Genomic DNA, 68,846 nt, shown 5'->3' on the forward strand with positions numbered 1-68,846 from the left:
TTGAGGCAGCCCACTAGGTCCTGATTTGTCTTCTTCACCACCAGCAAAGCTGGAGCAGCAAAGCAGGCGGTGCTTGTCCCACTTTTACACCCAGAAGTGTAGCATACAGGGCTTATGCCAGAAGAAGGGGGTCTGCTGGGGCATTGCCAATGGCTCCAGGGCAAGGCAGGGGAAGGCATCGCTTACCTGGAGGAGGCGTCTGGCCAGAGCCAGGTGCCAGCTCAGCCCAGAAGGTGAGCAGCCCCACGAGGAGGAGGAGGCCACTGTGGTGCATGGTGAGACAGCCCAGGAGTCCTCTGTTCTCCTGGCCCTGTCAGCATTTATATTCAAGGGAGCCAGGTACCAATGGGGGGGGGGGTTGCAAAAGGGTTGCGGCACCATTTCAGCAGAGTGAGGGGGCAGGTGGCCGTGGTGGCCGTGAGGAAACACTTCTGAGAGAAGGAGGATGGGGCAATAAATGGTTGGAAAAGCCCAAATGCTGGAGACTGGACGGGGAAACAGAGGTGGGGGTCAAAGAGCATCACGTCATCTCCCTGAGCAAAGCCACTGGGAAGCCAAAGTCGGCTCCTCTATGCCTTCTCCAATTAGACACAAAGGGGTAGAGTAGAGAGAGTGGTCTTTAAAAACACTTCATTGCAATAAGAGAAGAGAACCCTAGGCAAAAAATGGTTCCCTCTGACCCTCCCCTAAGCAGAACGACTTTAAAAAACATTTATGATCTCAGAACAACAGTACAATTCATTGTAATATGTTCACAGTTGTGCTGCAGTTAGAAATTTAGTACACGTGTCACCTTTTAAAGTCTCAGCTCCCGTTACATTGCACGTGTGATGCTACAGAATAAGCTATTGTTTACGTATGTTACCTTTCAAGCATTCCTTTGCCTATGTCCAACACACACACACACAATGCTTGCTTACACTCTCTTATCTCTGAGACAGAGCTCTGAATTCTTGCGGTCAGCACCTAATGTTAATTATCAGAGCAACCAAGCAATTGTATTGCTTATATCAAACACATAACCAAGAAATCATTGCTTGTATTAGGTCTACCAGCATTCAATTAATTGTTCATTATTGTAGCTGAGCTTGTCTGTGGTATCATCATCCCCAAGGGTGGCTCAAAGCAGCACCCAGCCATGCATGGAACTAGGGCTGCCAACCGGAGACTCCCAGAATCGTATCTTATCTCCAGACTACAGGGATCCGGTATCACAGGAGAAAATGTCAGCATTCCCCACTAAGATCCCTCCCCTCCCAAACCCCGCCCTCCCCAGGCTCCACCCCCAGATCTCCAGGAATTTCCCAAGTCAGAGTTAGCAACCCTACGTGGAACAGTTTTTTTCTGGGTTCTTCTTCTGTGCCTTCCACTTAAAAACACCTGGTAGTCCCTAAAATGAGGGAGAAAGTAGATGTGAGGACATCCTTGTGTCCGCTATGGGGGTGCCCCTGCGATTTTAAAGCTAATTTAAAAAATGACTTGATCCCGATTAGGCCTACAGCATGACAGGCAGAAGTGTCCTACCCCCTCATCCCGCCCCCCCCCCATGCATTTTCATGTGTTGAAACAGCTACGCTGGGGGACTGCAAGTGGCCAGTTCAACGCTTGTGAAAATTGGGTGGGGGGAAATGCACCGTGGCCTCTTGCAACATTTTAAATCCCTTTAAAATGTCAGCAGCCTTCCTGGGGCAGACACGAAGATGCCCTCATGTCTAGTTTGCCCTGTAAGAAGTTCACATCAACTGAATGTCTAGGAAGAGTTCAGTAAACAGGCCCATATCCCTAGGGAAGAGTGTGGGGTGGGGAGGGCCCTGATGCCAAGGAATGATGGATCCCCCTCCTCTGCACCACGGAGAGCAGTTCCCCTGGAGAAAATGGCTGCTTTGGAGAGTAAATGCTATGGCTTTGTAGCCTACTGGTGCTCCTCTCCTCCCTGAACTCTACCCTTTCCAGGCTCTACCCCCCAAATCTCCAGGAATTTCACAACCTGGAGCTGGTACCCCTACCCTCTCTGGCCCTTGGTCCACATCTGGCTGCGAAGGCCTGGCCTGGCCCATCGTCCCTGGCTGCTTCTGAGTAGTCCTGATAAAGGAGCACCCAGGGTTGGGCCACCCCAGACTCCATCAATGGCCTCAGTGCTGCACCCATCGCCTGGCCCGTGACATGCTCGTGGGCCCATGACTTCTGCTGCGGGTCCCTTTTCCTCCCCGTGGCTTCAGCTCCTGGTCCCCTTAAAGGCTCTTCTGCTTGGCCTTGGCTGTGCTCTGAAGGCCAGAATCCTCGCTATCCCTTTCCCACTTGTGTGCCTGATTTGGGGGGTGGCAGCTTCTTCTCCAAGGGCCTTGTCTAGCCAGCGAGCCTGCAGGCTTCGGATGTGTCAGGTCTTGCCAGGTATTTCCCCAAACACTTCCCTGCATCACTCCAATGTATGAGTTAAAGATGTTTTTATTAAGCAAAGATGCCAGTGTCAAGGAACTGTAACAATGGAATTGACTGGAATGCCTAAAGGTAGTAAAGCAGAATTAATTATAGGTCAGTGGCTCAACCCGCAGTGGGAAGGAGAGGCCGTTAGGACTTTTGGCATCCATCGCCTGGGAGGAAGGGAGGGGGAGAAAGATGCTCAGCTCAGTCTCTGTGTTAAGTCCAAGGTCAGGTTCTCAGGCTTCGGCAGGAACTCATAACCAAAACACCCTGCCTGGAAGATAAGCAGTCAGCAGCAGAGCAACAGACTCTGCATGTACTCAGAGGTGCTGCAGCACAATACAATATCACAAAACACCTGATGCATGGCAGATATGCTGAAGACCTATCTGACAGGATGGCAACATGCCCAGCACCCCTCCCCATGGCATGTGTGTCTGCTGCAGCTGCCCAGGCTGCTTACCCCCAGGTCCAACGAGGGAGGCCGTCCTGCAGCAATGCCCCCACCCCTGTCCCTGCTTGTGTCGGCCCGTCCGCCTGGGTTCTCGGCCAACCAAGAAGGGCAGCCCAGTTCCACTGCCAACTGGGAAGGGCATGCCACTGGGTTGTGGCATGTTCCAAAGGTCCTAACTAAAGTAGGTAAGTACAGGGACACCCCCTGGATAGCCCATGATCCTCCCTGTGACTCAATGAGGATTACACAGCATGGAAGTGGGTGGGTGGGGGGATGTAGTCGCACATTATAAGACATCAAAGGAGCATTGCAGTAGAACCTGAAGTTCAAAACCAAGGCCATAGGACTAGGAATCACAGAATCACAGAGTTGGAAGGGACCTCCAGGGCCATCTAGTCCAACCCCCACACAACACAGGAAGTTCACAACTACCCCCCTCCCTCCCACCCCCAGGGACTTCTACTCCACGTCCAGAAGATGGCCCAGAGGAATGCAGCATTACATGACCAGGTGAACAGCAAACTGCCCAGCCTGGCCTAGTGCGAGCGATGCAGAGTGTGGGGTGACAATGCAGGTGCAGGCAATGCAATCCCCCCCCACTCCCATAGGAAAGCGCCTTCTGGGCTGCTCTGTCCCACGGCAGGTCAATTCCGTCCCAAGAATCTGCTCTCCTGCAGAATGACGGGCAGGCCCTCCTGACCTCCTCAGGCAGGCCTCCTTCTCTGCCTCCTGGTCGCTCCTCTTGCTTTCCGGGAGCCCCAGGGCTGGTTTCTTTCCCTGCCTATTTGGAACAGAAGTTCCCATTGGTTGCAGGGGGGAGCAGCTGAAGGGCTGCTGTGAGTAGGACGCAGAAAGCTCCAGGGTGCCCCTTGCAGACCTTGTGTCCACATCCTGGAAGGTGCAATGCTGCTTCCCTGCCTGGGGCTTCATCCTGCATCTCCTACCCCACACAAAAACGGCCGAGGGAATTCTCCCAGGGATACCCTTCCCCCCCTACCCAGGCAGCCCGCTAAGGCACCTGCCTGCAGACCTCGAGGGACGTTCTTCCTCTCCCCCCCCATCACATTTCTCCCACACCGAGCACATCCGCCAGCCTTGCTCTCTTCGGGCTCCTCACCCTCCACGTGCTTGGCTGTTGCTGTCGTTGCCCAAGAGAAGCCACCGTTCCTGGCCTGGGGGGCTTTCTGCGGGGAAGTCACGTGACTCCCTGCTGGCTGAGCATCAACAGTTTTTACGAAACACCTCCCCGTGTTGTCTTCTAAATTAAATCCCTGTGGGGCGAGGAGTCTCCTTCCTTTCCAGAAGTTCCACTGTGACTTGCTGTTAACCTATTGCTAGTCTTGGTGGCCTTGAGCCACACAGCCAGCCTGCCTGCCCAGGAAAGGGCTTGGGTGGCCTGGCTGCTTGGAGCATCCAAGGAGCTCCATCTGGTCCCTGCCTTCTGCTGGCATCCTGGGCCTTGCTGAACAAGAGGCTGGGTGGGTGGCGGGCACTAGAGAAGGGCAAGGAGGAAGATGGCGTTGGCATTTCTGTCCTCAGATGCCTCTGGCCTTGTCTTTTGCAGAGGGGATTTTCAGTCTGCCCTCGGCTCACGGAGATTTGCAATCTGCCACTCCATCCACCACCTTTCTCCCGTCACCAAAAGGGGCTTGTGGAAAGAATGCAAACAACACTGGAATCAGGCATCCCTGAGGGGGCTCCTGCTGGGCCATTGCTCTAGAGGGCGGCTGGTGGCAAATGGCAAGCAGGGCTGAGCCCCGGCAGCATTGCCTGAGGGGGGCAGTGGCCACTGGAGGGGCTGGGACCCTCACATGGTGTGTGCACATTCCCCCTTTCCCCATTTTGTAATCCTAGTAATATTGGATTGAATTCTTCTCTCTGTTTTGTAATCTGCCTTGGGTCTCCATGAGAAAAGTGGACTATAAAGGAAGCAAATTAATTAATTAATTAATAATGTATAATAATAATAATCAAACACTTGCTTTTCATAAGCTGAGCCTTTCAGATGCACATAGAGCAACGTCCGGACCTCCTTGGCCAGGCTGCACGAAGGCCACGGATGCAGCTTGGATGAGACGAGCCTCTTTCCACAGAACCAAGCTACAAGTGACGCCTGACACAGGTTGGACACGTGTCGGCTTCCCTCAAGTTTTTATGGGAAATGTAGGCGTCCTGGTCTTGCAGCTGTAACGGAGAGCCAATATCAAGAATGGGGAAACCCACGGGAAGCAAAAGTCAACCTTAAACACTTAAACAATTTTTATCTGAATTTTTATATTTAAAGTGCAAGTGCTATAAATTAATTTAGTGCATCAATAACAATAATATATCATATAATTCATAAATATACAATCAATGTAAACATTCAATGAAAACATATTCCAGTAGGAAAGTAGCAGCAGCAGTCCACTCTTAATCTCAAAAAATTCCACTGGAACGAACATGTACAATAAACCTAGTATCCAAACACCGTCTTCGTTGTTATTTCTTCCTCCGTGTCTTTATCTACTGAATTCTTCCGGTAAAAAAGAAGCTGTGAGGGTGAGGTTGGTGGAAAAATCCTCTCAACACCCAACGCCCAATCTGGGGCCGACTATAATCCACAGATTTCGAGATGTCTTCCTCAAGAGCAACCACTACAGCATGTATAAAGACAATTCACTGGTGAAACATTCCGGTGCTGGGGGCTGTAAATTCTAATGCTCAGCAGAGAGAGGTGGGGCCAGCCTAGAGTAAGTGGAGGGGGGCAAGGGGGAGTTCATCCCACATTTCTTATGCCAAACTCTGTCCCATCGATCCCTGCCCAATCACATGGCACACAACAGAATTCTGCAATCTGGGTGCTTGAGGAATAAATTCACAATGAGGCTTGGTCCTTAGAAAAGTAATAGAAGTTCTTTATTGTGCAAGGTTGCAAAACCTCGCAGTGTCGCAGGCCCTCCAGAGCCCCTCAGGCTTTGCGAGCAATGGCTGTGAAAGGGATGCAGAAGAAGCTGCCTTCCTTGTGCCTCTTTTCTTTCTAGAAAGGCCGGGAATCTCCAGGAGACAACAGAACGCAGTCCTGGAAAATTAAACACTGTGTGCTACACTACAGGAATTTCCAAAGTTACACTAAACTGGGGGTGGGTGGGATGTAGGAATGGCTTCAGTCATAATAACTAGCATGCCTGCTAGTTATTATGACCTGAGTTCGATCCTGGTGGAAGCCGGGTTCACATAGCCTGCTCAAGGTTGACTCAGCCTTCCATCCTTCCGAGGTCGGTAAAATGAGTACCCAGTTTCCTGGGGGTAAAGTGTAGATGACTGGGGAAGGCAATGGCAAACCACCCCGTAAAAAGTCTGCCAAGAAAATGTCATGATGTGATGTCCCCCCAATCTGTCAGTAATGACTTGGTGCTTGCATAGGGGACTACCTTTACCTTTAGACCTATTGGAGAAACCAAAATCCAGTATGTCTCAAGGTGCTGATCGCATTAGAGTTCTTAGGGAACTCAAATGTGAGATTGTTGATCTGTTAACCCATATATATCACTACTAGCAACAAAGCCCGTTGTGGGGGGGAAATACAACGGACTCTAGAAAGGGCTGGGCAGGCGGGCCAGGCATTGCCGCCTCCACCGCAACATGATCTGGTCCAGGGGAGGGCAGGGCAGGCAGGCCTGGCATTGCCCCCTCTGCCGCACCACAATCTGGGCGGGGGGAGGACAGGGTGGCTGGGACTGGCATTGCTCCCTCCCCAGTGCCGGCCGATCATGTTGGGAAAGGGCTGGGAGGCGGGCCCGTCCATCCTCCTCACCTCAATCGGGATGCAGAGGGTTTAGCAGGTGGTCCCTTCCCTCCGCCAGCCAATCCCAGGCCTGATTTGGGCACTGCAGAGCCAGGATCACTGCTGGGGGGGAAGGGCCCTGGAGTGCTCCTGCACCCTGCAGCCACCCAATTTGGCTCCGAATTGGGCTGCTGCGGAGACCAGGAGTGCTGCGGGGGGGGGGGCAGAAAGGGCCCAGGAGCACCTCTGCACCTTGCAGCCAGCTTATTGAGCCCCGATTCGAGATGAATCGGGCGGCTGTGGAACCAGGGAGTTCTACCTGGAGGGGGGGAGAAAGGGCCCTGGCGTGCTTCTGCAGTGCACAGTGGGTCGAATTGGGACTGCTTTGGGCTGAAATCGCCCTACTGGAGCATGCTGCACCATCCGAGTGTGTGCCCAGGGAGTGGCATTCCCCTGTTTCCCCCACCCCAATTGGCCTGGCACTGCAAGTCTATGGCAGATAGACCTGAGCTCTATGGGTCTGGAGGGCAGGTCAACTCACCTTGCAAAGCCATGGCAAGTAGACGTGGCCCTCAAGCATGCCAAACAGCCATGGCAAATAGATCTGGCCTTCGGATGTGCAGAGGTCAGGTCTACATGCTTTGCAATGTCGTGAGGAACAGACCTGACCTTCAGACATGCAGAAGCCAGGTCTACTCCCCCCTCACGTTCATTGCTATGGCAAGTAGACCTGGCCTTCAGATACATGCGTTGGCCAGGTCTACCCACTTTGCAAACCTGTGGCAGGTCGATTTGGCCTCGGGGCGTAGAGCAGGGGTCACTGGGGGAGTGGGGGGAGGTAGCTGAGAATTTCCTGTTTTGTACAGGGGGTGGACTAGATGACCACGGGGTACTTTCTGGCTCTCTCTTTTTATGTAGATTAGTAAAAAAATAAAATAGTAGTACGATAGAACATGCCTAATGCTGAAAAAAGTAGAAGGCCATAGGAAAAGAGGAAGGCCTACAATGAGATGGTTTGACTCAATAAAAGAAGTTTGCAGGATCTGAGCAAGTCTGTTAAGGATGTTTTCAAGGTCTTTCATTCATAGGGTCACCCTACGTCAGAGGCAACTTGTTGGCACATAACACACGCACAGAACATTGAGACTAGGCTACTGTAATGCACTCTACTGAGGTCTTCCCTCAAAGCCAGCTTGGAGAGTTCAGCTGGTCTAAAATGCAGCAGCTCACATATTGTCAAGAGCTAGGCAGAGCATGCGTGTCACTCCCATTCTGCAGTTGCTCCATTGGTGGCCCATCAGTTACTGGGCTCAATCCAAGGTTTTGGCTATCACAAACAAAGCCCTTCATGGTCTTGGATCCCCATATCTTCAGGAGTACCTCTTCCCCTATGCTCTCCCATGCCAGCTGTACAAGGGCCAAGCTACAAGTGACGAATGACACTTGAACAGCAAGTGGATTGAGTGGAGGGCAAGTGAACAGGGAGAAATACACTTGCCGTTCACGTGTCATTCGTCACTTGTAGCTTGGCCCCAAGACACAGAAAATTGTGACTGTTGCCTGTAAAGAACTTGTCCACAGAGCCCCGGCAAGCCTGCTTGTGTGAGGCCAGGAACACTGTAAGAGCCATTAAATTGGACTGCAACTTTGTAAAAGAAGCCTCGTGTTTTCAGCTAAACATTAGAAAGAACTTCCCGACAGTTGAGGAGGTTCGTCAGTGGAAGAGGCTTCCTCGGGAGGAGGGGGCTCTCCTTCCATGGAGGGCTTTAAGAAGAGGCAATGATGACTCTCTGGCTCAGTATGCAGATGGGGAGAGGGAGGGCAGGAGGGGATGAGCCGGTGCTTGGCTCTCGTGGCCCTTTCTTATTTGCCCAGGGTAAGGCTGATTGCTGCTTGCGGGGCGGGGGGAGCTGTGACTTTCCCTTCCAGCTCCATGTTTCTATGCCACAGAATTGCCGTGTAAAAATTGCTCTCATGAACTGCCCTTTTCATGTCACTTCTACTTTAAGCTTCTTGTTCCATCAATAGAGTTAACCCAGAGAAATCCCTTTGCCTCTCTCTCTCTTTCCAGAAGTAGTACCCAGCCTCATGGGGTTTGCATATCCCAGTGTCTGGGAACTGCCATCGCGTGTGGCCAGGACCTCCCACCCAGGCATGCTAAACTCGTGCTGCAGTCTGAGTCTTGACAGCCTTTTCTGCCTTGCTATGGGTGGCTGGTTTTGAGCAGCCTAGAATGAGAGAGGGAAAGGATATCTTGCTGGCCAGAAGGGGAGCTGGGCCTTCTGCACCGAGTTCCCTGCTGGGATTTGAGGGTTTTTTCCTCCTCTTTCCTTTGTGAGTTGCTTTCCCAGTGAGAGGTGGGGAGGGTGCTGAGACTGTCTCGTGGCTGTCCTAGTGTCTCTCTGTCCCTTTCTCTTACAAAAGCTGCTGCTCAGGGCATTCTTCTCCCCGCCCCCCACACCACCCACCTGAACCTTTGCCTATGAGAGGCTGCCGCCCTTCCCCTGGGCAAAGAGAGCTGTGGAGTTATCGGTGTGGGGGGAGTGAAGTGGCTGCACATCCTTCAGTGTGTGTCTGCCAGTGAGCGTGTATCCTGTCAGTAACACTTCTGTGAATGCCAGACTACTGGCTCCACAGGTTTCCTACTTTTATAGGCAATGTGACACATCTGGTGGAAGGAAGGCAGGTTGGGCAAACCCACCTCCATGAAATACCAGCTAAGGAAGTCCCCACTCTTCCAACAGGCCTGGCTGGAGAAAAAGCAAATGGGGGTGGTGATCCCAGGAGGCTTGCTACCAGTAAGGGCAGCAGCAGGGAGCTAACTGGACCATTCCTTTCACCCAGTTTCCCATCTCTGTCCTTCCACCACCTCCTCCTGCCCGAATTCCAACATTACTTTGGTGCTTTCAACCCTCTTCTGTTTTGCTTATACAAGAAGGGAAAGTTTGGGTCTTTGGGATGTAGAAGTCTGGATATCTTCCATACAGATGTGTCCAACATCTGGCTTATGTTCAATGGACAGTGCTGTGGGCTTGTGTTTTGGAGCTGTTCTGTCTCTTCTTCAATGACTCACAGCATTGCTAAGGGCCACTGATGTCCCCACCTTAGCATAGGAGAGAAAGGGCAGCTCTTAAGACAGGGAGGAGTGTAAGTGAGGGTGCAGAAGACTTAGAGGAAGCAGAAGATAAGAATATTTATTGTAGGAAAAGCAGGTGATTCCATCAGCATCACAAAAGGAGAAGAGAGGCCACGGGTACATAGCCCAGTATCTTCTCCTGGGGCTTTGGTGTTTCCTTACGGTGTCCAGCTGTCCTTTGGCAAAAAGAGTGAGTGACTCGTTGTGCTATGCACTCGGCTGTGGATAGGAAAAGCAGCAGTGACTTGGGGGGCTGGGGGACAAGGGGGTGCTTCTGCAGTCAAGGGGCTGAGCATCAGTCCCTTGGGACTGCCAACACCGGTGCTAATCCAGTTCCCACCCAAAGATGAGCAGATAAACCTCCCTCAGGGATCTGGCACTGGAGCTGGAAGAGTAAATGCCAGCAGCCTGGATGTCTGTGTAGCCCCACAGTTTCCACACTTCCCACAGCAAGAGAAGTCACTCCAGGCGAAGAGGTTACCTTTTCCAGAGAGAAATCTTAGCCTTTGCATTGATTTCCACAGACCGTCATGCACCCTGTCCAGGTGGCAAACCGATTGCCGTTCCCTCTGCAGCCCCCATACACAAATTTCTTGCACGTCCTGCTGGCTGAGTCGTAGTAGTAGCGTTCAAAGAGGGCCTCACATGGACCAGAGTCCTTGGGGAGCTTGCAAACCTCTGTGGCCACAGCAGGCAAAGGAGAGAGAGAGAAGGAAGGACATTGGTGAGTGTGCCAGGAGAGGGAAAGAGGGATCGGGGAGTTCCTTCACAGGGACAGAAAGTATTAGGCTCAAAATAAAAATCCATGGGAGAGCTCCTTTTGTGGGAGGCAAAAGATGACGGGAGGCGGTTCTTTGAATTTGAATTCCAACATGGTGCTCGCTTCTTGTTTCACATGGCAGGTTTCCCCATAGTTTCCCTGCCCCGGTCGCTCGGCAGTTGCCCCCCACCACCACCTCCCGCCCACCACCAGCGTTCTTCAGGTTTTGTAAACAGCAGCTGAATTTCATAGTATTGATGTAACATTGTATATTGGGTTCTCTGAATCCGCCGCATTCTGCCCCGGAATTTCACAGGGTGACCACAAGCCAGTCATGTTCAGCCTAACCCACCTCACAGGGTTGTTGAGAGAGCAAAATGGAGGCACCAAACATGATGAATGATGCCCTGGATCTCCATTGGGGAGAAAGGCGGGGTATAAATGAAGCAAATAAATAAATAACATTTTTTAAAAAAAGACTCTACCCCTTTCATTGTGGATGTTTATTGCCTTAGATATTTCATTAAATGAAAGGAGCTAAAATCTTACATTTGAAAAATGAAAGTTTGGAATTCAAAGAACTTGTTACTCTAGTGGTAAGAATGCCAAGCGACTCTCAAAAGTCTGCACTACAGGTAGTCTTTATTGAAAAGCTGCCACCATTATGCACTTATGCCATCTTTGCTAGGAATGATAGTTGTAAGCAACCCACAAACATATATCGGCTTATGGAGGGTGGGCAATTCCTAGCCTCCTCTCCTGCCCCCAATCTAACGCTTAGCTCAGCGGGAAAATAGCAGAGAGGATGTAGGAGCCTTCCAAGGTCATGCAGGCATCACTTTCCAGTGGAGGGGAAAGGAGCCAGAAGAACTCACAGATCACAGTCAGAATTCATGCCTCCTGTGGCAAATCGGGGCCTTTCCTCCCACTGGTAGACCCCCCCCCTCTGCCTACCCCTCCCTTCTCGCCTAGCCAGGCACCCAAAGGGGCTGTCTCCCTCCCCTGTCTCCAGGTAGTTGCTGCCACCACTGTCCCTGTATGGGTTTCCGGTTAGGCGGGACAGCCTCCTAACCTCCCTCTGGTTACTTCCCTTTGTATTCCTGTATTGACCTCTCTTTCCCCTCCTAGCAGACCCAAGCAGTTGGGGATCTATGTGGTCTTCATTCCTTCATTAATCAACAAAATTTATTTAAGATCATAACTCCACTCAGACAAGTAGGCAGTGAACGGAAGACAATATGTAACATAAGGAAAAAACACAAAAACCCCTAATCTCCCTCCTTCTCTATACTCATGCCCTAGCTGGATGTTGTATAGGGCAGGCATGATACTTTGTTACCTGGGGTTTAACTCCAACCCCAGGTTGGGACGCTGGGCTACCCCTGGGCCTGGGTTGGGACGCTGGGCTACCCCTGGGCCTGATCCGGAAACTACAACTGGTCCAGAATGCGGCGGCACGGGTCCTGACTGGTATACCTTACCAGTCACACATCACACCTGTCCTGCGCCAGCTGCACTGGCTTCCGGTTGAATTCCGAATCAGGTTCAAAGTGTTGGTTCTTACCTTTAAAGCCCTGAGTGGGTTGGGACCGGCATATCTTCGGGACCGCCTCTCCCTGTACGTTCCCCGGAGATCGCTCCGATCAGCGAATAAATATTTACTTGTGGTCCCCGGCCCTAAGGAAGCCCGCCTCGCTTCAACCAGGGCCAGGGCTTTTTCAGTCCTGGCCCCAGCCTGGTGGAACACTCTGTCAATGGAAACCCGGGCCCAGTGGGACATATTATCGTTCCGCTGGGCCTGTAAGACAGAGCTGTTCCGCCAGGCGTTTGGTGATTGAAGGGGGCGGTGCCATGTCAGCCTCCCACCTTTGGGGTGGGGAAGGTTCTCCCCACCACTGCACCTTGTTAATTTGTTTTATTATTTGTATGTTGATTTTAGTTTTTGTTTTTATCAATTTTAACTGTTCACCGCCCAGAGCCCCTGGGATGGGCGGTATATAAATTGAATAAATAAATAATAAAATAAATAACCTCCCCCTCCCCTCAGAGCCCTCCCTCCCTCAACTGTCAACTTCCTCCCTCCTTCCCTTCCACCAACTGACTCTCTCCCTCTCAAATCATATTCTACTCCGGAACTGGCCCCTCCCCTCTGCAGCCCATACTACACAATCCACAAACAAAAGGGTGTTTCTCCACACCTCCCTTGTATAGTTTCATATCATAGGTTCAAAGTACAAGGCAAGCAACATCTGCAGCTCGAGCACAAAATAACTTCAGCTCGTAATCATCATAGCATACAGCATGAGCAGATAACATCAGGCCAGGTAGGACAGGTGATGGCAAGTACCTGACAAAAGCCCAGGCAAGCCCGCTTTCCTCAGAAGCTAAGCAGGGCCAGCTTTCATTAGCGATTGGATGGGATGCCTCCATGACAGGCCAGGGCCTCTATGCAGAGGCAAGGATTGGCAAACCACCTCTCTAACAACACAGTCCTAAACAGAGTTACTCCTGTCTAAATCCATTGACATTAATGGGCTTAGACTGCGGTAACTCTGCTTACGACTGCATTGTTAGTCTCTTGCTTTGAAAACTCCAGCGTTCCTTATTAATGTCACATCCTATTGCCTGCATGGCCCAGTGCTGTGTAATCTGCCTGGTATCTCACAGAGAAAGGCAGACTATAACAAAATAAATGGATAAATAAATTTCATTTGCTAATTAAAAACACAAAAAGGCCCTGGTTGGAAGGGTAAGGACTTAACTTTCCTGTGCTGTGCACAAGGCATCCTTACCTGGATAGCTGCCAGGTCTTGCCAGGTACTTCCTCAGTCACTTCACTGCATCACTCCAGTGTACGAGTTAAAAATGATTTTATTAAGGAAAGATACCAGTTTCAAGATACTGCAACAGGGTCATTGACGGGAATGCCTAAAGGCGGGAAAGTCAGTTCAATTATAGGTCAGTGTCCCCTCCCCCTGGAGGGAGAAAGTCAGTTAGGAGTTTAGGCGTGCTTCGCCTGGGAAGAAGGGAGGGGGAAAGGAGAGGAGTACAACTCAGTCTCTGTAGTAGCTTCAAGGCCACATTCCAAGGCTTCAGCAGGAACCAGTAATCAAAACACTGTGCCTGAAAGATAAACAGTTAGTAACAGGTTACACAACTCTAGTTCCCTCTGCACTCCCTCAGAGGTATTGATTTAAAACACACATGAAACACAAAGCATGAAACGTGGCAGATATGCTGGGGCCTATCTGACAATAGCCCAGGCAAGCCTGTTCTCGTCAGATCTTCGGGGGAGCTCCTTTTGTGGGAGGCAAAAGATGACAGGAGGCGGTTCTTTGAATTTGAATTCCAACATGGTGCTCACTTCTTGTTTCACATGGCAGGTTTCCCCATAGTTTCCCTGCCCCGGTCGCTCGGCAGTTGCCCCCCACCGCCACCTCCTGCCCACCACCAGCGTTCTTCAGGTTTTGTAAACAGCAGCTGAATTTCATAGTATTGATGTAACATTGTATATTGGGTTCTCTGAATCCGCCGCATTCTGCCCCGGAAGCTCACGGGGTGACCATGGGCTAGTCACATACTTTCGGCCTAACCTACCTCACAGGGGTGTTGAGAGGGCAAAATGGAGGAGAGGCAAATGATGAAAGATGCCCTGGAGTAATAAATAAAGCAAATAAGTAAATGACATTTTTAAAAGTAAGACTTTACCCCCTTTAATTGTGGCTATATGTTTTTAGTCTTGTGTATTTCATTAATGAAATGCGCTGGAATCTTACATTTGAAAAAATGAAAGTTTGGAATTATGTGGAGCCATTAGCCTGACCTGGATAGCCCAGGCAAGCCCGCTCTCGTCAGATCTTAGAGCTAAGCAGGGTCAGGCTTAGTTAGTAATTGGATGGGATGCCTCCAAGAAAGACCAGGGCCTCTACGCAGAGGCAAGGACTGGCAAACCACCTCTCCTAAATCCTAAACAGAGTTACTTCTGTCTAAATCCATTGACATGAATGGGCTTAGACTGGAATAACTCTTCTTAGAACTGCATTGTTAGTCTCTTACTTTGAAAACTCCAGCAGGGGTCCCATAAGTTGGCAGTGACTTGATGGCACTTTCCACCATATATTGCACATATTCACAGAATCACAGACTCACAGAGTTGGAAAGGGCTGTACAGATCTTCTAGTCCAACCGCCTGCCCAATGCAGGATCACCCTAAAGCATCCCTGACAAATATTCATCCAGCCTCCTCTTGAAAACTATGGCCTTGGGGACTGTTAACTGTACCACTGCGTACAGCATGCACATTCTGTTCATACAGCAAACGTATCCTGTCTAATACTCTGTGCTTTGTTTCAAATGACTGCAATCCAGCCCGGATTACATCATTTATTAGATATCACATCCTACTGCCTGCATTGCCCAGTGCTGTGTAATCTGCTGGGTGTCTCTCGGAGAAAGGCAGACTATACAAAAGTAAACGGATAAATAAAAAATATTCATTTGCTGATTAAAAACCTAAAAAGCCCCTGGCTGGAAGGAGGAGGAAATGGCAGCTCTGGAGAAATTGTAAGCAGGACTGAACTTTCTTGTGCACATGGCAGCCGTTCAGGCTTTGCTGAGATTTTTATCAAACTCCAGAAAAAAGAGTTTGAGAGAAGATTGGAGCAAACCCAAGGAAACTCTGGGAAGTGCGCAAACACACCATGATGTGAGGCCACACTGTCCACCCTCTGGAGCTGTCATTTCCTCCGGGGGAAGTGATCTCTGGAGTCTGGAGGTCCATTGTAATTTCAGGGGAGGCTGGCACCCCAGAATTCCCCTAAAGGGCAATCTATCTTCAAACTGTGGCCCAGTTGGCATCCCCTTTCTCCAGCCAAGCGTTCTGGGAGAGGCGCCAGTGCTCCTTGTCATTCCTTCCAGTGGTTCCCCCTGCCTTTCTTTTCTGAACTCTCCCACAAGCTTCCTTGCTATTAAAGGGACGGGATGGATTGTCAGGTGGGCAGCCGTGTTGGTCTGCAGTAGAACACTGAGGCTGGAGTCCAGCAGCCCCTTAGAGACCAACCAGAGTTTTAGGGTGTGACCTTTTTCGAGCCAGAGCTCCCTTCTTCAGGCATGAGTTATTTATACTCTGGGAATCTTGTTGAATGGCCACTAAAGGGTGGGTGGGTACTGCAAGACCCTGATGCTTTGTTCTAATTTTCCTTTTTGGCTGTACTTCATGTTCATTAATCTGTTTGGTGTAAAACTCTTACAGGGAAAGATACAATGAGATTGCTAATTCAGAAAAAGTGGTACTGCTGCTTCTACCTCTGTCAGGATACTGGCCCCACTCTGGAGAGCCCCATGCAGTTCTCACAGAGAAAGGGGGGGGGGCTCCAGCTCTGTCTGTCTCAGTGGCCCTCCCCATCCCAGACAAGGAAAGCAGGAGCTCCATACCTATACAGGCTTCCTCGCATACCTCCTTTGTCTTGAAGTTGTTGCTGTTGCCTTTGCAGCCCCTGTAGACGAACACCAGGCATCTCTGTTGAATAGTGTTGTAGTAGTAATGTGGGGTGTTTGCTTTGCATGGTCCTGTGTCAGGTGGTAACAGGCACTGGTGGCTGGGAGCTGCTACAGGGAGGAAGGAGAGCTAGCAAGAGACTGAGATCTGGCTCCACCGAGCATTGCTGTTTGGGCCTCAGACGTGGCTCTGCTTTGGCTGCTCTGCAGGTGACCATTCAGAGCATCATGTCCAGTATCATCCCAGACTTCTCAGGACAGGAGCTTTGGATGGATCCTGATTCCACCACAGCCTGCTGGTGCTTCTCCCCAGCAGGGGACCACTGCTGTTTCAAGGCTGTGTCTTGCCCAGGCCCTTCTCTGAGAGAGGCTGCTCTCTCTGGCTGCCTTGGCAGCTCTGTGCATTTGGCAATTTGGGGGGCAGCCAGCTGGGGCCTGATTTTGTCTTCCTCACCCCCAGCAAAGCAGGCTGTGCTTGAGCCTCTCTTACACCCAGAAGTGCAGCATACAGGGCTTATGCCAAAAGAGGAGGATTGGCTGCGGTTTTGCCAGGCGCTCGAGGGCAAGGCAGGGGAAGGCATCGCTTACCTGGAGGAGAGGTCTGGCCAGTGCCAGGTGCCAGCTCAGCCCAGAAGACGAGGAGACCCACGAGGAGGAGGAGGCCACTGCGGCGCATGATGCTGCCAGCCCAGGAGCCCTCTCCTCTCCCGGCCCCGTCAGCATTTATAGTCAAGGGAGCCAAACGGGGTGGAGCGGAGGATGCAAAAGGGTGGTGGCACCGCCCCAGCACAGCGAGGGGGCAGGTGGCTGCGGTACCCATGAAGAAACACTTTTGGGAGAAAGGATGGGGCAACAAATGGTTGAAAAGGCTCAGAGCTGGGGACTGGACAGGGCAACAGAGGTGGGGGCCAAACAGCATCACGCTATCTCTTTGGGCAAGGCTATCCCCAAGGGCGGCTCAAAGCAGCACCCAGCCATGCATGGATCCAGGGCTGCCAACCTCCAGGTGGGGCCTGGAGCCTCCCAGAATAATATCTTCTCTCCAGCCTACAGGGATGAGGCCCCCTAGAGAAATTGTCAGCATCCCCTCCCCAAACCCCCCCCCCCGGCTCCACCCCCAGATCTCCAGGAATTTCTCAAGCCAGAGTTAGCAACCCTACGTGGAATAGGGTTTTTTTTGTTTCTTCCACTTAAAAATACCCCCTAGTTCCTGAAATGAGGGGCAAACTAGGTGTCATGATGACAACCTTGTGTCTGGTGTGGGAGTGCCACTGCTATCTTATGGCCCATTCAAAATGCTGCGAGGGCCTGATCCCGACTGGACCTGCAGCATGGCAGGCAGAAGTGCTCCCCCCCCTCACACACACACACACACACCCATGCACTTCCATGTGCTGAAATAGCTATGCTGGGGGAGGGGGCTTGTGAGGCCATTTTGGCACTTGGGAAAGCATGGGAAGGGGTCAAGACTGCGCTGGGGACCCCGCATTCGCAAACGGCCGTAGCCTGTGGCCGTTTGAGAATGAAGCATGTTTGCATAACTGTATCCTGATGGAAAGGTTTGCCCATTACTGTTGTCCGCCCGTGATAAAGTGATGCAGAGTGAAAAGAGTGTCGTTGCTGGCACAGAGTCCATCACTGAATGGGACCGTGGTGGGTATCCATTCTTTGGTGTCTCCCGGCCGTACCTGTTGGAAGAAAAGCGTGAAGAATGCAGTTAGGTTGGTAATTTATTTCTGCATGAGGATACTTACCTTGGATAAATATGGTCTTGTGAAGATTTTGTCAGGCGGGAGAGCGCCCCCTGGCGGCGGCGGCGGTGGGGCAGGGCGGGGCGCCTGCAGCGGGTCCGTGCTGGGCCTCTGCCCGGCTGGGCAAGCTACCTGGCCGGCGCGCGCCGGGGATTCCCGCGGAGGGTGCCCCTTAGGCCTCAGAAAGGGCAGCCACCGTCTGACCTGGCGAGCCAGTCAGCAATTAGCTCTGCCCAGCCAGCTGCACCTTCAACGTCAGGGCAGCTGACCATCCACGCACACTCTCCTCCCCGGCCTGGGGTTCTGCCCTCCCTAAATACCTGCCCTCATTAGTGTCGCTCCCACCCCTCTCCCCCTGTGCCTGCCCCCGAGGCTAGCCCCAGCACCTGGGCCAGGTGTGGCCACACCCGCCGGCCCCACCCACCCTCCTGCCATTGGTCTGCTGGCTGGTGGTGCCTGCTCCCTGCCTGCCGGTCCCTCCCTCTCCCCCAGAGTGGCAGCTGCCCCGGCCTTTCATGGCCCGCTAAGGCCGGGCAGGCCTTCAGCCCGGGAGCCGTCCCAGCGGGCCTGTCTCCGCCCCGGTGCCCACCCCCCCAGCGGACGCGGCCCTCGTCGGCCGGCCGCAATTGCACTGGCATCCTCCTGTGCTCGCCTGCGCCGTGTGGCCGGCCCTGGCACCCCCTGTGGCCTCCGGCCACCGCTCTCCCGCAGCCTTGCCGGGAGGGCTGCTGGGCGGGCCGCAGGGGCCACCGTTGTCTCTTTGCCGCTCCGGGCCCCTGGCGGCGGGGCTCCTGCTGCGGCGCGGCGGCGGCGGCCATCAGTTCCTGCTGGCTCGGGGCGTCTGCTGCCAACACGTCCGGCGGCCCAACTTCTCCGCCCCTCGCGCTGTCGCCCGGGCTCGGGCCCAGGTAGGTGCCGGCCGGTGCGGGGGTTGTGTCGGGGGCGTTGGGGGCGTCGATGGGGGAGGGGCGGCCCATTCCGAGGGTGTGGGGCCGGCCCTCGGACAGATTTACTTAATGGGATACATTGCTACAGCATAAAAAAGTCAAAGTATTATTCTCTAAACAGCACAGCAAGAGGAAGTTTCCTTTAATATCTCAATGTTTCAAGTAACATATGAAGAGGAAGTCTTTCCCGAAGAATCTCTTTACAGACAAATTGGACTGTCAATATTCTTATTAACTTTTGTATATTGATGGAATAATGTCTCTGAATACAATATTGTTAATTTCTGTAGATAACTTTGAATAGACTCAGTATAGCATCAGTTTCTTAGCCCGGCAGGGTTGGTTCCCTTTGTTGTTTGGTACTTCAGTTCGCGGGGCTGCCTCTCTCTTTGTTCTTCAGATTACCAAAGCTGCCACGGTGGAATATAACGGGAGCGGCAGCCCCACATACATGTCAGTCATAGACCATGAAAGGGCTTGTGGGTGACACCTGGTATTGAGCCCAGTCACTGATCGGCATGCAAGCTTTTCAAGGATGTCATTCTCAGAGGATGGGCCAGCAGGCGATGTGAGACTCTTATCTCCCAGACTAGACTGTAGGTAGATGAGCTTCAGTGCAGAGAAGCTGAGCTCACCACTGGCCATGGTCACTGGAAAGGTAGGGAGAATCCGTAGCGCTACCCAAACATCTGGGAAAGCATCGCTCATTTTGGTAATATTAACATACTACAGGGCAGCTCTTGTTAAGCCCTTTCCAGGAAGCAGAAAGTATGGTAGATGGCCCAGATCGAGGCAAAGATCTGCACTGTTGATGTTGGAGCGGTCACCGTCACGGAAGGTTCCATATTGTAAGCATCACTGTCGATCCATACAGTGAGTGTCAAATGTCTACAGTGGTAACTTTTCAAGGTTGAACTAGAATCCCCATATTTTCTGGTGACACTCAAGCTGCTTAAATGGCTCTTCAACTAAAAAATGAACAGTGTCTACAAAAGTGTAGAAGAACTTCTGTTTCAAGATTTCTTCTGGACTCTTGCACTCCCCCTCCCCCTCATCATCATCATAACTGTGCTTATATACCGCTCTTCTAGACAGATTAGTGTGTCACCCAGAGCAGTGAACAAATTATTATCCCCTCAATACAGCTGGGAAGCTGGGGCTGAGAGGAGGCGCTTACCCAAGGCCACCTGCTGAGCTCATGGCAGTCATGGGATTCGAACCAGTAGACTGCTGATTCGCAGCCGAACTACTTTACTGTGTCTGATAACTGCTGCCACATAACTGCTTTCTCAGTACCATGTGATGAAGTCTACACATTTTTTTACAAGGAAGGTAGCAGTTACAACATAACTAGTAAGACATCGCATAGCCTTACTGGCAATATTCATATGGAACAGAATGTCACATCACACTATGAATGACCTCAAGAACCTTCAGTTCTCGCTGGACAACGTGCTTCAGAGCAAAGGCCTGCTTCTGCTTGAGACAACCATGCTTCTTCCATCAGAGCAGCATAAACTTCTTTTGTTTGAGATTGATTGGCTGTGTATTTATTTATTTTATTTATTTATTCAATTTATATACCGCCCATCCCAGGGGATCTGGGCGGTGAACAGTTAAAATTGATAAAAACAAAAACTAAAATCAATATACAAATAATAAAACAAATTAACAAGGTGCAGTGGTGGGGAGAACCTTCCCCACCCCAAAGGTGGGAGGCCGACATGGCACCGCCCCCTTCAATCACCAAACGCCTGGCGGAACAGCTCTGTCTTACAGGCCCGGCGGAACGATAATATGTCCCGCTGGGCCCGGGTTTCCATTGACAGAGCGTTCCACCAGGCTGGGGCCAGGACTGAAAAAGCCCTGGCCCTGGTTGAAGCAAGGCGGGCTTCCTTAGGGCCGGGGACCACAAGTAAATATTTATTCGCTGATCGGAGCGATCTCCGGGGAACGTACAGGGAGAGGCGGTCCTGAAGATATGCCGGTCCCAACCCACTCAGGGCTTTAAAGGTAAGAACCAACACTTTGAACCTGATTCGGAATTCAACCGGAAGCCAGTGCAGCTGGCGCAGGACAGGTGTGATGTGTGGCTGGTAAGGTATACCAGTCAGGACCCGTGCCGCCGCATTCTGGACCAGTTGTAGTTTCCGGATCAGGCCCAGGGGTAGCCCAGCGTAGAGTGAGTTACAGTAATCTAGCCTGGAGGTGACCGTTGCATGGATCACTGTAGCCAGGTCCTGGGGCGTCAGGTAGGGGGCAAGTTGCCTGATCTGACGAAGATGGAAAAATGCAGACTTGGCAACCGCCGTGACCTGGGCCTCCATCGATAGGGAGGCATCCAGGAGCACACCCAGACTCTTTACCACTGGCAAAGTTGCCAGTGGTGTCCCATCCAGGGCAGGGAGCTGGATCCCAACATCTGGCAGCCCCCGTCCCAGCTGCAGGACCTCCGTCTTCACTGGGTTCAATTTCAGCCTGCTCTGTTTCAACCATGCCGTCACAGCCTCCAAAGCTCTGGCCAGATTGTCTGGGGCCGTGTCTGGCCGGCCGTCCATCAACAGAAAAAGTTGGGTGTCATCCGCGTATTGATGACAACCCAGCCCAAACCTCCGCACCAACTGGGCAAGGGGGCGCATATAGATGTTAAATAACATCGGGGAGAGTATCGCCCCTTGGGGAACCCCGCACACCAAAGGGTGACGGGCCGATAGATCTCCCCCGAGCGCCACCCTCTGTCCCCGACCCTGGAGAAAGGAGACCAGCCACTGTAAGACTGTCCCCCTAATCCCCACGTCGGCAAGGCGGCTGGCCAACAAATCATAGTCAACCGTGTCAAACGCTGCTGTGAGATCAAGTAACACAAGCAGCGCTGACCCGCCTCGATCCAGATGCCTGCGAAGGTCGTCTGTGAGGGCAACCAAGGCTGTCTCCGTCCCATGGCCAGGACGGAAGCCAGACTGGAATGGGTCCAGGACTAGAGCATCATTCAGGAATTCCTGCAGTTGTACCACCACCGCCCACTCAATCACCTTGCCCAGGAACGGGAGGTTCGACACTAGGCGGTAACTGGACGGGTCGGTGGGGTCCAAAGATGGTTTTTTCAGGAGGGGCCGCACTACCGCCTCCTTTAACACTCCTGGAAAAACCCCAGAGCTCAGGGAGATGTTAACAATGGCCTCCAGATGGTCCCGTAGCCCCTCTGAGCTGGCCTTCACCAGCCAGGATGGGCAGGGGTCCAGAGGACAGGTGGTTGGCCTCATCCCCTGCAGGATCCTGTCAACATCGTCCTGAGAGAGCAGGCTGAAATGGTCTAATACGGACCCAGAAGACGGCCAAGGGGTCTCCGGTTCCCTTACTGTATCAACAGTGGGTGGCAGGCCACGGCGAAGGGACAAGATTTTACCCGCAAAATAGCTCGCAAAAGCCTCGCAGCCAATAGTTGAATTAAGAATTTGGTGGTCTCCCTGAGAGAGGGAGACCAAGGACCGAACTGTTTGAAATAATTGAGCCGGGCGTGAGCTAGCGGATGCAATGGAAGCAGCAAAGAAATCCCTCTTTGCTGCTTTCACTGCCACCTCATAGGCTTTCATAAACGTCCTATAAGATGTTCTTGCCTCTTCGTCGCGCCCCCGCCTCCACACTCGCTCTAGTCGTCTCAGAGACCGCTTCATCTGGCGAAGCTCCTCGGTAAACCAAGGAGCTACCCGTTTGCGGGCTCGGAGAGGATGGCAGGGGGCAATAGCGTTGATGGCTTCGGAAAGACGGCCATGCCAATCATCCACCAGCTCATCTAACGTACTGCCAGGGGGCATCGGATCCCGCAGAGCCGCCTGGAAACCAATTGGATCCATAAGCCTCCGCGGGCGAGCGTAAATCCGCTCACCGCCCACCCGGGAAAGGAGCGGCATGCTCAGACGAGCCTTCAGAACAAAGTGATCTGACCATGGCACTGCATCATAGGCATCCAGGACCACCATCATCCCTGCCCCAAAAATCAAATCCAGCGTGTGACCTGCTTGATGCGTGGGAGCCGAAACAAACTGGGAGAGTCCTAGGGCCGCCATGGAGGACACCAGGTCAATGGCCTGCATGGAGGCATCGTCGTCAGCATGGACGTTGAAATCCCCGAGAACCAAAAGTTTCGTGAATTCCAAGGCCCAGCTGGCCACCGCCTCCAAGAGACCAGACAGGGAAGATGCAGGTGCAGTAGGCGGTCGGTACACCACGCATATTGCCAACCTCTCCTCGGCGTCCAACACTAGGCCCACACAATCAATGCCAGTAATTTTTGGGGTGGGGAGTGGTCTGAAGGAGAAAGACTCCCGAATGAGCAAAGCCACGCCTCCCCCCCGACCACTTGTCCAGGACTGGTGGAGGACCGTATAACCTGGGGGGGCTAGTTCTTTCAAAGCGACCGTCTCGCCCTCCCTCACCCATGTCTCGGTCACGCAAGCCAGGTCCACATTCAATGCTGCAAGATAATCTTGCAGCGTTTTGTTCTTATTATTTATGGACCTGGCATTGCACAGCGCCAGTGTCGGAGAGTGGTTTAATATCCTAGCCCCACAACAGGTATATCTTGGGATGGGACGCAGATTGGAAGGGCACCGAGCCCTACCATGTCTCAATGCCCTTCCCTTCCATAATCTGCTCCCACCACCATACCTCCCGTGTCCCCGGATCACTGGGATCCCCGACCCCAAGCCGGCCTCCTCACCAATGAACATAGTGCTAACCCACCACCCTCACAAAATCAACAGCCCACCAACTATCACAGACTAAGCTATCAAACATACACAAAACCCCAATACCCTACCAAATTAACAACATAGACTACAGTAACTAACTCACATAGTATAAAAACAATAAACAGTAACAAGGCGAGCAGTCCCCTAGCAGCAGTCTTATAGGCTGGAGCAACAAGGGACGGGGCCGGGCAGATGGAAAGCCCAGCCCTTGATGGAAGCAGCTCCCCTGGCAGCAGCGGCAGCAGCAGCAGTGCAGGCCACAACAACCTCCGTAGGCCGGAGCAACAAGGGGCGGGGCCGGGCAGATGGAAAGCCCAGCCCCCGATGGAAGCAGCTCCCCCGGCAGCAGCGGCAGCAGCAGTGCAGGCTATAACAACCTTTGTAGGCTGGAGCAACAAGGGGCGGGGCCGGGCAGATGGAAATCCCAGCCCCCGATGGAAGCAGCTCCCCCGGCAGCAGCGGCAGCAGCAGTGCAGGCTATAACAACCTTTGTAGGCTGGAGCAACAAGGGGCGGGGCCGGGCAGATGGAAAGCCCAGCCCCTGACGGAAGCAGCTCCCCCGGCAGCAGCGGCAGCAGCAGTGCAGGCTATAACAACCTTTGTAGGCTGGAGCAACAAGGGGCGGGGCCGGGCAGATGGAAAGCCCAGCCCTTGATGGAAGCAGCTCCCTTGGCAGCAGCAGCAGCAGCAGTGCAGGCTACAACAACCTTTGTAGGCTGGAGCAACAAGGGGCGGGGCCGGGCAGATGGAAAGCCCAGCCCTTCATGGAAGCAGCTCCCTTGGCAGCAGCAGCAGCAGCAGTGCAGGCCACAACAACCTCCGTAGGCTGGAGCAACAAGGGGCGGGGCCAGGCAGACGGAAAGCCCAGCCCCTGACGGAAGCAGCTCCCCCGGCAGCAGCGGCAGCAGCAGCAGCGCAGGCCACAACAACCCCTGCAGCCCAGAGCAACAAGGGGCGGGGCCAGGCAGATGGAAAGCCCAGCCCCCGATGGAAGCAGCTCCCCCGGCAGCAGCAGCCTACGGGTATCAGTATGCGACTGATGCGACTGATTCTCGGACTTAATATGAAAATTACGCAGATGAGGAGAGAGAAGGCATGAAGAGATAAGCCGGCGTTAGGCTCTTGTGGCCCTTTCTTATATGCCCAGGCTAATGCCGATAAACACTTTGGGATCAGAGAGGAATTTTTCTCCAGAATACATTGCCCGGGAATCCTGGAGGTTTTTTGCCTTCCTCTGGGCATAGAACAAGGGGCACAGAGGGAGTGGGGGGAATAGCTGTGAATTTCGTATTTTGTGCAGGGGTTGGTCTATATAACCCTTGGGGTCTCTTCCAGCTTTCTTTTTCTATGTAGATAAGTAAAAATAAATTAGTAGGAAGATAGAATTGTTAGGCACAGAGAGGACACAGCTGACTTGAATACCTGAATTCAAACCACAGTAACACTGAGACTAGACTACTGTAATGCACTCTACATAAGTCTTCCCTCAAAGTCAGCTTGGAGATATATTGTCGAAGGCTTTCATGGCCGTAGAATAATGGTTGTTGTGGCATCTTGACACTGAGAGATCTCTGTCTTTTGGTGCTACACCTCTGAAGATGCCAGTCACAGCTGCTGATGAAACGTCAGAAACTACAATGCCAAGACCACGGCAATACAGCCCAGAAAATCCACAACAACCACCAGCTTGGAGAGTCCAGCTGGTATAAAATGCAGCAGAAGGGAGCAGACCACACTCGAGGTGAATCATTGGCTGAGGTGGTGGTGCTGGCAGGAGCTCTTCGGGTTCTGGGACCACAGGAGAAGTTTCCTTAAAGAAGACCTTCTAGCACATGATGGGATTCACCTCTCCAGGGCAGGGAAGAAAATGTTTGGAATGAACCTTCATCAGGAGAGCTTTAAACTGATGCCGCAAGGGGAAGGGGACAATCAACATGGGGATTTCAATGAAGAAGTGGTAACAGTGGGGGCCCACCTGGGTAGGACAGATCAAACAAAGGTACATGGCTACAAGTGCCCATATACCAATGCCTAAAGTATGGGTAATAAGAAGGAAGAGCTTGAGCTTCTCTTGCAAACAGAGGGCAACAATATAGGAGGAATTACGGAGACTTGGTGGGATGATTCCCATGACTGGAATGTGGTAGTGAATGGGTACGAGTTGTTCAAGAAAAACCGGAAGGGTAGAAGAGGAGGCGGAGTGGCGTTGTATGTCAGGAAAGGGCTTGACTGTCAGGAAGTTATGGAGAATGTGGTTGATGGCCCAGTGGAAAGTATATGGGTGGAAATAAGGGGAGGAAGGAGGAAGGGTATTGTTGTTGGAGTCTGCTACAGACTGCCTGGCCCAGGAGAGGACATGGATGCTGCCCTCCTTGAACAGATTGGCAGAGTATCCAGACATCAGAACCTTATCATTATGGTTGACTTCAACTTCCCTGATGTGTGCTGAGAGACAAGCTCAGAAAAGCGACAAGAATCATGCAATTTCCTGACCTGCCTGGCCGATAACTTCCTTTTTCAAATGGTGGAGGAAGCTACAAGGGGATTGGCCATAGTAGACTTAATATTAACCAACAGGAAAGAATTGGTAGATGAGATGAAGGTGGTGAGGACCTTAGGGGGAAGTGACCATGTCCTCCTTGAATTCCAGTTGTTGTGGGGGGCCAAGGAAGTTCATAGCCAGACTCATAGGTTAGATTTTCGTAGGGCCGACTTCGATGAACTCAAGAGGCTTGATAAGAGTCATTCCGTGGGGGAGTGTGCTGGAAGGGAAAGGAGCGAGTGAAGGGTGGGCCCTTCTCAAACACGAGCTTTTGCAAGCTCAAGCCCTCACCATCCCAGCAAGACGGAAACATGGCAAGGGCTCCAAGAAACCAATGTGGATGAACAGAGAGCTCCAGAATAAGCTAAGGGGGGAAAAGGAAATGTTCAGGAAATGGAGAGAAGGACAGACCTCTAAAGAGGAGTATATGAGGGTTACTGGGTACTGCAGATCAGCCATCAGAGAAGCCAAAGCTCAGGTGGTGAGCTCCCCTTCACTGGCGGTTTTCAAGAAGAGGCTGGACGAATATTGGTCAGGGATGCTTTAGGCTCATCCTGCATTGGGAAGGGGGTTGGACTACAAGGCCTGTAGGCCCCCTTCCAACTCTGTGATTCTATGATTCCAGGTCTCATACTATCAAGAGCTACGCAGAGCATGCGTGTCACTCCCATTCTGCAGTTGCTCTGTTAGTAGCCCATCAGTTACTGGGCTCAATCCAAGGTTTTGGCTATCACAAGCAAAGCCCTTCATGGTCCTGGATCCCCATATCTGCAGGGCCATCTCTCCCTCTGTGCTCTCCCATGGCAGCTTCGCTCATCTGAACAGGCCTTCTGCAGATACCACCCTGCAGGTGGGCAAAATGAACAGCTGCCTGTAGACCTGCATTCTCTGTGGTGGCCCCCACCTTATGGAACGGCCTGCCTGAAGAGGTCGGAGAAGAGCCCCTGCTGGCTTTCCACAAACAATGCTAAACTGAATTATTCAAAAGGCCTTTTCTACTCAGATAGGAAGGCTGTATTGTAGGGAGGGGGTCTCAAAGAGATGCTTCCCTAATGAGTTGGGGACCAGAGACTTCACCACTATGTTGTCTTACGTCCTATCTGCTGCTTTAAGTATGTGCTCCTACATACTACCTGTTGCTTTACGTATGCTCCTACTGGGTAGTTCTATGTTGTCGAATGCCAGCCCCAGAATGGCTTAGGCTCTGTTTCAGCATTTCTTCAACTCTGTATTGGATTTTTGCTGATGTTGTCTTTGCAAATTGCATTTATATACCCTACTAGCAACAAAGCCCGTTGTGGGGAAAAAATACAATGAGCTCTAGAAAGGGCAGGGCAGGCGGGCCAGGCATTGCTGCCTCCACCGCAACATGATCTGGTCCAGGGGAGGGCAGGGCAGCTGGGCCTGGCATTGCCCCCTCTGTTGCACCCCAATCTGGGCGGGGGGAGGACAGGGTGGCTGGGCCTGGCATTGCTCCCTCCCCAGTGCCAGCCGATCATGTTGGGAAAGGGCTGGGAGGTGGGCCTGTCCATCCTGCCACCCCCTCACCCCAATCGGGCTGCAGAGGGTTTGGCAGGTGGACCCTTCCCTCCACCAGCCAATCCCAGGCCTGATTTGGGCACTGCAGAGCCAGGAGCACTGCTGGGGGGGAGGGCCCTGGAGTGCTCCTGCACCCTGCAGCCATCCAAGTTGGCTCCGAATTGGGACGCTGCGGAGACCAGGAGTGCTGCCGGGGGGAGGCAGAAAGGGCCCAGGAGCACCTCTGCACCTTGCAGCCATCTTATTCAGCCCCGACTCGAGATGAATCTGGTGACTGTGGAACCTGGGAGTTCTACCTGGGGGGGGGCAGAAAGGGCCCGGGAGTGCTCCTGTGTTCCACAGTAGGTCGAATTGGCACTGCTTTGGTCTGAAATCGCCCTACTGTGGTGCATAGGAGCATGCTGCACCATCAGAGAGTGGGCCCAGGGAGTGGCATTCCCCTGTTTCCCCCGTGCCAATTGGCCTGTCCCTGCAAGTCTATGGCAGATAGACCTGAGCTGTGGGGGTCTGGAGGCCAGGTCAACTTACCTTGCAAAGCCATGGCAAGTAGACATGGCCTTCTCAAAAGCTTGCGCTACAATAAAATTGGTTAGTCTTAAAGGTGCTACTGGACTCTTTTTGATTCAGACATGCAGAGGCCAAGAAGCCATGTCAAATAGATATGGCCTTCGGATGTGCAGAGATCAGGCCTACCCACCAAAGAAAGCTTGGGCGAGTAGACCTGGCCATCAGACATGTGCGTTGGCCAGGTCTACCCACATTGCACATTTGTGGCAAGTTGATCTGGCTTCTGTGATTCAGGGGCCAGGTTTACTGACTGTGCAATATCATGGCAAGTAGACCTGAGTTCTGCGGGTCCGGCATGCAAGTCCAATTACCAAACGCCCGCACACCCTCTCCATGCAGCAGATCGAACCTTGGGGGTGGAAAACGGGGGGGGGGGGAGATAGCAGGCAAGCAACCATCCCTACAATTGCGCCCACTTACCCGCAGCAGACAAGGCTAGGGCAGGATCCTTGGGAGGCAGAGTGCAGTCAAGCCAGGCATGCCCCAGGCCTCATTGACATAATCGAATCTGATGAAGGAAGAGCTGACCGCTTTGCCAAGCCATGGTAAGTAGACCTGGCCTTCGGACATGCGATGGCCAGGTCTACTCCCCTTGCAATGCCATGGAAAGTAGATCTGGCCTTCCTATGAGTTCAGGTCAGGTCTACCCAGCAAAGCCATGGCGAATAGACCTGGTCTTCATACATGCACGAAGGCCAGGTCTACCCGCCATGCAACATGATAGATCTGGCTTCTGCCAGTCCGGATGCCAGGTCTACTCACTGTAGCATGACGGCTAATAGACCTCGGTTCTGCAAGTACGGAATGCATGCCACGTTACACGCCGTCCATGCCTCCTTCCTTGTAGCACGTCAGGGCTTGGGCAGGATCCTTTGGAGGTGGAGCGCAGGTAAGACAAGCATGCTCCATGCCAGCTTGAGCCAGTCGGGGCTGAAGATGGTGGAGCCAACCGCATTGCAATGCCATGGTGAGTAGACCTGGCCTTTGGACATGTGGGAGGCCAGGTCTACTGTCCCTGCAATGCCATGGCCAGTAGACCTGGCCTTCAAACGTGTGCAAAGGCCAGCTCTAACCACTTGGCAAAACAATTGCAGGTAGATCTGGTCTCTGCTCATTCGGATGCCAGGTCTGCTGCCTGTGCCGTGCCATGGCAAGTAGACCTGGGCTTTGCAGGTCCTACATTCAAGCCACGTTACCCACTGCACGCTCCTTCTCCCCCGCGCCAGGGGGAATCCTTGTTAGGTGGAGAGCAGGCAAGCCATGCTTACACCATGACGGCCTTCCTCTATCAGGGATGTGGAAGGCAGAGCCAACCGCTTTGCTGATCCACGGTGAGTAGACCTGGCCTTCGGCCATGCGGAGGCCAGGTTTACTTCCCTCGGCCCTTCTGAGGCCCAGCGGCTTGCCAGGACTGTGCCTGCGCCAGTAAGTCGTCGAATAGACGCTAAGAACATTCTGTTATAGGATTTATTGAAATTTCCTTGATACTACCTGTATTAACCTCAAACCACATAATCCTCTTTGAGTCTCAGTGAGAAAGGCCAACTATAAATTACATCCGATAACATAGTGGGTTTCAGGCGACTCAGAGATTCCACAGAGAAGGCGTGTTGGTCTGCCCCTAGAGGGGGAAGAGGGGAGTTGCTCCATCCGCCAATGGGCCTGAACAAGTCACTGCTGGGCGAAGGAACCAGAGCTGCCCCCCCTTGCGCGCTCCCCGCCGGCAGTGGCCCCAATCCAGGTAGCTGCTGGGCAGAGGAGCTGGAGCCGCCCCCCTTGTGCGCTCCCAAGCCCGCTCGGCGTGGCCCCAAACGGGACTGTGCCGGGCAGGCTGGCAGGTACAGCAGCACCGGGCTCTCTTCCCCTCCCCCAATCTGCGCCTCCAACCCTGCGTGACCCCGATCGGAGCAGCATGTCCGGCTGCCTGATCTCCTCCCCCAACCAGCCCACACCTCTGCAAATGGAGGCCAGGTCTTCCAGCTCTTTGCCAGCAGGTAGACGTGGCATCTGATCCCTCAGAGGCCAGATCTACTTCCTTTATGGTGGCTGGTTCAGTAGACCTGGCCTCTAGAACCATGGAGACCATGTCTACCTGCCATGGATTTGCTGACAGAGCAGACCTGGCTTTCATACTCCTAGAGGCCCAGTCTACTGCCCATAGCCTTGCCAGGTTGGTAGACTTGGACTCTGGACCCATGGAGGCCAGATCTACCTCCGATTCCAGTGCTGGACTGGTACACCTGGCTTCTCTCCTCACAGAGACCAGATCTACCTCCCAGTCCTTTGCTGGCTAGGTAGACCTGGCCTCTGTTACCTTGAGTCCAAAACAGGCTACTAGGGGTGTGCAAGCCAAAAATTTTCGGCTATAGCCGAAAGTAGAAAGCCGAAAGAAGATTCTCTGCTACTGCTGGGTTTAGGAGCCCACCAGGGTGCCTGGTACCACCCCCCTCCCCCCAGGAGTACTCCCTGTCTGCAGCAGTCCATTCTGACCCCAACAGGGCAGGAGCCAGCCAGATCGCCTGCGTTCCCTCTAAGCGGTGCAGTGTTGTGAGCCAGAAATCCAATTTGTGAGCAGCAACTTGCAAGTTGTGAGTGCGCCTTTTCAAAAACCAGAATCCATTTGATTAAAAGACTTTTGATTTAGGTTGTCTGAGGCATTGGTATTGGGTGCCATCAATATGCTGATGACACCCACTTAGGCATGTGGTTCTCAAAAGCTTATGCTTCAATAAAGTGGGTTAGTCTTAAAGGTGCTACTGGATTCTTTACTATTTTGCAACTACAGACTAACACAGCTAACTCCTCTGGATCTACGGAGAAGAAGAATTGTGCCTCATCCAGCCCCGCAATGCACTCACTCTCTGGCTATTCCCTTCTATGTTTTATATAAAAAGGTGCTGTGAAGCATGCCTGCAAATGGCTCAGACCACATTTCTTTCCACAGGCATCAGTGTATTGCCAGTTTTCTTTGCATTTTGGGCAACATCAGGCAAATGAGTTTCAGTAAGGGTTCCTCTTTGCCCACAAGCAAATCCTAAACAGAATGTGATGGGCAGTCATCCCTCCCTCTAACTCTGCTCTGTCGATTGGCATTTCCTGTGTCTTCTGTGGCCAGGTCTGCAGAAAGTAGAAGAAAGCTGGCTTAAGTTGCAGGGGGAGCACCTATTTAGCTTCCAGCAGAGAGCTGCTCATTGGAACAGCCTAGAACTGGCCTTTCGTCGCCCTGGAGGCTTCATGGCTTTAAAACTCTTTCCTCTTCTCTTTGTGAGTTATGGTCATGGAATCTTTGAAATGAAATCAAGTCATAAAGTGTAGTAATGACACGAGACAGGGTCTGGATGCAAAGTCTGTCCCTCCAACATGAAGGCGAGAGTATTATTCACTTGTATTCAGGAACTCCTGGATGCCCAAATATGGCTATTACAACAGTTACAAGTTACACATTCCATTCTCAGCCAACTAAGCACAATATTGCTGTGTTCAGACTTTTGTCTTATCTAGGAAGTATAACGGAAAGAAAGGTACATCATGAGCCTCTGAGCATAGGAGAACGTTACTTAGAGCGTATGGGAGTATTGTGCTCTGTGAATGATGAGAGATTTATTGTTACACATTTAAACTACTCCCTGAATCTTCCCGTGTGGCATGCCAACTGACCAGGAGATCAGGAATGTAGAAATGTAAAGAGCAATTAATGGAGGCTGTGTGGCATGCCTACTCCAGCCTACAATAAAGCATAAAGTCAGCATTGAAGTCCTGCCTTCTCCTTGCTTGCCATTCTGTTTTATGACACAGTACTGCAATGATCTATTCTCCCCTGAAGATATAAGCAGAATGCCATTGATGTACAAAAATACTGGTAAAACTGAGGCCGCAGCTCCCCACTCCCCATGGAGTAATTTAACTAGAGGACAGCCTGTCTTACCAGCACGTGTAAAATTCCCAGACTCGGACCCTAGTTCTGTCATGAATTTTCCTTGCCATGCAAGTCTTTGTGACTAGGGAGTCAATTTTTTGTGTGCATGTAAAATAGATTTCCTTAGTCATGAATTTACACACAAACAAAAAGAGTATTTCCCTACCTGGAGCCGGCAACCCTAGGAGTGTGAAACACCACCGCCATCTCCTCCTCCTCCTCCTCCTCCAACACCCGGCGCTGGGCCAGAGAGGCTGCTCGGTGGGCTGGAGAGAAATCGCATGGGTGCCTGCCACTGCCGCTGCTGCCTTCTCCTCCAGCACCAGGTCAGAGAGGATGCTTGGCGGGCCAGCGAAAGGCCGTGCGGATGCCCACCATGGTGCTTCTTCCACCCCCGGCAAGGGCCTGGGAAAGGCTGCGCAGGTACCCGCCACGGCTCTTCCTCCAGAGCCCGGCGATGGACCTGGGAAAAGCCATGCGGGCACCTGCCACGGCTCTTCTCCCAGAGCCCACCAATGGGCCTGGCACAGGCCATGCAGGTGCCTGCCATGGCTCTTCCCCCAGAGCCTGGTGATGGGCCTGGGAAAGGCTGTGTGGGTGCCTGCTGCAGCTCCTCCTCCAGCACACAGCACCTGCTGTGTGCTGGGGCTTCTCAGCTGTGTGCTGAGTTGTGACAATTCATGTGCCATAGCACAGGAGTGCACATGGGCAGGAACCCTGCCTGCCACCACTTCCTACATATGGTCTAGTGTGGTCCTTCTGTAGTACTTAGGGATGCCAGATTCCCCTACCCTTCTGGCTTACATTTTCGGCATTCCGGGGCACTCCTTGCACACACGCTCCCACATCATGCAGACATGGGAGCACATGCACGCTTCTCAGGGAGCTGTTTTGGGCCTGAGAATGCAGCCAGGGTGGTATTCCCCCACCTTTGCTCCCCCGCCAGCCAGGTGAGTAGAGGTGGCAGGTGGAGGGTGGGAGCAGGGAGTCCCCTGACCCCAGAGGGGGAATGGCATCCCAAGGAGCCCTAGTCCACTTGGCCGCAATCAGAGGCAGAGTTCTCATCCTCTCCTTCTCACGGTGCAGCAGTGGAATAGTTGAGGCAGAAAAAGAAGCTGGGACTGGAACCAGGGCTTTAAAGTAAGGCTGAAAAAGAGAGGCACGAGAGGTTCAGAGCCTCGGAAAAGAAAATTTTGTGAAAGAGAATTCACAGATCCAGCTCTTAAACAGAGAGTTCTTCAAGCATGTCCTCAATACAGCTATTTTTCTTGTCTAATACCTCTAGCTAGGGTTGCCAGCCAGCCACCCATCAGGGGCAGGAGATCCCTCACCCCCAAGGCTGCACCCCGCTGATGCTGCTCAGTTAAACACTGGGGAAGAAATGGGGGGAATGAGCAAAAACCATAGAGTTTTGCCCAAATACCAGAGCGGTTCCAGCATGGTGGCCACATGGAGGTATCACTACCCAAGTGATGTCTGTACTTTGCGCAGCTCTGCAAGGATCTCCCCACCTCCTGCCCTCACCCCAGCCCTTTGCCAGGGGCAACCTGGGGACCTGCCTCTAGCCTACATTTCCCAGGAAGCCCTTCTTCCACAGCCTGCCCGGGGAAAGAAAGTCCTCCTCCATGGGGACGCAGGGATGCTCCTTCTGACTGAAACTACCCCCCCCCCCCATTTCCCTTCCCAACTTAGCGCCATGTTGGGAACTCCTGCAGTGTAACAGTGTTTAATTTTCCAGGGCTCCTTTCCGTAGTCTCTTGTTCATTCTAGGCCGTTCTAGGAAGGAAGGAAGGAAGGAAGGAAGGAAGGAAGGAAGGAAGGAAGGAAGGAAGGAAGGAAGGAAGGAAGGAAGGAAGGAAGGAAGGAAGGAAGGAAGGAAGGAAGGAAGGAAGGAAGGAAGGAAGGAAGGAAGGAAGGAAGCTTGCTCTGGATTCTTTTCACAGCCATTGCTTGCAAAGCCTGAGGGGCTCCGGAGGGCCTGAGACACTGCGAGGTTTTGCACAATAAACAACGTCTGTTTCTTGTCTGAGGAACATGCCTCGGTGTGAATGGAGTCCTCAAGCAGCCAGACCATAGGACTCCGCTATGCAGAGACTCGTGCAGGATGCTGAGGAAGCAAAGGACCAGCAGAGTGTTAGCAGGAGAGGGGGCTGGTCTGGTCTTGTGAGGATGCTGCGATCTTCCCGCCTCCTGCTGCTGTCCGGAGTGCTGCATGCCATGTGACTGGGCAAGGATCGATGCCACAGAGTTGTGCATAAGAAATGTGAGATGAACCCTCCCTTGCCCCCCTCCACTTACTCTAGGCTGGCCCTTGCCTCTCTTCTAAGCCACCTTTGTGATCGGAAAGAGGCCTGTTTCATCCAACCTGCATCTTGGCCTTAATGCTGTCAGACCAAGGAGGTCAGGTAGGGTTCCCAGGTGCTCCCTGGTGACGGGCAAACTCCCGGGGATTCACCACCTTGCCTGCCAACCCACCAGTGGTCGGCAGGAGGTGGCAAGCTCCCGAAGGTTGCCCACCACCGGCAGGCACCCCAGGAATGTGCAATCTGTGCTCCCAAGGGGCATGACAATGTCACCCCTGAAAGTTATGTCATCTCCCCAGCTGTGAGAGCACTCCTGCGCTTCATTTGTAGTCAATTAGGGTCCCAGATGGGCTGAATCGGCCCTTCACAGAGTGGAGGAGCACTCCCATGGCTGGCGTGATGACATCACTTCTGGGGTGACATCATCTCGTAGGCACCAGAGCGCATGTGTACTTCGTGTGCACAAAGAAGACCTCGCTACTAGCAGGAGGTAAGTTCTGGGGCCCCCTCCTCCTGGTGGGAGGGAATAGGGACCTTGCAACCCGAAGGTCAGGACTTTGCTCTGCCATGTGCATCAGAAAAGCTCAGCTGACAAAAAGCAAGTGTTTGTTTGTTGGTTGGTTTGCTTGCTTGCTTGCTTGCTTGATAGCCCACCTTTCTCATGGAGACCCAAGGCAGGTTACAAAACAGAGAAAAGAATTCAATCAGCCTCTCCAGTGGCCCGTGGCCCGTTCAGGCAACGCTGCCGGAGCTCAGCCCTGCTTGCCAATTGCCGCCAGCCGCCCTCTCTAGCAATGGCCCAGCAGGAACCCCCTCGGGGATGCCTGGTCCCAATGTAGTTTGCATTCTCTCCACAAGCCCCTTTTGGTGACGGGGAGAAAAGTAGCCTGGGTGGAGTGGTGGACTGCAAATCACCGGAAGCCAAGGGCAGACTGAAAATTCCCTCTGCAAAAGGCCAGAGGCACCTGAGGACTGAAATGCCAGCGCCATCTTCCTTCTTGTCTGCCACCCATGTAAATCTAGCCAACCTCTTATTCAGCAAGGCCAGATGGAGCTCCTTGGATGCTCCAGTCAAGGCTGTGACAAGCAGCCAGGCCACCCGAGCTCTTCCCTGTGCAGGCAGGCAGGTTGCGTGGCGCAGGGCCAAGACTAGCAATAGGTTAACAGCAAGTCAAAGTGGAACTTCTGGAAAGGAAGGAGACTCCTCGTCCCACAGGGATTTAATTTAGAAGACAACACGGGGAGGTGTTTCGTAAAAACTGTTGATGCTCAGCCAGCAGGGAGTCACGTGACTTCCCCGCAGAAAGCCCCCCAGGCCAGGAACTGTGGCTTCTCTTGGGCAATGACAGCAACAGCCAAGCACGTGGAGGGTGAGGAGCCCGAAGAGAGCAAGGCTGGCGGATGTGCTCGGTGTGGGAGAAATGTGATGGGGGGGGCAGGGTATCCAGGCAGTGCGCTGGTGAGCTCAGCATGTGTCTATCTCCCCACTACCATCCTTTGGAAAAGAGTGCTTCTCTCGTCGACAAAATCTTTGCCATTGCTTCGTTGAAGACATGGTGGGGGATAAATTCACCAGGTTGAGCTAGTCAAAGGGATTTTGGCCATGGCAGATGGTGAGGGGTCCTAGGAGGAAAGGCTGAAGGAGCTTGAAATGTTTAGCCTGGAGAGGAGACAACTGAGAGGCGATAGGAGAACCATCTTCAGGTACTTGAAGGGCTGCAGTATGGAGGATGGCGTGGAGTTGTTTTCTGCTGGCCCAGAAGGTCGAACCAGAACCAGCAGCTTGAAATGAAATCAAAAAAGCTTTCAGCTAAACATTAGGAAGAACTTCCTGACAGTAAGAGCGGCCCCTCAGTGGAACAGGCTTCCTCGGGAGGTGGCGGGATCTCCTCCTTTGGAGGTTTTTAAGCAGAGGCTGGACGGCCATCGGACAGCAGTGCCGATTCTGTGAACCTGCTGGGCAGATCACGAGGGGGAGGGCGGGAAGGGTTCCGTCGGGGCTTGGTTTTATGGCCCCTTCTTACACGCCCAGGGTGATGCTGGTCACCACTTTGGGGTCAGCAAAAAATTTTTCTCCAGGCCAGTTTGGCCAGGGATGCCGGAGGTGCTCTGCCGCCTTCTGGGCATGGAGTGGGGGTCGCTGCGGGTGTCGGGAGGAGGCAGCTGTGGAGTTCCTGCACTGAGCAGGGGGGTGGGGCTCTGTGGCCCCAGAGCTCCCTTCCCTATGATTCCATGATCTGTTTGTTGGGGCACAAAGCAGCGACGGAGCAGCAAGGGAGGAAAATGCAAAGGAGGGGGTGAGCAGAAGCAGGGCTTGGTCTCCTTGGTGGTGAACGGGGAGGAAGAGAGAGCCAAGCTACAAGTGACCAATTACAATTGAACGGCAAGTGAAGAGACGTGCGTGGCTTCCTCCCTGTTCACTTGCCATTCACTTGCGCTCCACTTGATCTCAGAGACTTCAGAGGGAGAGGCGCCCGCTGGCTTCTTCCCAGGCCCCTCCTTCGGCCCAAGCCAGCATTCCCACTAAAACTGGCACCAGACTGTAGTCACTACTACCTCACCATGAGGGGGAGTTCTCCCACATTCTTCCTATCAGTCCCCAAGCCTGGCTTTCTCCCCCTTTCTGGCATGCACCCCATGCCCAGGCATGCAGAATCCAACAGACATTCCCAAGGAAAGAGCCTGGATCTCAATCTCCAGAAGGAGAAACCCCATTTATTAGGACAGTGCTGCGGTTGGGGCCATGTCAGCCACCTCCCAGAAGGAGCAGAGGAAAGGCGCAGCAGGGCTTCACATCCAAGCGGCTCCTTCCTGGCTCATCCCAGACGGAACTCCTTGGCTTAACCTGAGAAAAAAGAAGAGGCCCTCAGAGCTGGTTCCCCTGCTACCGGCACCTCCTGGACAGCACCCCTGGAGCTGAAGGGAAGGGGACCCTGCCCCCAAGTGCCTGCTGAAGGATGGGGAAGGGAGGGCCCAGAGACCAGCCTCCAGAGCCGGAGTGGCTTGGAAGGGCAGAGACCCAGCCCTGGCGTGGCTGGCATTCTGCTCCCCAGACGGGAATGCAGTCGGGGGTCTTGCATCAGAGGGATGAGGGGCCAGAGCCCTGCTCGTGCATCACAGCTGGGGATGTCACTGAATCAGAGAGCCCGAGAGCCAGCAGGGGCCTCAGAGGCCACCTAGCCTGATGCTCAGCTCCATGCAGGAAATCGAAAGGGACAGAAGCCCCAATAGAGAGCAGCCAAGTCTTTTCCTGAAGACCTCCAGCAAGGGAGTGCCTTCACACACACACACACACACATGTGAGCACACACAGCCCAAGTAATTGCTTCCACTGTGTGGCTGTAGATCCAGAGGAGTTAGCTGTGTTAGTCTGTAGTCGCAAAACAGTAAAGAGTCCAGTAGCACCTTTAAGACTAACCAACTTTACTGTAGCGTAAGCTTTTGAGAACCACAGCTCTCTTTGTCAGATACATCTGACAATGAATCTGACGAACAGAGCTGTGGTTCTGGAAAGCTTATGCTACAATAAAGTTGCATCTGACGAAGAGAGCTGTGGTTCTTGAAAGCTGATGATGCATCTGATGAAGAGAGCTGTGGTTCTCGAAAGCTTATGCTATAGTAAAGTTGGTTAGTCTTAAAAGGTGCTACTGGACTCTTTACTATCTTGGAGAGAGAAAGTCTGGAAATGACTGCTCTGCATTCGTCCTTAAGCCAAGGGTGGAAGCTAGAAGAGTAAGAGATGGGGGCATCTATCAGGGGACCGGTTGTGGATGGAGGGCACTGATGACCTGTTCTTTGCTGCTCCAGGGTGCCAACACAGCAGATGGCTAGAGGATATATGGAGGCTCCCAGGCCCAGACTATAAGTTCCCATCTGGCCTTATAAGATGGCTGCCTCTCAGTCTGACCCACTGTTGCCAGCCTCCAGGTGGGGCCTGGAGTTCTCCCAGCATTACATCTGATCTCCAGACTACAGAGATCAGCTCCCCTGGAGAAAATGGCAACTTCAGACCCTAGAGTATCCCATAAGTTCCAGGTGCAACCCTTTCTCCACAGGCACTACAGAGCTGAAATCTCCCTGAATTTCCTAGGCTGGAGTGGGCAACCCTGGCCGGAGCGGTCAGCATGGAAGACCTGCCTGAGGAAACGGTTTGAACAGCAGAGACTTATCCTGGCTCCCCCCCCCCCGGGAGCCACTCCAGCCCACTCTCTCAGGCTCTCCCTTTCCTTTGTCCCTTCCATCCAGAATAGCGGAAGGGGATTTCCTGCCCACCCCAGCCTTATTGCCTGCTCAGGCCCCGGAGTCTCTTACCGTGGCCGCCACAACGGGATCTGCATGCTTTCAGGGATCCGAAGTTGTTCCTGTTCCCTTTGCAGCCACTGTAGTAGAACTTCAGACACATCCCTCTGCCTGAATTGTAGTACCAGCGGAGAGATGAGCCGTGGCAGTCCCCCACCTTCTTGGGGAGCTGGCAGATGTCTTGGGAACAGGGGAGAGAGAGAGAGAAATCGGATGCACCAGCAGGAAAGAGAAACAGCGAAGCCCATCAGGTGGGAGAAACCCTCCGGGCATGCCGGCAAAGGCTTCCCTGCGTCCTCAGGCCAAGGCCGCCTCTGCCATACTCACAGCTAGAGGCAGAGGCAGGGGCGAAGCGGGCCCAGAGGGTGAGGAGCCCCAGCAGGAGGAAAGCGATGCCGAACCTCATGGGTGCTCCTTGGGGAAGATGCTGCTGACTGGCCGGCACTGCAGAGCAGGCCGGGATATAAATGCACCCGGGACGGAGCTGGAAGCGGGAGAGGTCACGACTCACGAGAGCAACTGCTGCGGCAACTGGCCAGATCCGGCTGGTGTTGTCTGAAAGCATTCCTCATTTAAGAAAAGGGCTATAATTTAAACCACGGAGACAGCCAAGATCTGGGAGCTTCAGGGGAGGTTGCAGCTTGTTCAGGGAAGGAAGGAGTCCGTAGGGCAGAGGTCACGCCTGAACTGGGCACCACAGTTAACAGGGTTTCTTTCTTGGGCACACACAGCCTCGGGTCCCCTGAATGTTCTGGGGTACCTCGGTGAGTCCCCCCACCCCACCCCACCACCCCACCAGTTCTGCCCTTTGTATGAGCTCCTGGCCCCTGCTCTCCCTCTGCTGCGCAGCCTCAGGCACTGCACCAGATCTCAAACTGCTTTTGGCTGCTCTGCTGTGTTTAAACGCTTTGGCATGCCCCCCAAAAAACATTTAGGAAAGAAGAGACCCACTAAGATCAAACCCCTGCCGTTTTCAGGCTGGAAAAGTTGCACGGGGCAACGGCTTCTCCTCACTGCAAAGCACACCTGACAGATGCTGGGAACTCTGGGTGAGGAGGAACCCCCGGCATAGGTGAGCTTCGGCCCCAAGTGCTGCCCTGGATGAAACTTAATGTGGACATCTTGCCGGAGGGGTCTTCTAAGTGGAAAAGAAAAATGCAAGGAGTGTTTCCAAGGGGAGGCGAGCAGTTCTCGGTGTGGTTGTGTGCTTGAGGTTGGTTTGGGCTGGGAGTTCCAAAGGTGTCTGTGTCTGTATTGCCTTGTTGTATTTTATTATGGGGTGCTGCACCCTCCCATTCTCTGCCCAGAAGCCCATGGGTATCCATGCCAAGGGCTCTTCCTGAAGAACAGCCTTCAAGCGCCAAAGTTGCCACCTCGCCTCTAACAGGTTAAGCCAGAAGCAGGTCAGGCAAAACATTTCCCCTGCAGAGTGCCCTGCCCGGTTTTGCATTCTTGCCCATGATGACACGGATTCCCCTTGAGAGCACCAGATTCCTGCTTGACGCCCTCCCAGAAAAGCACCCCTGCCCTGCATACTTCCCTGCCTCTGTCTCCAGGCTGTCACGGAAGGAGGAAGGAGGGTTGGAGGCGGCCCTGCCTGGCTGAGGGCGAAGGACATACTGCAATGGGGGAAAGGTCAGATTCAGGCAGGCTTCCTCCTCTGGGCACTTCAGCGGGGAGGGGCTCGTCTGATGAGCGTTGGGGGATTTTCCACGGAGTGCCCCGCACGCTCTTCCTTCCGTCTCGCAGCAATTGTTCGTTACAGCTTCAGCTTTGCTACAAGTGGGCTGATGCCGTCTGTCTCCCCAGCCAGACCCTGCTGTGATCCCGCTGACAGGGCAGCCATTCCACTTGCTGGGACATTTCCTTTTTTTTTTTAAATTTTATTGGATGGGTCATTATACAAATATAAAAACATACACAGTTAACTTTCCATCATATTGTAATACCCCCCCACACCCTTCCCACCCTTTTCTGTTGACTTCGGACAGTTTTCCATTCCCTTTATTACCTCTTAAATAAAACCTTAACCAAGCTAAAATATATATAATATAATAATACCTATCTAATGATAAATACCATTATCTAACATTCCATATCCTTTAGTACTATCTATCCATAATATCCAATAACCTACAATATAATATGTCCCCTATATTAATAGCTATATACTACATTCTAAGAATGGGTCATAGTGATATATTTTATACCATTGCTATCTTTAGATAGCACAATTACATATATCTATCATATCTATAATGTTCAAAATTATTAATATCCTTTATATTTTTATCCAGTTCATGACGTTATAACCTAGTAAATTATAACATATTGTTTGGTTGTTGTGGGTTTTCCGGGCTGTATTGCCGTGGTCTTGGCATTGTAGTTCCTGACGTTTCGCCAGCAGCTATGGCTGGCATCTTCAGAGGTGTAGCACCAAAAGATAGAGATCTCTCAGTGTCACAGTGTGGAAAAGATGTGGCAGGTCATTTTTATCTACTCAGGAGGGGTGGGGCTGAGCTGAGTCATCCTGTAAGAGTTTCCCAGGGTGTGGAATGCTAATGGCGGGAGGCTTCACTGTATCCTGAGGAGGTTCTTTTGCATATGGATTGGTGCTTGATGTGCTAATCTTCTCTGCAGGGCTATTGTCGAGTATAGAGTGTTTTGTTAGCCTGGTGTTTTTCAGAACTGTAAACCATGCTCTGTTCATTCTTAAGGTTTCTTCTTTCCTGTTGAAGTTTTGCTTATGCTTGTGAATTTCAATGGCTTCCCTGTGCAGTCTGACAAAGTAGTTGGAAGTGTTGTCCAGTATTTTGGTGTCCTGGAATAAGATACTGTGCCCTGTTTGAGTTAGGCTATGTTCAGCCACTGCTGATTTTTCTGGTTGTCCAAGTCTGCAGTGTCTTTCATGTTCTTTTATTCTTGTCTGGATGCTACGCTTTGTGGTCCTGATGTAAACTTGTCCACAGCTAGGAAAGGCGGAAGGACGAGAGGAAGACCCAGAAGGAGATGGCTGGGCTCAGTGAAGGAAGCCATGACCACCAGTTTGCAAGCTCTGAGTAAGGCTGATAATGACAGGACATTTGGGAGGTCTTTCACTCATAGGGCAGCCGTAAGTTGGAAGTGACTTGATGGTACATTACACGCACACTTACATACAAAAGAAATAATTACAGTCCTGATTTCCACTTTATATTTATTTATTATATTATATTTATAGACTGCACTGAAGACTGCAGATTGGCTAACAAAAATGTCATCAAGAAGCAAAATATAAAATCACAAAAGAACAAGACACAGGACCAGATACTAACGGAGGCCAGTCAGAGCGCAGCCAAGGAGATCCCAGGAGCAGCCCGGCTCATCATCTCAGGGGCTCTTCACAGCGCCCAAACAGGGACAAGGAGCGCACAAGGTGGGCCTCGTGGGCGTGGAGGGGATTTCACAGCTATCTTCCAGGAAGCCAGGACGGACCCCTTAGCACTCTGACGGTGCGATCCTAAGCAGAGTTACTCCACTCTAAGCCCATTGATGTCTGCTGCAATGCCTGGCTTATGTTGCGCAAGTCGGAAAGAGCCTCAAGCATTGCAAGTGTGGGTCCAGGAGTGGTGGCCCCTTCCGAGCCTGCAGGGACTGACTGCTCCCTTCCAGAAGGACATATGAGGTGGCCCAGTGGATCGGATCGGATCGGATCAGCAGTGCTTCAAGACTAGTGGCCAAACAGTTGCCCCTGAGAACCACTAAATAGGACAGAGGACCCAAGGTCTTCTCCCCCTGATGTTTTCTCCCAGCTCTTGGATCTTGAGGTTGACTGCCTCTAATTAGGGAGGTTCCCTTTTCTCACCATGATGTGATGGATTTCTCCAGGAATCTGTCTAACCAGGGCTGGTGCATCCATTGAGGCGGTGCTGGCAGCTGCCTCAAGCGCTGACCGGGGGTAGGGGCGTGTGCCGTGGGGCTGGCGGCAGCAGTGCTGGTGGCTGAATAGGAGGGCTGGGAAGGGCTCCCATGTGCCGCCCTGGCCTCCTGCAGCACCTGGCCCGCAGGTGCCTGGCCAGGAGTGCGTGCTGGTGGCAGCAGTGCAGGGCAACTGAGCAGGCAGCCTCCCAGCCCTCCCACTCACTTGTCCCGTGCTGCCGCCAGCACCAACACACAGCTGCAGGCCAGCCAGGCGAGGCAGGCAGCCACAGCCCCATCCAGGGGCCACTGCCACGGAAATCAAGCCACTGCGAAACCAGTTCCTTATGCAATACAGGATCCATGGAAGAAGCTGTCGAGACAGGGGTCACCTCCACCTTGCAGGCCGAGATGCCGAGAGCATCGTCACTCTTGGCTCCAACCCCAAACGGGTTTGGCTTCAAGTTTCATAGGCCAGCACCTAACAGCCCTCAGTTTAGGGGGTGCAATTTCAAGGGCACTCCCCATTGGGAAAGAAGCCCTGGAAAATCCCAGCCTCTTCTTGCTCAACTGTGGACATTCTCCAGACTCCACCCAGGCAAGGAAGGGTTTATATCCAAAGCGTCCAGGATCATCCGTGGCACTTAGACTCTTCTGCAAGCAGCGCAATGAAGGCCACGATCCTCCCTCTCCTCCTCATAGGTCTTCTTGCCATCTGGGCAGGGATGCCAGATGCAACAGAAGCGAAAGGTAAATTGGAACCCACCCACCCCCTCAACGGGCCTGTTTTGCTCAAGGTGACTTTTGGGAAGTCCTACCCCCAGCCCAGGCCAAATGAACGAGGGGAACTCCGCACAGCGATTTCCTATCCGTGTCATATTTTTCTAATGCTGCTGCTGTCCAGCATGGAATTGTTCTGGCAGTGCATGATTGTGGCAGGAGCCGAGCGAATCCAGAGCTGCAACAAGCTGGGCTGTATTTCAGAGCATTAAAAGGCCACCAGCTCAGGGCACCCAGGCATGGAGGCAGCGGTTCTGCCAGAACCGAGAAGACCCTCCTTGGCCCTGCAGCCTAGTGACACCTGCCCAGAATGATGGGCTCTAGAAACATGCTTGCCCTGGCTGCTCTAGACAGCTCCTTCTTCTTGATCCTTTTTCTCAGACATCTGCCGACTCCCTGCCGAAGCGGGTCCCTGCCTTGCCCTTTTTCCCCGCTGGTTCTACAACTGGAAGGCCAAGGAATGTCAAAAATTCAACTATGGAGGCTGCGGAGGGAATGCAAACAACTTCAAGACTCTAGAAGAATGTCAACGTGTGTGTGGCGGTAAGATCCTGGCGTCATTCAGATGGAACAGGGAACGCCACAAGGCCTGATCCCCCGGCAGGGAGGGAGAAGGTGAAGAGGGAGGGGCCCCCACAGTGCACACACCCCTCCCTTGTTGGCTGACAAAGGCAATTGTTCAGGGAGCAGAACGTCCCTCTCGGTAAAGGCCCAATAAAACGGAGAGCGAGTCAAGCAGCCTGGGTTGGACCTAGGAGGGAAGGAAGGGAGAGGAGAGGGTGAGAAACGGGGAAAGGGAGTGAGAAAGCAGAGGAGGAAAAACAGAAAGGAAGTCGGGGGGGGGGGCGTGAGAGACAGGGAGCAGCCACAGAAGGAAAGAGGAGAGGGTCACGGTTGTGGCTGCTGAGCGCAGCAATAAACAGGAAGGGGCAGGAGAACCATAGAGTATCTCTCCTTGAGCCCAGAGAGTCCCACCCCCATCCACCTCAGAAGACCAGCTTAAAAAGTGTGACCAGACACCTTTCGTTCTGGTTTAGCACATTTTTGTGCATTACAAAAAGTTTGAGTTCTTAAACATCATCATATCTCACATGGTTTCAATGAAGAATGCTCTCCCTCCCGCCTCCTTCCCCCACCGGGATGGACTTCCCAGGGCTTCTATCCCTCACCCAAGGGATCCTCCCAGACGGAAGGCAGGCAGGAGAACAGAGCATTAGCATTGTGGCGGCAGAACAGCCACCTGGAGAGACGTGGGTGAGAAGGCTTTTCCATCGTCCTTTCCCATTGACCTCATCCTGGCGCAGGTGGCGCTTGGCTGGGTCCTCTTACGAGCAGAAGTAGTGAGGGATGCTCAGCCCTGCACCTGGGCCAATGTGCCCCCTCTGTGAGGTTTCAGCATGTTCCTTCCACTCTTGGATGATGTGACCTACTCTCTCTGCTGTCCATAGAGGAGGCAGCAAAAGGACTTGGGGAAACTGACATGCTTTGCAGGTGGGAGGGGAAGGCACAGGAGGTAGATGACCTTCTCCTCCCTTCACTTGCACTTGTGTAAAAAGTTATTCTGATCCCCACCTTCATAACCCCCCCATACAAACACCAGGGATGCTTTTAGATGAAGAGAGAAACCCTGCCCTGCCCTGCCCTGCCCTGCCCTGCCCTGCCCTGCCCTGCCCTGCCCTGCCATGGGGTGTGTGTGTTATTAAAAAACAGAAGACTTCTGGATGCAAGGCAAGTCGGCTGCCTCACTGGGGAGGCGAATGGAGCAGGGCAGAACCAGGCTCTGGAGATCCGGCTGCCTGCCCAAATGGCAGGGCAGCAAGCAAAGCCTTGGCCCCTCTCTTTGTGAATCGCTGGCCTGTGATGGGATTTCTTCTGGACGGGGACAATTAGGTTTAGGCCAAAACCTTTGCCTCGTCCCCTCTGAAGCCCACCTTCTGGCACATTGCCATCTCCTTCAAGCAGGGCATTCACGCACCCCTCTCTTCAGGCCCAGTTGGCTCTAGGAAGCAGTGCCCTGGGCATCCCCCCAAATCATGGGACTGAGGGGGACGCTGCACACGGTAACACCAATCCAGGAGGATGCGATGTGGGGCAAACACGAGCCAAGACTTCTGGGTGGACTGCATGCCTGGCAGGCACATGCCCGCCGAGTCACTCTCTCCCCAGCCCTTCCCCCTTTTGGACCAGAAACTCAGAGGAAATTTCATTTAGACTAGTTACCCTTCTGAGATGAACAAACAGAGCATGCTCAGCACAGCAGAGCTTTTCAATTAGCTATTATCCTCCCTCGCTTCTGTGCCCAGTGCCTGGGGTGGCCGCCCTTCTCCTGCCTCTTAGCTTTTCTGTGTTCCTTCCAGTGCCCCTCCCGAGGGCTTCTGGAGAGTGCCCCAAGCCCCAAGGCGCTGGGCTCTGTGTGGAACTGTGCACCGAGAGTGGCGGGTGTGGTGCAGGAGAGAAATGTTGCAGCAACGGCTGTGGCCACGTCTGCATGAAGGTCACTGGTGGTAAGAGACACCGATGGATGCCACTGCCTTTGCTCCAACATGGGCACTGCCCGGGAGCAAGGAGGGAATCGGGCCAATGGGGGCCCTTTGGGGCAGGTCTACATTGCAGTGTTTTACGTGCACTTCTGAGCACAAGCCGGGAGCTCCAAGGTGGGGCTGGGGCGAGAGAAGTGAGGCAGACGGAGGCACTCAAGGGGACCCCTAAGCCTGAAGAAAGGGGTCAGACATCTAGGAGAAAAGGTGCCAGCTGCGGCAACTGGACCCCTCCCTCACAGCCGGGGTCAGGCCCAGTCAGGGGGGTGGGTCCAGGGCCCCAGTGACCGCTGCTTTCTCTTCTTTTTCAGGGAGGGGCTGAGCCAGCCATGGTGACCGCAGCACACATGCGTTCTGGCCAGAGTTTGTCCGCTGCCCAGGACGGCCTCACTGCTAAGCCTCTTGCCTGCTTCCGTGGGAGGAGAAGAGCAGGCGGCTCATCGTCCAGACGTGATGCAATTGTGTGTGTTATTATAACGGGCAATAAAAAACCAATATGAGATTCCAGTTTCAGTTTGAACTTGCCAGGCGGTGGAGAAATGGGAGGGGGATTGGTGTAGCACTGTGTAAACAGGGTTGCCCCTCACTATCTGCAGCGCTGAGGCTTCTCTGGCTGGCCCTGATCCTGGGCACAGTGACAGGACCAGCACCCCAAAGGTTCCTGTCCAGGGAAGAAAGGAAAGTGCTTGAGGGAATCCCCGCCATACGCTGGAGCCATCTGGCCCCTCCTGATACCTTTTTGAAAGCAAGTGTGGCCTTGTCTTTCTTTTTTCCCTGGATGAGTCGACCCTGGGTTTTTTTAATGAATTCTTGTAACACCCCAAATTGGGGAGTGGAAAAGGAAAGGTTGCCCTCTGCTGCACTTCTCCGGCTCTGCAACGCCCTTTTTGAGATACGGTGACCACAACTGCATACAGCATGCCAAATGAGGCCACCCAATATATCTATGCAAGGGCATTATTGTTTTTATTACTTTTCCTAATAACCCCCAGCACAGTGTTTGCTTCTTTCACTGCTGCTGCACAGCAGGTTCACACTCTCATCGAGCTGTCCACTACAACCCCAAGGTCTCTTTCCCTCTGGGACTCAGCCAGTTCAGATACCACAAGCGTAGGCTTGCAGCTGTCCACTACAACCCCAAGGTCTCTTTCCCTCTGGGACTCAGCCAGTTCAGATACCACAAGCGTAGGCTTGCAAGCTGGGATTTCTTGTCCGCTGTGCATCGCCTACACTTGCCTACATTGAACTTCATTGGCCGCAGTGTGGCCAACTCACCCAGCTGGTGCACATCCTCCTGGAGCAATTCATAATTCACCTTGGATTTCACCATCCTGAATTGTTTTGCATCATCTGCAAACCTGATCACTCCCCTCCGTTATGGATCATTTATGCACAAATTAAATAGTACTGTCCCCAGGACTGATCCTTGAGGCACCCCACTGTGTACTTCCCTCGGCTATGAGAAGGATCCCCCGTCTGCTGCTCTCAGGCCTCCTGGTTCATCCTGCCTGCTGAGGTGGGAATGCCCTCAGCCACTCTCAATCGCTCCCCAGGACGGCTCTGGGCAGATGCATTTCAATGGTGTTGGAGATTTGTCTGCTTACACTATTGAAAATGTTGTAACTCAAGGATTTTTTGATCTGACCTTCCATATGAAAAGTAGAATGCTCTGGATTTTATTTTTTTTAAATGCCTTGACTTCAGGAGGTGGCATGACTCCCTGGGCACATACCCTGCCACCCTAACATCTAGGGGCATCGGCATTGGCTCAGGAAACTCCTGGAAAGTTGGAGGCAGTGCCTGCGGAGGGCTGAGTTTAGGGAGGTTTGTGTCGTCACTCCTGAGCCAGCAACGAGAATTCATCAGAGGGAGAGGAAAGGGCTGGGGGCCTTAGTGCGGAGGACCAGGAGTGGGTGAGGAAGGAATCGGTCTTACCTCCTCCTCCCCTCTGGCTCCTGTCCTTGTAAGTGGGCCCACTGCACTCAGGGCCGAATGCCGTGGCTTCAAATTGGATGGCTCTGCTCTAGGCTTCTCTTCTTGACTCTACGACGTATCATAGAGATCCAGAAGGGAAAGCCCTAGAGTATCAGCCTCCTTGCAATCATTGTGTCTCCTGGGCCCCAATCTCTCCCAGTCTGGAGGCTGGGTAATTGGAAGCTCAGAATAGTACCGCGGGAGAAAAGAATAATTTTACCTGTACCACTCTCCAGTGTACTTTCCCTTCTGCGCTTCGTTTTGACCCAAACGGGAGGATATACATAAAGATGGCACAAAGCAGGGCCAGGACCTCTTTCCCCAGTTTTGATCCAATTAGAGGCCCCCATAATTGACATTACTTTTACAAGATGGCTGATCCAGACATAGATGTCAAACATCCTGAGACTTCTGATGATTAGACAGGTCTTCTTTTGCAAACGTACAAAATGCTTTCATTGATCATTTAGGCTGCTTAGTTTAGAAGGCTATGCTGCGTCCTGGCAGTTTGAATCAAAGTGAAGACATGCCAAATTAATTAATTAAATTAATTGATCAATTAGTCAGTTAATTGATTAAGTGGTTGATTAAATTAAATTAATTAATTATATTTGATTTATATTCTGCCCTCCCCACATCAGCGGGCTCAGGGCGGATTACGTCATATACATTATAAAAAACATTAACCTTTCAACTTTAAAACCAACAGACAATAATATATAATTTAAAATCTAAAACACAGAGTATAAAAAGCAGAAGCACAGAAACAATTCATATAATCCATCATCCAACCGCCCCTAAAAGCATATCACAAAGGGTCGGGGGGGGTAGCTATCTCCGGATAGGGAGGGACGATCCCCCTCTCTTCAACCAGTGGGGGGCCCTGCCCAGCGTCAGCCATGCGCCTGGCGGAACAGCTCTCTCTTACAGGCCCAGCGAAAGGATAGCGAGTCCTGCCGGGCCCAAACTCCAAACTCCACCCAGGCAAGGAAGGGTTTATAGTCTGGCTGCCCAGGCTCATCCGTGGCCCTTAGACTCTTCTGTGAGGCAACCCCATTGTAGCCACATGTAGAGGCCACGGCCATGGAAACAGAGCCACTGCAAAACCAGTTCCTTATGCCATAAAGGATCCGTGGAAGAAGCAGTCGAGACAGGGGTCACCTCCACCTTGCAGGCAGAGATGCCGACAGCATCATCACTCTTGGCTCCAACCCCAAACGGGTTTGGCTTCAAGTTTCATAGGCCAGCACTGAGCAGCCCCCGGTTCAGAGGTGCAATTTCAAGGGCATTCTCCATTGGGAAAGAAGCCCTGGAAATTCCCAGCCACCTCTTGCTCAACTGTGGATATTCTCCAAACTCCACCCAGGCAAGGAAGGGTTTATAGTCTGGCTGCCCAAGATCTTCCGTGGCACTTAGACTCTTCTGCAAGCAGCACAATGAAGGCCACGATCCTCCCTCTCCTCCTCGTAGGACTTCTTGCCATCTGGGCAGGGATGCCAGACGCAACTGAAGCAAAAGGTAAATTGGAAGCCTCACCCCCCAACCCCCGCCCCCAAACGGGCCTGTTTTGCCCAAGATGGCTTTGGGAAGTCTTTCCCGCAGGCCAGGCCAAATGAGCGAGGAATTTCCTTTGCATGTTATATTGAATTTCTTATCCATGTTATATTTGTCTCGTAATGCTGCTGTCCCACATGGAATCGTTCTGGTGGTGCGTAATTCTGGCAGGTGCACAGTGACTCCAGAGCCGCAAGGAGCTTGGCCCTATTTCAGAGCATGAATTGGCCACCAGCTCAGGGCACCCAGGCATGGAGGCAGCAGCTGTGCCGGAAGCAGCCAGCCCCTCCTTGGCACTGCAGCCTCGTCATGTCTGCCCAGGAATCGTGGGCGTGAGGAACATGCTTGCCCTGGCTGCCACCCCTGCTCTAGCCGATTCCTTGTTCTTGATTCTTTTTCTCAGACATCTGCCGGCTCCCTGCCGAAGTGGGTCCCTGCCTTGCCCTTATTCCCCGCTGGTTCTACAACTGGAAGGCCAAGGAATGTCAAAAATTCGACTACGGAGGCTGCGGAGGGAATGCAAACAACTTCAAGACTCTAGAAGAATGTCAACGTGCATGTGGCGGTAAGATCCTGGCTTCATTCAGATGGAACAGGGAACACCACAGGGCCTGATCCCCCGGCAGGGAGGGAGAAGGTGAAGAGGGTGGGGCCCCCAAAGTGCACACACCCCTCCCTTGTTGGCTGACAAAGGCAATTGTTCAGGGAGCAGAACGTCCCTCTCGGTAAAGGCCCAATAAAACTGAGAGCGAGTCAAGCAGCCTGGGTTGGACCTAGGAGGGAAGGAAGGAAGAGGAGAGGGTGAGAAACGGGGAAAGGGAGTGAGAAAGCAGAGGAGGAAAAACAGAAAGGAAGTCGGGGGGGGACATGAGAGACAGGGAGCAGCCCACCTTCTGGCACATTGCCATCTCCTTCAAGCAGGGCGCCCGTCTCATCAGGCCCAGTTGGCTCTAGGAAGCAGTGCCCTGGGCATCCCCCCAAAGAATGGGACTGAGGGGGACACTGCACACGGTAACACCAATCCAGGAGGATGCGATGTGGTGCAAACATGAGCCAAGACTTCTGGGTGGACTGCGTGCCTAGCAGGCACATGCCTGCTGAGTCACTCTCTCCCCAGCCCTTCCCCCTTTTGCACCAGAAACTCAGAGGAAATTTCATTTAGACTAGTTACCCTTCTGAGATGAACAAACAGAGCATGCTCAGCACAGCAGAGCTTTTCAATTAGCTATTATCCTCCCTCGCTTCTGTGCCCAGTGCCTGGGGTGGCCACCCTTCTCCTGCCTCTTAGCCCTTCTGTGTTCCTTCCAGTGCCCCTCCCGAGGGCTTCTGGAGAGTGCCCCAAGCCCCAAGGCGCTGGGCTCTGTGTGGAACTGTGCACCGAGAGTGGCGGGTGTGGTGCAGGAGAGAAATGTTGCAGCAACGGCTGTGGCCACGTCTGCATGAAGGTCACTGGTGGTAAGAGACACCAATGGATGCCACTGCCTTTGCTCCAACATGGGCAGTGCCCGGGAGCAAGGAAGGAATCGGGCCAATGGGGGCCCTTTGGGGCAGGTCTACATTGCAGTGTTTTACGTGCACTTCTGAGCACAAGCCGGGAGCTCCAAGGCGGGGCTGGGGCGAGAGAAGTGAGGCAGACGGAGGCACTCAAGGGGACCCCTAAGCCTGAAGAAAGGGGTCAGACATCTAGGAGAAAAGGCGCCAGCTGCGGCAACTGGACCCCTCCCTCACAGCCGGGGTCAGGCCCAGTCAGGGGGGTGGGTCCAGGGCCCCAGTGACCGCTGCTTTCTCTTCTTTTTCAGGGAGGGGCTGAGCCAGCCATGGTGACCGCAGCACACACGCGTTCTGGCCAGAGTTTGTCCGCTGCCCAGGACGGCATCACTGCCTGCTTCCGTGGGAGGAGAAGAGCAGGCGGCTCATCGTCCAGACGTGATGCAATTGTGTGTGTTATTATAACGGGCAATAAAAAACCAATATGAAAATTCCAGTTTCAGTTTGAACTTGCCAGGCGGTGGAGAAATGGGAGGGGGATTGGTGTAGCACTGTGTAAACAGGGTTGCCCCTCACTATCTGCAGAGCTGAGGCTTCTCTGGCTGGCCCTGATCCTGGGCACAGTGACAGGACCAGCACCCCAAAGGTTCCTGTCCAGGGAAGAAAGGAAAGTGCTTGAGGGAATCCCCGCCATACGCTGCAGCCATCTGGCCCCTCCTGATGTAGGTGGGGTCTTCTCTTTTTTTTCCTGGATGAATCTTCCCTGCTTTGGGGAGTGTGGAAAAGGAAGCGGTGGAAATGAGTAAACTCCTAGTGGACAGAGAAGGCTCAGCAAACCCCTTATTCTCCAGCTTGAGGGAGGGGCATCCAGAGCCTCTGTGGCATCTAGCCAGGGATGCCCCCAAACCCTCCCTCCCTTTGCAAATGAACAGGCAACACAAATCTTGCACAAGGTGGCTGAAGTCATGCACAGGGGCTGTATTTCAGAGCAAACTTTCGGGTTCCGGTGGTGTTTCCTCCAGGCTTCAGTTGCAATGTGTCCCATTTTCTACATGGGGGTCAGGATAGTGTCCAGAGGGGTTATTATGCCTATATTCTTACCCAACAACCCCAGCCACTGGCACCAGCTGAGCTCCGTGGCTGAGTGGGGATTCGAACCCAGGGCTCTGACCCACCGCTAGCTCTCAGACAAAGCTGGAGAGAGAGGCTCCAACATTCTGATGCAGCAGCCCCATGTGTCTTTTGGTGGTATCAAAGCAGCCACCAAAGAAATCTCGGAGCACCTTTGGGAATAATTCTTTGGAGCTTTGGTCCTTTTGTGTATCTCAAACCCCCTCAAGAAGTTCCTTGAAAATTCTCTCCAGAATCGGAGCTGATTCTGGAGAGAATTTTCAAGGAATTTCTTGAGGGGGTTTGAGATACACAAAAGGACCAAAGCTCCAAAGAATTATTCCCAAAGGTGCTCCGAGATTTCCCTAAAATGATCCTTGGTACCATTACTTAGATGATGCAGTCAAGACTTTGATTCCCACTGTGCGTTTTTTCTCTCTCCCAGCCCCTGGGGTTGAGCTTCTTAGGGACCGCACTCTGTCCTCACCCAACAGAGCCTCCCTCAGCAATAGAAAAGAGCAAGAGTCCAGAAGCTCACAAAAGCTACCCTACCCTACCACGGATTTTGCAAGTCTTATAAGGTGCTACTGGACTCTTGCTCTATTCTGTTGCTACAGGCAGACTAACATGGCTACCCGTCTTGGTCCTTTAGCAATGTTTGGGAAGGGAGTCTTCCTACACAGCCCAGAGAGGGAAACGGGGTGAAGCATTCACTTCCTCTCATCTTTGTGTTCCAGTTTTGAAAAAAACAGACCCCACCACTTGGTTGGCAAATGAACAAATTCATGAATGGTGGGAGTGAGGGGTTGTTATTTGTTGTAAAGTCACGTTAGGAAATCTGAGGTCTCTTGTCCTCCTGAATCTTTGATTAAGGAGATCAGAGCCTCCAGCGTGTTAGTTTTATCTCAGATTTTGTTTGTTTGTGATAGAGAAATTTCTTTAATAGTACTGTGCTGCCAATTATAAGTTTCCCTTCTACCAATGGTTGTTGTGGATTTTCCAAGCTGTATAGCTGTGGTCTTGGCATTGTAGTTCCTGACATTTCACCAGCAGCTGTGGCTGGCATCTTCAGAGGTGTAGCACCAAAAGACAGAGATCTTTCAGTGTCACAGTGTGGAAAAGATGTTGGCAGGTCATTTATATCTACTCAGGAAGGTGGGTTTGGGCTGAGTCATCCTGTAAGAGTTTCCCAGGGTGTGGAATGCTAATGGCGGGAGGCTTCACTGTATCCTGAGGAGGCTTTTTTGTATATGGATTGGTGCTTGATGTGTTAATCTTCTTTGCAGGGCTATTGGAAGATGTAGAGTGTTTTGTTAGCCTGGTGTTTTTCAGGACTCGAAACCATGCTCTATTCATTCTTAAAGTCTCTTCTTTCATGTTGAAATTGTGCTTATGCTTATGAATTTCAGTGGCTTCCCTGTGCAATCTGACGAAGTAGTTGGAAGTATTGTCCAGTGTTTTAGTGTCCTGGAATAGGATACTGTGTCCTGTTTGAGTTAGGCCATGTTCAGCCACTGCTGATTTTTCCGGATGACCAAGTCTGCAGCCTCTGGGCAGGCACCTGAAGGGGCTGTCTCCCTTTCCTGTCTCCGGGTAGTCGCTGCCACCACTGTCCCTGTAGGGGGTCCTGGTTAGGCAAGACAGCTTCCTAACCCCCCTTCTCTGCTAGTGGGCCCAAGCGGTTGGGGGACTATGTGGAACAGGAGAGCTTTCCTCCGTCATCAAGTCCAAAACTCATTTATTGAACTGCTAACTATACACAGGGAAATAAACAGTGAACGGAAGGACTAATAAAACCTAAACAGAGACCCCTACTCTCTGTCCCTCATGCCCTAATGAAATGTTGTGTAGGGCGGGCCCGATCCTTCACTACCTGGGCTCACACTAGATCCACCTCTCCCCCTTGAGCCTTCTCTCCCTCCGCTCTCCAGCCACCAACTGTCCACTTCCAACTCCCGCCCCACCAACTGACTCGCTCTCCCGCCAATCACATTCCACTCCAGAACAGGCCCCTCCCCTCTGCAGCCCATAGAAAGGGAACTCCACAAACCACAAGGGCGTTTCTCCACAGTTTTTACAAACTGTCCACTTTGGCTTCATCTTGCAGAGAATGATGGTACCATTACTTTGAGTGGCAAGATACAATCAAAATGCTTAATACACATAAGAATCCTTTCTGGCTCCTTGTGGTAAAGCTGGGACATAAATAATCTGCGGTATGAAATGTCCAAGGCTGAATGTGGAGTCCTTATTCTAGATAAAAACTGCTTATAGTTGTGTATTTACCAAGTTGTGTAGTGTCATACTGACCCGTAGCATAGCACCAATCACAACACAAGACATGGAATGTGCTGTTTAGGTGTTTTCCATAACTTTCACATGCCAGGCAAAGCTCCTTGCTCACAAAACTAAAATGGTAGGGATCGCTATTAAAAATCCTCTAACAGTTTGCTATTCCACTTTCCCCAAAGTTGTCTACAAAAATTTCCAGACCAAATTAAATAATTTAAATAATCAAACACACATGGAGGATATCTCTTCTACGGGTCCAACTTCACCAACTGGCTATTGTAGGCCTCCAAGCTAAGAGCCAAGAGCTAACAGCCATTTGGGCACATGGCATACAAACACTTGAAACTGCCTTAGCCAGAATGAGACCACCAGTCCATCAGGGACGTTCATATTTGGTCAGACTGGCAACTGCTCTCCATGGTCTCAGGCAAAGTTCTTCCACGTCATAGAATCATAGAATCATAGGGTTGGAAGGGACCTCCAGGGTCATCTAGTCCAACCCCCTGCACAATGCAGGAAATTCACCACTACCCGCCCCCCACATACACACACCACCACACCCCCAATGACTCCTACTTCATGCCCAGAAGATGGCAAAACACCTCCAGGATCCCTAGCCAAACTGGCCTGGGGGAAATTGCTTCCTGACGTCAAAGTCAGGATCACCTGCTGCTACTTGAATTTGGGACCTTCTGGACGTGAGGGAGATGCTGTGCCTCTGTGCTTTTCGCCCTTCAGCTCCCATCCAAGCACTCACTCTTCTGGCCTCACCCTGCCCTTCTAGCTGCAGGCAGAAAGGAGGTAAGAACATCGCTGGGATGTTGTGTGCACATTTGCTTATAGAGGGAAAAGCCTTATGCCTCTATCGCTCCCTGTCTGCAGAACAGGTGGGCTGCCTGGAGGGAAGACGTGGGCCTCTGTTTCCTCCAGCAAAGCTTCACACCTGCCTGTCTTGTAAGCGGTCTGCTCGGCCTCCACCAGAATTGGATATGGCTGCTTGTGATATTAAAGATGTTCAGGCCTCTGGAGTTAAAATGGCTGTATTGCCACTAGAGAGCCTCTAACAGTTGCTGAGTCCCGCCCGGGAGAACCTGGCATGCATGGAATGGTGCACAGGAATGCAGAGCGATTAAGAGGCGATTGCATTTACTGTCCCTCCAGCCTCAATGGTGCCCAGTGCAGCAAAGGTCTCGCAGAGTCATCCCTACTTAACACATTTCTTTCCCTCCTTCCGTGATGAGATCTCCTGTCCTTGATTGAGGAGCTAATCAAATGACATTCATAAGTATATACAGTTGTTCCTGGGAAAGTACAGTCCCCATCAATTCAGCTGTGGTGGAATTCACTAACAAGCTATCCCTTTTGTACAGCACTAGAACATGTTTTGCATTTGCTTTCACACACCCCGGCAGCTACCAATCGAATTACTCAAACCTTTTGTCAAACCCAGGAACTGACGGTTGGAGCCTTTGTTCTAATGGCTAGGTGGGCTCTTACACCTCAGGACACCTTTTACCTATAAAGGTAGGGCCCTGGCCTCATTCAAATTGTGTACGCTTCCCAAGTCCAAGCGCTGCTCCCTTAGGGTCACTTCCCTAAGCCTCTTGAGGTTCACCCAAGCCTCTTGCTCTCTTGGCCAAGGACGCTGGCCATTCGATGCTACTCTCTTCTCCCACGGACTGGACCCCTCTTCAGGATAGTGTGTGTGTGTGTGTGTGTGTGTGTGTGTGTGTGTGTGTGTGTGAGAGAGAGAGAGTATTTTTACTCTGTAATTGCAAGTGTACCTTGTCATTTCAAGTTCATAATAAAAATTATTGTTGGACCTGAAGAACCAGCCTCGTTTGCTACTTTGGGAACCACTGGTGACAGATCCCTGTGGTTACCGGCCTCTCGCATAGTCGTCTTCCTTGCTTGCTAATTCCCCCACAAATCATTTTGTTGCAAGGAGACCAGTTCCGGTAACAGTCTAACACAAACACAGCCTCAGGAGAGGGAGCAGTCCAGTCAAATATGCCCTGTCAAGAAAACTCTCCCAGGCCTCTCAGTCAGTGCAATTATCCGGACAAATGCTCGTTGTATACAATTAGGGTAGTCTCATTTGGCATGAACACGGGCTAAGTCTCGTGGCTGGAGAATGTTACTGTGGGACACATCTACAAAGCCACTTCACTCTCACTGTCCCAGGGAAATGGAAAGGTAAAGATGATGTGAGGAAAGGGAAGCAAAGTACAGCTGCAAACTTTGATGCGCTGCCAAAAACAGAAACAATTTCAGAGACAATTTCCTCCGTACTGGTACGCCTTCCAAGCTTAATCAACAGGGCAATTCAGACTGGATTATGAGTAGTTACTTTCAAACTACATGCCGCTACTTGTCTCCCTTAAGTGATTTTGTTTTCGATAGAACCTCCCTCTTCTTTTCATATGCCTGTTAGCAAACCAAGTCTGGCATAAAAAGTAACACTGACACAACACACTTTATACTGACAGTGTCGCCTTCAGAATCCAAACCTTCATCACGCCCACAGGCTCCACAGCATGCAAAGTTGCACCCTTATTTCGCAGGGCAAACGTTGAGTGAGTTTCACTGTCCCTTTTAGGCACAACAGTGTTTCCTAACTAAGCAACAGCCTTCAGACTCCAGGCACTTTCTGAAACTTGGCATGTTGCATTCTTTGGAATTTCACAAGTCAAACCCATCTTCACGGAAGGAACAGAAGACAGCCCTAGGGTGGAGGGTGGCAAGATGTCTTTTGACTGCAAGACCTTTTGATCCCGTGTGGGAGCTGTGATTGAGTGCACCTGCAAAGTATGCAACGTTTCAAAGAATCTGAAATAGCTTTTTCACTGGAAAAGCTCACAGCACAATAGATGTGCTGCTTGTTTAAGTGCCTTGGGAAGGTGCGTAGCTACTTTTCCTGCAAGAAGGCTCTTGAATGAAATCAAAGAAATCAGCTCTGTATCCCAACCCCTTTATAGGGGACTAGTAACAAAGCCCGTTGTTGGGGGAAAATACAACAGGCTCTAGAAAGGGCAGGACAGGCAGGCCAGGCATTGCCCCCTCTGCCGCACCACAATCTGGGTGGGGGGGAGGACAGGGTGGCTGGGACTGGCATTGCTCCCTCCCCAGTGCCGGCCGAACATGTTGGGAAAGGGCTGGGAGGCGGGCCCGTCCATCCTGCCACCTCCTCACCCCAGTCGGTCTGCAGAGGGTTTGGCAGGTGGCCCCTTCCCTCCGCCAGCCAATCCCAGGCCTGATTTGGGCACTGCAGAGCCAGGAGCGCTGCTGGGGGTGGGAGAAGGGCCCTGGAGTGCTCCTGCACCCTGCAGCCACCCAGTTTAGCATCAAATTGGGCCGCTGCGGAGACCAGGAGTGCTGCCGGGGGGAGGCAGAAAGGGCCCAGGAGCACCTCTGCACCTTGCAGCCGTCTTATTGAGCCCCAATTTGAGTTGAATCGGGTGGCTGTGGAACCTGGGAGTTCTACATGGAGAGGGGGAGAAAGGGCCCTGACATGCTCCTGCAGTGCACAGTGGGTCGAATTGGGACTGCTTTGGGCTGAAATCCCCCTACAGTGGTGCATAGGAGCATGCTGCACCATCAGAGAGTGTGCCCAGGGAGTGGCATTCCCCTGCTTCTTCTGTCCCAAATGGCCTGGCCTTGCAAGTCTATGGCAGATAGAACTGAGCTGTATGGGTCTGGAGGCCAGGTCAAGTCACCTTGCAAAGCCATGGCAAGTAGACGTGGCCTTGAGACATGCAGAGGCCAAGTGGCCATGGCAAATATATCTGGCATTCAGATGTGCGGAGATCAGGTCTACTTACTTTGCAGAGCCATGGCAAATAGACCTGGGCTTCAGACATGCAGAAGCCAGGTCTACTCCCCCCGTTCGATGCCATAGCAAGTAGACCTGGCATTCAAATGAGTGGCGGTCACGTCTACCCAACAAAACCATGGCAAGTAGACCTGGCCTTCAGACATGTAGGAGCCAGGTCTACTCCCCCGGTCAATGCAATAGGCAGTAAATCTGGCCTTTAGATGAGTGGAGGTCTGGTCAACCAACCAAAGGAGGATGGCAATTCGACCTGGAAGTAGACCTGGCCTTCGGATGTGCGGGGGCCAGGTCTACTCCCCTTGCAATGCCATGGCAAGTACACAGGGCCTTCAGATTGGTGGAGGTCAGGTCTACCCGCCAGAGCCTTTGTGAGAAGACCTGGCCTTCAGCCGTGAGCGAAGGCCAGGTCAACCTGCCTTGCAAAGCGATGGCAGGTAGAGCTAGCCTCTGCTGGTCCGGATGCCAGGTGTACTCACCTTGGGAGGTGGAGCGCAGGCAAGCCAAGGCCTGCCCATGACATCCTGCCACAATCGGGTCTGGGGAATGTGGAGCCGACCACTTTGCAATGCTATGGTGAGTAGACCTGGCCTTCAGATGTGTGCAAAGGCTAGGTCTACCGGCCTTGCAAAGGGAGGGTAGGTCGATCTGGCCTCTGTCGGTTCGGATGCCAGGTCTACTCGATGTGCAATACCGCAGCAAGTAGACCTGGGCTCTATAGGTCAAGTATGCAAGCCATGTTACGCTCCGCCCGTGCCCCCTCCCCTGCAGCATGTCAAGGGTTCGGGGGGATCCTTGGGAGGCCTTGTGCAGGCAAGACAGGTATGCCCCATGAGAGCCTGCCCCGATCGGTGCTGGGGAAGGCGGAGCCGACCGCTTTGCCAAGCCACAATGAGTAGACCTGGCCTTCAGAAGCACCGAGGCCAGGTCTACTCGCCCTGGCCCGTCTGAAGCCCAGCGGCTTGTCGGCACTGCGCCTTAGCCAGTGAGTCGTCGGATAGACGCTAAGGGAATTATGTTATAGGATGAGGAAAGAGGCCAGCATGAAGGGGAATGACATCACTCAGAAAGCATAACGTCCCTTCCAGCAAGCACCCAGAAGTGACTTCACATTGCTGGTGTGACGCTCTAGGATTTAGGCAAAACTCTATGGTAACCCTATAGAAATTTGTCCAAATCCTTGAGCATTCTGCTGACATTATGCTGGTAATGTGTCATCACTTCTGGGAATTCTTCAGAAGTGATGACATGACACTACTTTTTTAAAAAAAATCCCCTCCAGCCCTCAGCCAGTCTGTAGGCAACAGCCAGTTTGGTGTAGTGGTTAAGAGTGCGGGACTCTAATCTGGAGAGCCGGGTTTGATACCCCACTCCTCCACTTGAAGCCAGCTGGGTGGGCTTGGGTCAATCACAGCTCTCTCAGAGCTCTCTCAGCCCCACCCACCTCACAGGGTGTTTTGTTGTGGGGATAATAACATACTTTGTAAACTGCTCTGAGTGGGCATTAAGTTGTCCTGAAGGGTGGTCTATAAATCGAATGTTATTATTCAAATGTTATTAGAAGGATGCTGGGAGACCTTGTCTCCCTGTCTACAGCTGTATCCTAAGAAGGGCAGCCAGAGGTCCAACTTTTTAAGGCTTCTCCTCTGATGAGCAGGTTCTGCTTCTGTCTGGTAAAATCAGCCGAGGTGGCTGTGGGGCTTGATTCCTGAGCACCCAGAAGGGGCCTGGAGCTTCGTTCAGATGGCAGAAAGGCTGTTCTCTTTGGGAGAGCCTAAAGGAGGGAGATGAGGAGGCAGCTCCACAAATTCTTGGCCAACAGTTAGCATCTGAACCAGAGATGGAACTGACGCAATGGAGAACTGTGCTGTATTTCTGTTTGAATTTTAGGAGGTTTTTTGTAAATGTGCATCTATGCACGTAATGATCACATTTGTATGTGTAACTCTTGCCCACACACACGTAAATGAAGAGTCCAGTAGCACCTTTACGACTAATCAACTTTATTGTAGCATAAGCTTTCGAGAACCCAAGCTCTCTTTGTTTGATGATGCATCTCATGAAGAGACCTGTGGTTCTCAAAAGCTTATCCTATAACATAATTCCCTTAGCGTCTATCCGACGACTCACTGGCGCAGGCGCAGTCCCGGTGAGCCGCTGGGCCTCAGAAGGGCCTGGGCGAGTAGACCTGGCCTTCGCAAGTCTGAAGGCCAGGTCTACTCATTGTGGCTTGGCAAAGCGGTCGGCTCCGTATTCCCCAGTCCCAATCAGGGCAAGCCGTCATGGGGCAGGCAAGGCTTGCTTGTGCTCCACCTCACAAGGATCCCCCTTGCCACGGGGGAGGAGGAGCGGGCTGCGTATAATGTGGCTTGCATGCCGGATCTGCAGAGCCCAGGTCTACTTGCCATGAGAGTGCACAGTGAGTGGACCTGGCCGCCAGGACACAATGGCCGAATCGACCTGTCACGTTTTGTAAGGTGGGTAGACCTGGCCAACGCGCATGTCTGAAGGCCAGGTCTACTTGCCAAGGCATTGTTTGGAGAGTAGACTTGACCACCCATCTGAAGGCCAGGTCTACTTGCTATGGCATCGAACGGGGGGGAGTAGACCTGGCTTCTGCATGTCTGAAGCCCAGGTCTATTTGCCATGGCTCTGCAAAGTAAGTAGACCTGATCTCCGCACATCTGAATGCCAGATCTATTTGCCATGGCCATTTGGCCTCTGCACGTCTCAAGGCCACGTCTACTTGCCATGGCTTTGTAACATGAGTTGACCTGGCCTCTGGACCCATACAGCTCAGGTCTATCTGCCATAGATTTGCAGGGCCAGGCCATTTGGGCCAGGGGAAGCAGGGGAATGCCACTCCTTGGGCACACTATCTGATGGTGCAGCATGCTCCTATGCACCACAGTAGGGCCATTTCAGCCCAAAGCAGTCCCAGTTTGACCCAATGTGCAGTGCAGGAACACTCCAGGGCCCTTTCTGCCCCCCTCCCAGGTAGAACTCCCAGGTTCCACAGCCACCCAATTCAGCTCGAATCGGGGGTGAATAAGCCGGCTGCAGGGTGCAGGAGTGCTCCTGGGCCCTTTCTAACCCCCCCCCGGCAGCACTCCTGGTCTCTGCAGCGGCCCAATTTGGGGCTAAACTGGGTGGCTGCAGGGTGCAGGAGCACTCCAGGGCCCTTCTCCCGCCCCCCAGCAGCTCTCCCGGCTCTGCAGTGCCCAAATCAGGCCTGGGATTGGCTGGCGGAGGGAAGGGTCCACCTGCCAAACCCTCTGCAGACCAACTGGGGTGAGGAGGTGGCAGGATGGACGGGCCCGCCTCCCAGCCCTTGGAGCACTGCCAGGCCCAGCCACCCTGTCCTCCCCCCGCCCAGATCGGGGTGCGGCAGAGGGGGCAATGCCATGCTCGGCTGCCCTGCCCTCCCATTGACCAGATCATGTTGTAGTGAAGGCAGCAATGCCTGGCCCGCCTGCCCTTTCTAGAGCCCGTTGTATTTTTCCCCCACAACGGGCTGTGTTGCTAGTGCTATAATAAAGTTGGTTAGTCTTAAAGGTGCTACTGGACTCTTTACTATTTTGCAACTACTGGCTAACATGGCTAACTCCTCTGGATCTATGAACATATAAATGAAGCCCCTCTTTATTGACTTCCTTTCTAATCTGCCTTTCTTTCTGCCTGGCTCAAGGATGCTAATTAAAGAGGGGGCTTTGCAGTGGGGCCCCAGGGAGGCCGGTTCTCTTCTGTCAGCCTCCCCAAATCTCCTCACCTGTGATGAAGAGTTTGGTGAAGTGGTCATTCATTTAGCAAACGTCTTCTCAAATGTACTCATGTGCACACCATACACACATGCAGAGCTGCTGTTTAGTTGCAGGGAACTCAAGTTGCCCAGACTCAGCTTGTTAAAAACCTAAACATGTAATTTGGCCCTAACAACACCGCTAGAATAAATGCCGTTAGTCTTCGCAGTACCCCTGGCCTTCTGTTTTAATTCATGGGCTAGTCTCTGCTTGGCACTGGAATGTGTCACTGGTTGGTGGCACACTTCTGCATTGATTTTTCAAAGAAGCTTTCCTGGAAGCAGACGTAGCAGCCCATAAGGAAGGGATTTCAGCCTGGCCCTTGAGCACTGCCCCCGGATACCTGCCCATTTCACCCCTCTGGGGGAGTCTCCCGGCCCTGCAGTCAGGGATAGTCTTTGCATGCTCCGGGCAGTCTTTGATCTTTGAGAAGGTTTTCGAGCCAAGGATCATTTCCTGCTTCCCCGGGGTGAGACTGATCCCTTGTTTATCACACAAAACCAGCTGGACCAGGGGCTGACCAGCGCATCGCCTTCGTCTATTTCACTTCCCTCCCAGCCCAGCCCCAGGAGAGGAATGCAGTGTGTGTGTGTGTGTGTGTGTAGAGGGGGTATATCACAGCCCAGAACCTTTGGGCCCATCTCCCAGGAGAACTATGCAGTCCAGGCTCATCGTCTTCCTCCTAGGGGTCTCTCTCCTCTGGGCTGAGCTGCCGTCCTCTTCTTCCACCCATCGTGAGTGTGAGTTGTGTTTGCTGGGGCAGTCAAGGGTGGGCTGGGATTATGCCTGGTCCATGGCATCGTCTTGTGCAGAGAGCGTGCCTCGGGGAAGGGTGGCGTTCTTACAACTCACCTGTCACAGCTAAGCCTGCTCTCGTTTTGAAGGGTCTCCCCTCTGTAGCCCAGGCACGGAACTACAGAGCTTTGCTAGATCTCTGGGCTTCTGCCTCCCACAGCACAAAACCTACCACTGTCCCCATCAGCATTTACGGGCGTGCCGTAGCAATCCTGGCTTCTGATGGCTTCCTCTTCTCTACGGTATGGTTTGTGCCAGTCAGCCTCGGGCATCAGCTGGTCTTTCTGCTCCCTCTTTGGGTGTTAGGTGACTGTGGAATTGGTTTCCTGCCTCTGTAAGTTCCTTGTGTAGAAGATGGAAGGAGAGAGGGACAAGCATCGCGCTCTTGCCAAACTCACGGGCTTCCAATGGAGCTTTTTATTGCAGCCCTCAAAATGCAAAGCCCACCCTCAGGCTGCAGGAGGTTCTGTCCAAGGGCAGCCCACCTGCCCAGCATGAGCATCGTGACCAGCAAACAGGGCAATTACGGGCTGACAGCAGCCAACAAAGATCTTAATCCCCGTATTTAACACAATGCACATTAACTTTCTCTTATGGTTGTTGTGGGTTTTCCGGGCTGTATTGCCATGGTCTTGGCACTGTAGTTCCTGAAACTACAGGAACTACAATGCCAAGACCACGGCAATACAGCCCGGAAAACCCACAACAACCATCGTTCTCCGGCCGTGAAAGCCTTCGACAATACAACTTTCTCTTAACAAATGTTAATGATTCTACTAAAGTGCAAGTGCAAACAAGTAAGTGCAAGTACAAAAATGCATTTCACCCCTTCATCTTAACAGGAAATAAGCAGGTAAGTACAAATTCATAAATATTTTTCACATCTCATCGTAACTCATTGTGACCAGCTTTTGACCGAAAGAAACAGATGCGGTTGCAAATTTGGCGAGCTGAGAATGAAATATGAAAATTTTCCCAAGAGAAAGTGGTGACAAAACAGGAAAATAGCTAGCATCCTGTCGGGAATTTGGGACTCTTTGGGGGGTACTCCCATGTTGAAACTGCACAGTGGGGTCCCCCTTACGACTAGAATACACATTCATTCAGGAGGTGACCACCTTTAGAGAGCTACATCCTTCTGTACCTGTGGAAGAACAACACTTAAAATCAATAAAAACAAGAAAACAATAATTCTAAAATCAACATACAATAAACAATAATAAAATAAATTAATAAATTAAAATAAATTAACCAAATACAATAAAGTGCAATGGTGAGGAGATAGAGCTGCAGTAGCGGGAAAATGGTGTGAACATTAAGCCGTGTGGATTCGGCCCTGGCCTTCTGCAAACTGTGCAAAACTGAATTATTCAGGAGGGCTTTTTTACACAGCCAGGAGGGCAGTACTGTAAGGAAATGGTTCAGAGATGTTTGGTAAAGGGATAGAGATTGTAGACTATACGACATTCTACTGTCTGTTGCCGTGTGCTCCTCCTAGGTAATTTCTGCATTGTGTGACATGACATGTTTAATTGCTTATTCATTGCTTCAGCGTTGGTTTAGCTCTGTATCAGATTTCTGCTTGTTTTTAAATTTTATGCTATCCAAACCGTGTTGCATTGTTCATTGAATGTTCCAGCCATTGATCATATTGATTTATACCACATGATCCACCTTGAGTCTCAGTGAGAAAGGCAGATGACAAGTAGCATAAGTAAAAATAAGTATTTTTAAAATCCTGCAAAAAGTTGACTTCTGAGTAGTTATGCATTGAAACCCATACATATTGTGCACTTGGAATAACTGGGCATAGAGCTGGGGAACCCTGGGTCCCCACACTCCCAGTCCAGCACGCTAACCACTATGCCATCCCGTCTCTTCTTCCTCCCCCCCTCCTCCCCCCAGTTAGAGACTTCTGCTCCTACCCCTGGGACTCTGGGCCATGCAGAGGCGTTGAGCGCCGCCTCTTCTATAACGCGACCTCCCAGAAGTGTGAGACGTTCCGTTATGGCGGGTGCCTGGGGAACCTAAACAGGTTTATCACTCTGGAGGAATGTCAGCGCAGCTGTGGGAAGATTGGTGAGTGGGTTGAGGGTCGGGGTGTGGGTGGGACCCAAGAGGGAAAAGCCTCCCCCTCTCCCACAGGATTCAGACTGCAGAAATCACAAGGGGCTCTTCTTTTTATTGGCAGTGTGTTGTGCTCAAACACATGCATCAACACACATTCTCTTTTTTCTTTGCCCACATCCCATGCACAAATGGGCCCCCGTAGCCCTCACATGCCCTCCCACCCCTTGCCCAGCCCTCCAATAAAAAGCAAGGGAAGGAGATCAAGGAAAGAACAGAATTAGTGCCAAGTGGTAGGCAAAGCTCCCAAAAAGCCGAGAGGGGCAACTGGTGGTGAGTCTCCCCAAAGACCCCACAAGTCATCGCAGACGTCATTCCTGGATTGTGCCTTTCTGGGCAAAGGAGGACCCGTTCCTTGTGGCCGGATCCAGCACATCCCTCACTGGTCATTCTGCACCAGGGGGGCCCAGTCCTTCCACACGGGGGGACTCCGGTCCTTGCAGCTTCCTGGTTCCTAGTCAGCCCTGTCCAGGGTCCTGGCTCTGCCCACATACTGCCAGCCTGAGGGAGGCCCCCAGACTCAGTGTAGGGGATGTTGTGGCACCTCCCACCTGGTGGCTGCCACCCCTATCCCGGAGGGTTGCTTTGTGTTGCAGAAAAACCAGGGTTTTGCCTCCCGAGCCCCAAAGGCCTCTTCGTAGAGTGTTCAACAGCTTGTGTTCATGATGGAAACTGTCCTGGGCCCCAGAAGTGCTGCTCCTACGGCTGTTCCCTGCGCTGCTCTGGCCCCATTAAAGGTGAGGATAAAACTGGGCAGGAGGGAGGGCCCACCAGAGCAAGGGTCTGTTTGTGTGTGTGTGTGTGTGTGTGTGTGTGTGTGTGTCTTGGTGAGAGGGGCCCTGAGGGAGATGGAAGGTGTGGGCCTCCTACAGAGGAAGGCCGGGGCTCTCACGCCTCCTGGCCTTCCAGGGCTACAGTCCAATGGTGCCATGACCAGACATGGCCATGGAGATTCCTCGGCGTCCCCCACAGGCCTCTTTATCCTTCGTGTGGCAAATCAGGTATTCCATCCAGCGGATGATGACAGAACATCCCAAGAATATATTCTGTCATTGTCAACTGGAATACCTGTGAAAATAAACAAGAGAAACATCCATTAAGAACATTTCTACAAGATTCTACATTAGGGGAGGACTCACCTGTTGGGTGTTTTCTTCTGACACTCTTGGATTTGTTGTGTAGCAAATATATACGGGGGGGTGCCATGTGATTTATAATTGAAGGTTTTGTATTATGACAACTGTATTATGATTGTTATGATGAATAATATATAAATGGTTCTAATAGTTCAGCACCTTAGCATTCGGGTACTTTAACCTCAATAAATGACTCCCATGAAGAGAATTAGGGCAGCTGCTGCCTAGACAAGAGCTTCAGTTACTTTACAACACAATATGCCATGTGATGTCCATGGTGCCTTGATTGTGCAGGACTGGGTCCTCTTCCCACAACTCTCCCAAAAGTTCTTGCGTACCGTAGCTCCTTCCTCGGTGAGGCACCCATTGCCTCCGGAGCTCAGATTCAGTTGTGCCGGGAGGCCCAGCCTCACCTTCCCAGCCTCCCCTTCCTTTTACTGGCCCACCTCCATTTTTGCCGAGAGATTCTGTCATACTTTGAAGGCTATTCCAGATCTGGCAAAGGCATTCTGGCTAACCAGACAGTAGGGGGTGATGCTCACAAACCGAAGGGGCAACAGTATGTCTAAACACAATGCATTGTATGCGCTTCCTCAGTAGGCTGTGTGCTCAAATTTGGTTGCTCTGAATGCATCTTAAGGAAGGGATGCAACCAACAACCCAAAATATCAAAAAAGCCTCCCAGAAGTATTCATGCGAGGCAGAGCAAGCCAGGGAGGGGGAAGAGACTTGAAAGCAGTTTTGGGGGGAAGCTCGCCTGCCCCGCTCTCGTTCTCCCCTTTGCAACCCCCAGACTTGTGCCTGCTGCCTGCTGAGACTGGCCCCTGTGACAATGTGGTCCTGCGCTGGTTCTACGACTGGCATGCGAAGAAGTGCCAGAAATTCACCTATGGTGGCTGTGCAGGGAACAAGAATAACTTCAGGACACACAAGGCATGTCAGAGCAGGTGTGCCCAGCAAGGTAAGGGTGTGAGCCGGCAGGTGGGGGCCTGTGGGAGAAGGGAGGTCATCTCTGGGGGGGGGCTTCTGTTTCCCGGGAAACACTCACATTCCCTCTAGGCGACCCAGACCTTCCCCACTTCTGCTTCGTTTCTTTGTAACTGTGCCTCAGTCCTAGTTGGCACCTGCCCAGGACATTTCAAGTGTGTGTTCCTTTAAATAAATGAAGGCGTGCAAACGAGGTCTGAGCGAAGTGTTGCGCTGGCTGGTGCAAAGTCACTCCCTGCCTGTGGGCCTTGGCATTTGCCGTGAAGAAAGTGCATTTCTCCCCATGCGAAGCTACTCCAGGGCAGGTGGCTCAGCTTGAACAAGAGGCTGTGCCAGGGCAAACCTCCACGGGGGGGCGGGGGCAGCAGGCGGGGCGCTTCTGCACCAGCCAACATCACATTTCACTCAGGGCAAAGAAACTGCGAGGCAGCCTTGGGGCAAAACGGCCCAGGACAAAAATCCTGAGCTGCTTCTCGTCCCAGCCCCCCAGCGGCCTCTGGCCCCTTTGCCAGCCTCCAGCCCTGAACCACCCCCTCCCATTCCTGTGCTGGGGGTCCCTGGACTGGCCGCCTGGAAAGCTCCTTCAGGGTTCTTCTGATGGACTCCGGCCACTGAGGGGTCCAGACCGGTGAGACTGAGAGGTCCTCTTACTTATACACTCTCAGGTCAGTTTCCCCTCCATGAAAAGGAAGGGGGGGCACTGAACTCCGTCCCAATGGTCTCCTCCCCAGACTGCATGGTGTAATGGTTAGAGCTTCAGACTAAGCTCTGGGAGCCTAGGTTTAGACCCCCTCCATGGAAGCAGGGCTTGAGCCCAGCAGACCTTAAGTTTTGTGCACACTCAGCTACAAAGCCCCAGCTTACAGTCCATGACCACCCAAGTTCAGCAGGGAAACACCCCTACCCCCACCCCCGCCAAGTGAGTCAAAGCCACCCTGCTGCTGGCACTCTGAGCCCTTGGCACATCTTCCTCCTGGGCAGCATCTGCAGGCCCCCAGCCAGGGGCCCTGTGTCTTTCAGAGCTGTGCGGAAAGGCGCAGGCAGGGCTTCTCTGTTCCTCATGTAGCCGAGGCCCAGAAGGCAAGCCCCGGCTCCTTGCAATTCTGGTCTCTGTTCAGCTGTCAAGGGCACTCCCAAGGCCAGCTCTGCGGTTGCCACTGACTGCAGCTGATGGCTTCTCCAGCACCTGCCAAACATCCCCAGAGGAAGAGACACCGCCAGGCAGTGGGTGACCCAGCAGTGGTGAAAGGGAGTTGGCAAAACCCGTTGGCAGAAAAGGATGTGCCTCCTAGAGGGCTCCTCGGTGTCTAGATGCAGAGCCCACTGGTCTGCAGGGCTTCTCCCTTCCCACCTGCATGAGGATATGGGGGGGGGGGTGCAAGACACACGTGAGAAGGGGCAAATTGGTTTGTGTGTGCACACGCGCCTGTGTGGACAACAAGCATACCCCCCTACATGCACACAACATCCAGTGCTTGGGGGCTGCATCAGCCAGGGGTGCTGGATCCTGACGGGATCTTCCTTTCCACTTCTCCAGGATCTTCCTAGCATCACAACGCCCTGAATGAGAAAAGCTCACCCTGATGCTCCACAGGAAAAGGGTGGTGGGCACGTCTCTGCTTGCTTTCCCAGTCAGCTGCTCCTGCAGGCTCTTTCAAGAGGAGCCGAGGGGATTCTCTTTGCAGCCTGAGCCCTGGGCAGGGATCTCTCCAAGGACTGGCTTCAGCCTTCAATACAACGCCAATTCTATCCAAAAACCGGTGTGAGTTTGTGGCAGCAAAGCAATCGAACATCCTGGGGCGCCTTAGCAACCCACAGATTTCTTGGGGCAGAAGCTTTCATGGCCAAAGCTCACTTCCTCAGACGCAAGGAGCATCTGTCAGGTGTCTTGT

At 52.5% G+C, this 68,846-nt stretch overlaps 5 protein-coding genes across 5 annotated transcripts in view; 3 read left to right on the forward strand and 2 right to left on the reverse strand.

Moving 5' to 3' along the window:
- Positions 1-10,276: 10,276 nt before the first annotated feature.
- LOC129330457 (kunitz-type serine protease inhibitor textilinin-2-like) lies at positions 10,277-16,709 on the reverse strand. The gene is made up of 3 exons (XM_054980492.1): positions 16,622-16,709; positions 15,971-16,144; positions 10,277-10,455 (listed from the first exon to the last, which is right to left on the reverse strand). Exons 1-3 carry the CDS (start codon positions 16,707-16,709, stop codon positions 10,277-10,279), a joined length of 441 nt encoding a protein of 146 aa, XP_054836467.1.
- A 20,342-nt stretch (positions 16,710-37,051) lies between these two features.
- Positions 37,052-39,213, reverse strand: LOC129330458 (kunitz-type serine protease inhibitor textilinin-4-like). The gene is made up of 3 exons (XM_054980493.1): positions 38,976-39,213; positions 38,661-38,828; positions 37,052-37,194 (listed from the first exon to the last, which is right to left on the reverse strand). The coding sequence occupies exons 1-3, from the start codon at positions 39,211-39,213 to the stop codon at positions 37,190-37,192; spliced, it is 411 nt and encodes a 136-aa protein (XP_054836468.1). The 3' UTR covers positions 37,052-37,189.
- A 3,992-nt stretch (positions 39,214-43,205) lies between these two features.
- Positions 43,206-46,364, forward strand: LOC129331025 (kappaPI-actitoxin-Avd3a-like). The gene is made up of 3 exons (XM_054981347.1): positions 43,206-43,295; positions 43,707-43,868; positions 46,174-46,364. The coding sequence occupies exons 1-3, from the start codon at positions 43,214-43,216 to the stop codon at positions 46,182-46,184; spliced, it is 255 nt and encodes an 84-aa protein (XP_054837322.1). The 5' UTR covers positions 43,206-43,213; the 3' UTR covers positions 46,185-46,364.
- Positions 46,365-49,250: 2,886 nt separating this feature from the next.
- Positions 49,251-51,369, forward strand: LOC129331024 (kunitz-type serine protease inhibitor homolog delta-dendrotoxin-like). Its single transcript, XM_054981345.1, has 3 exons — positions 49,251-49,354; positions 49,794-49,955; positions 51,190-51,369. Exons 1-3 carry the CDS (start codon positions 49,273-49,275, stop codon positions 51,198-51,200), a joined length of 255 nt encoding a protein of 84 aa, XP_054837320.1. The 5' UTR covers positions 49,251-49,272; the 3' UTR covers positions 51,201-51,369.
- Positions 51,370-63,198: 11,829 nt separating this feature from the next.
- Positions 63,199-68,846, forward strand: part of LOC129330459 (kunitz-type serine protease inhibitor bitisilin-3-like) — an 8,924-nt gene continuing 3,276 nt past the window's right edge. The window contains exons 1-4 of the mRNA XM_054980494.1: positions 63,199-63,265; positions 64,610-64,783; positions 65,428-65,568; positions 66,761-66,928. Of these exons, the coding sequence (XP_054836469.1) occupies positions 63,199-63,265; positions 64,610-64,783; positions 65,428-65,568; positions 66,761-66,928 (550 nt within the window). The remainder of the gene's footprint in view (positions 63,266-64,609; positions 64,784-65,427; positions 65,569-66,760; positions 66,929-68,846) is intronic.

The sequence above is a fragment of the Eublepharis macularius genome, chromosome 5 (genome assembly GCF_028583425.1).
Source record: "Eublepharis macularius isolate TG4126 chromosome 5, MPM_Emac_v1.0, whole genome shotgun sequence".
Lineage (NCBI taxonomy): Eukaryota > Metazoa > Chordata > Lepidosauria > Squamata > Eublepharidae > Eublepharis > Eublepharis macularius.

Bases quoted from the DNA above. Each gene is read 5' to 3' on its own strand.
- LOC129330457 (XM_054980492.1), bottom strand. From the start codon at position 16,709: ATGCGCCGCAGTGGCCTCCTCCTCCTCGTGGGTCTCCTCGTCTTCTGG. The intron at 16,145-16,621 runs GTAAGCGATGCC...TCCTCCCTGTAG, and splicing joins TGGCCAGACCTCTCCTCCAG to CAGCTCCCAGCCACCAGTGC. The intron at 10,456-15,970 runs GTATGGAGCTCC...CTGTGGCCACAG, and splicing joins ATGCGAGGAAGCCTGTATAG to AGGTTTGCAAGCTCCCCAAG.
- LOC129330458 (XM_054980493.1), bottom strand. From the start codon at position 39,213: ATGCTTTCAGACAACACCAGCCGGATCTGGCCAGTTGCCGCAGCAGTT. The intron at 38,829-38,975 runs GTGAGTATGGCA...CCTGTTCCCAAG, and splicing joins CCCTGCCTCTGCCTCTAGCT to ACATCTGCCAGCTCCCCAAG.
- LOC129331025 (XM_054981347.1), top strand. From the start codon at position 43,214: ATGAAGGCCACGATCCTCCCTCTCCTCCTCATAGGTCTTCTTGCCATC. The intron at 43,296-43,706 runs GTAAATTGGAAC...CCTTTTTCTCAG, and splicing joins AGATGCAACAGAAGCGAAAG to ACATCTGCCGACTCCCTGCC.
- LOC129331024 (XM_054981345.1), top strand. From the start codon at position 49,273: ATGAAGGCCACGATCCTCCCTCTCCTCCTCGTAGGACTTCTTGCCATC. The intron at 49,355-49,793 runs GTAAATTGGAAG...TCTTTTTCTCAG, and splicing joins AGACGCAACTGAAGCAAAAG to ACATCTGCCGGCTCCCTGCC.